At 36.0% G+C, this 71,172-nt stretch overlaps 9 protein-coding genes and 1 long non-coding RNA gene across 13 annotated transcripts; 5 read left to right on the forward strand and 5 right to left on the reverse strand.

The window, feature by feature from the left end:
* The first annotated feature begins 5,164 nt into the window (after nt 1–5,164).
* Nucleotides 5,165–6,430, forward strand: LOC140827387 (uncharacterized). The gene has a single exon (XM_073190049.1). The coding sequence runs from the start codon at nt 5,165–5,167 to the stop codon at nt 6,428–6,430; it is 1,266 nt and encodes a 421-aa protein (XP_073046150.1).
* A 2,440-nt stretch (nt 6,431–8,870) lies between these two features.
* Nucleotides 8,871–9,431, forward strand: LOC140827388 (uncharacterized). Its single transcript, XM_073190050.1, has one exon. It carries the CDS (start codon nt 8,871–8,873, stop codon nt 9,429–9,431), a length of 561 nt encoding a protein of 186 aa, XP_073046151.1.
* Nucleotides 9,432–12,895: 3,464 nt separating this feature from the next.
* Nucleotides 12,896–19,534, reverse strand: LOC140828508 (uncharacterized). The gene is made up of 3 exons (XR_012117244.1): nt 19,425–19,534; nt 13,285–13,370; nt 12,896–13,203 (listed from the first exon to the last, which is right to left on the reverse strand). It is a non-coding gene; the product is annotated as an uncharacterized lncRNA (long non-coding RNA).
* A 3,488-nt stretch (nt 19,535–23,022) lies between these two features.
* On the forward strand, nt 23,023–23,445 carry LOC140827389 (uncharacterized). Its single transcript, XM_073190051.1, has one exon. It carries the CDS (start codon nt 23,023–23,025, stop codon nt 23,443–23,445), a length of 423 nt encoding a protein of 140 aa, XP_073046152.1.
* Nucleotides 23,446–25,806: 2,361 nt separating this feature from the next.
* On the reverse strand, nt 25,807–29,566 carry LOC140828509 (uncharacterized). The gene is made up of 3 exons (XM_073191448.1): nt 27,207–29,566; nt 26,738–27,129; nt 25,807–26,673 (listed from the first exon to the last, which is right to left on the reverse strand). Exons 1-3 carry the CDS (start codon nt 27,385–27,387, stop codon nt 26,230–26,232), a joined length of 1,017 nt encoding a protein of 338 aa, XP_073047549.1. The 5' UTR covers nt 27,388–29,566; the 3' UTR covers nt 25,807–26,229.
* A 2,577-nt stretch (nt 29,567–32,143) lies between these two features.
* LOC140827644 (uncharacterized) lies at nt 32,144–35,149 on the reverse strand. The gene is made up of 4 exons (XM_073190397.1): nt 34,679–35,149; nt 33,985–34,213; nt 32,707–32,831; nt 32,144–32,553 (listed from the first exon to the last, which is right to left on the reverse strand). The coding sequence occupies exons 1-4, from the start codon at nt 34,985–34,987 to the stop codon at nt 32,470–32,472; spliced, it is 747 nt and encodes a 248-aa protein (XP_073046498.1). The 5' UTR covers nt 34,988–35,149; the 3' UTR covers nt 32,144–32,469.
* Nucleotides 35,150–37,172: 2,023 nt separating this feature from the next.
* Nucleotides 37,173–39,095, forward strand: LOC140827391 (uncharacterized). The gene has a single exon (XM_073190052.1). The coding sequence runs from the start codon at nt 37,173–37,175 to the stop codon at nt 39,093–39,095; it is 1,923 nt and encodes a 640-aa protein (XP_073046153.1).
* A 4,440-nt stretch (nt 39,096–43,535) lies between these two features.
* LOC140827645 (transcription elongation factor SPT4 homolog 1-like) lies at nt 43,536–48,064 on the forward strand. Of its 4 annotated transcripts, none has more exons than XM_073190399.1 (6): nt 43,536–43,660; nt 44,429–44,549; nt 44,669–44,760; nt 44,865–44,920; nt 47,267–47,328; nt 47,708–48,063. In XM_073190399.1, exons 2-6 carry the CDS (start codon nt 44,448–44,450, stop codon nt 47,756–47,758), a joined length of 363 nt encoding a protein of 120 aa, XP_073046500.1. In that variant the 5' UTR covers nt 43,536–43,660; nt 44,429–44,447; the 3' UTR covers nt 47,759–48,063. The 4 variants fall into 4 exon arrangements, with proteins under 4 accessions (XP_073046500.1, XP_073046499.1, XP_073046501.1 ...); XM_073190398.1 differs by having other exon boundaries at nt 43,538–43,674; nt 47,708–48,061; XM_073190400.1 differs by having other exon boundaries at nt 43,546–43,674; nt 44,439–44,549.
* Nucleotides 48,065–50,974: 2,910 nt separating this feature from the next.
* LOC140827646 (uncharacterized) lies at nt 50,975–54,647 on the reverse strand. The gene is made up of 5 exons (XM_073190402.1): nt 53,549–54,647; nt 52,265–52,370; nt 52,093–52,175; nt 51,875–51,953; nt 50,975–51,155 (listed from the first exon to the last, which is right to left on the reverse strand). Exons 1-5 carry the CDS (start codon nt 54,490–54,492, stop codon nt 51,144–51,146), a joined length of 1,224 nt encoding a protein of 407 aa, XP_073046503.1. The 5' UTR covers nt 54,493–54,647; the 3' UTR covers nt 50,975–51,143.
* Nucleotides 54,648–60,837: 6,190 nt separating this feature from the next.
* Nucleotides 60,838–68,714, reverse strand: LOC140827647 (casein kinase II subunit alpha-2-like). Its single transcript, XM_073190403.1, has 10 exons — nt 68,446–68,714; nt 66,122–66,251; nt 65,297–65,491; nt 64,027–64,184; nt 63,578–63,668; nt 63,432–63,497; nt 62,007–62,089; nt 61,706–61,769; nt 61,528–61,596; nt 60,838–61,094 (listed from the first exon to the last, which is right to left on the reverse strand). The coding sequence occupies exons 1-10, from the start codon at nt 68,529–68,531 to the stop codon at nt 61,035–61,037; spliced, it is 1,002 nt and encodes a 333-aa protein (XP_073046504.1). The 5' UTR covers nt 68,532–68,714; the 3' UTR covers nt 60,838–61,034.
* Nucleotides 68,715–71,172: the final 2,458 nt, after the last annotated feature.

Below are 71,172 nucleotides of genomic sequence, written 5' to 3' on the forward strand. Positions count from 1 at the left end.
ACAGATGCAATAAGATCATTTTTATCTTTAAATAACATATTAACGCATAATTCACCTTTATCCGGATTGTAATAGCTTGTTTGCACTCCAGAAGATACATCGACAGAATCAGGAATCTCTTCTCCAAAAAAATTATTGAAAAATGATGGCATTTCAGAAGTGATTGAAAGAAATGGTACTATCTGCCTCTGTAATGTCGCACGAGGTTGTTGTTGAGTTGATGTCCCCTCATCGAAATTTGTAAAAGTATTAACTTCATCATCATCACCATTCCCTTCTTCTTCTTCAGACTTGCTATATGACATAGCGTGTTTAGAATCAGTCCTCCAAACATCATCATTAGTGGCCAGATCCGGACAACGAGCACTGATATCTAATGTTGGATTCGGCCAATATGGAGCATGATTTTGTTCCGACGAAACATTGATATATTGATCCCAAGACCCACTTATATCTAGGCATGTCAATAGGTCCGGGTTTTACCCAGACCCGCAATGGACCCGCGTGTATGGGATGGGTTTGGGCATACTAAATGGGTCGTGGGACGGGTCTCGGGTCTAATTTTTCAGACCCGTCCGGATATGGGGCGGGTCATGGGTCCTATAACACCCGCCCCATACCCGTCCCATGTATGTGGATATAAATACTCTAGGATTTTAGTTTTATTAATTTTATTTTTTTGTAGCTCACCTCAACCATAACGGTCTTAGCTATTCCTATGTCAATTGTTGCATTTGAATCTGCTTTTAGCAATAGTCGAAGAATAGTTGGTCATCATCTTAGTAGACTTAATCCAACGACTTTGGAAGCATTGATGTGCTCGCGAAGATGGTTGTAAGGTGAGGTGAAAGGTAAATAAATCACAGTTTTATTTAGTTATTGTACTTTCAATTTAATTTTTTTAATGTACTTTCTCTTTTTAAATTACATTTTTTTTTTCAATTTGAAATTACAGTTTTATTTTTTCAATGTACTTTCTATATTTAATTTTGTAGTTAATTCTTCAAATAATTTACCAACTTGTCCTACCACTCTTGATGAAGAGAAAAATGATCCCGAAAAATGTGTCTGAAATATTGCCTACTCACTGATTTATATTGATCTGTTTAAATTATGTTATGACTTATTTTTGGGGATGTCAAGATTTTTTTGTAAGCCTAGTAACTCTTTTTTTTGATGTAATTCTTTATGTCGTGAAAATACTTTTTTTGTTATTATTAAGTGTGGTTGAAGACATGAATTAATTTTCCACAGTGTTGTATTTAGAGGATTGTCTGTTTCATAATTCAGTCATGTGAGAAGAAAGATTACTTTTTTTATTTTAAAAAAATTCGGGTCTCACGGGTCTACCCGGCCCCGTTTCATATTCAAGGTGGGGTGGGTCCGAAGAATATTTAACCGGGGTGGGGCGGATAATGGGTCAAAGTTTTTTTCATGGGGAGGGTCTTGGGTTTAGCCAAACCCGCCCATACCCGCCTCATTGACATCTCTACTTATATCATCGAAATTTATATTGCCGAGTCCTTCAGTAACCTGTGGAACATAAGATTCTTGATCCTGGAAACCACCAGATGTAGAGGTATCGGGTTGGTTATTGAAACCTGAATCAGATGCATGTAGAACGTAGGATTCATGATCATCAAATCCAACATGGTGCTCAATTGAATTGGCTTCCACGTATAAATGAAACACATGCATATTTTCACATTGCATTATAAACTGTAAACCATCATCATCAACGAGATTGACTTGAATTTCATGCCAAGCTGATCTCTCCATGAATGCATATTTTGTTGACAACTTCATAGAAAAGTTGGTTGGATCGATTCCTAACATTTTATGCACAATTTCAACCAACCCAACAAATTAATAGATCATAATACTCGTATCGGCCTAACAAATAGAATACTATATTCAACCGATCCATTATCGATAACTACATGACCACCAAAATAGAAGAGTACATCGATGTTAGACAATTTGCAAATGAAATTTGAGAGAAAAAATAAGATGAAATTGATATCTCATTCGTCGAATTTATCATCGGTTATATATACATGTTGAAGACTATTTAAATTTGAATTATTTAATCAATAATGTGAAAATTCAGAATTAAAACATTCACATGAAATGTTCAGAACTGAAAGTTCACGAAATGGACGGACAATAATAATCGAAAAATGAAAAAGAAAAAAAATGTACAGTGTCTGTGAGAACGAAAATTTTTGAAAGTTGTAATTAATAAGTTGTAAGAAAATTTTAGTATGAGATTTTTATTATTTATTAAAGGAGATATGCTTATGGGAAATAATTGTTGGGAATCCTTATGGAAAAGTCAACAATACCTACACTAAGGCATGTTAATTTCCAAAATTTGGGGAATAAGATTTACAAGATTGGGATACCATACAAGTTGAGAGGAATTAAGGCGTAAGAAGTACAAGAAAATTTCGAAATTCCCCTAGATTTAATGCCTATTTATTATGATGGTTAGATATTTGGTTTGTTGGAAGGAAATCATCAAGTTTCTTTACAAAATCCCTTAATCTAGTATCAAAATTTTCGATCCAAGCAAGGTGGAAAGAATCAAGGATTAATCTCACAACTTAGGTAGCTCCATTTTCAAAATATGGCAAGGATATTGGAATCAAATATTGAGAGATTTGAAGCAAATTTGGGCATGATTGGACTACATATTGAGCTCCATCCTTCTCCCCTATAAATACCCCATCACCCCTTTCATTCTCCTACACCAAATTTCGAAAAATTCCTTGCTGAAATTCTCGAAATTCAGCAGCTCTCGATAGCCAAACTATGCACGAAAAATCGTGCCGAAGTTAGCTTAGAAGTCGAACCGAAGCGCTGCCCGGACGAGGAACGAAAAGCGACCCAATCCCTAAATCGTGCCGAAGTTAGCTTTGAATTTTATGCATATGTGATTTTCGATTTTTGATAAAAACTTCGGTCGAGTACAATTCTTTTCCTACTCCTTCTTGTGTTGTGTCATTTGATTTTAAGCACTGTGAGGAGTCGACTGTATATGGGTGGGAATCCCAACCATGACGTACCCTTACGCGGTGGGGGATATAACCGCTATACGGCCTCGCCCCCTTAGAGGAGTAAAAATTAGGGACTGACGTCAGTAAACCATAGAAAGTTAGATAAATCACAGTGGCTGGTAAATGTTATGCATGTTTATGAAGTATGTACGCAAGTCATGTGTTTCGAAATTTATGCATGTTTTATTGTGCTCGATATTCCCACACTTGCTGAGTATTCCCAAATACTCACCCCCATTACAACCCTTCCCAGATAAGTCCGAAGGTCAGATTGAGGAAGAAGAATCCGAGCAGTTTTGGGGATGGTGAATGCTCAAGGAAATTGATTATGTTTAAGTTTATTATTATACAGTTTACGTTTCCGCATTAACTCTGTCGTCTTTTTGAGATTTCAGTTTTGTAAAGATAATGTTTATTTCGTTGAAATTATGATATATAAACTGGTTCGGTTTATACTGTGCTATGAAAAGCTTGTTGTTTCGATTGTGTTATTGTTAAAAACACCGGTGTCAATCCCGAGTCTCGGGGCGTGATATTTAAGTGGTATTAGAGCCGCTAGGTTCATAATCCGAGTGGAAATATCGATTTTCAAAAAAAAATCGTCAGTGGAATTTTAACTCGAGGCCGATGCTATCCCCTCCGAAACGGCCCAACAAATGAGACTCACCACCCAAAAGTTGTGAGGTAGGGACTGAAATCGCGAAATTCCTCCGTTTAGGCCTCCGAAACGTCGTTTTTGCCGTTTTAGGAAATATTCATAGACCCTATAACTTCTCGTAGGAAATTCCGAATTCGATTCTGTCAATTGTTCTGGAATCCTCTCGACATATGCTTCGAACCCATATGTTAAATTCCAAACTTTCCATTTTTTGAAATATATATATATATATATATATATATATATATATATATATATATATATATATATATATATAAATATATATTTAAATTTCGAAAGTTTCATATATTTTGCATATTCCCACTTGTTATATACTGTCTATTTCGGATTCTGAGCATTTCCATTTTTTTTATTTCAGGAAATGGCTCCTTCTACCCCTATACTACCCCACACCCGTGCCCAAGCTGCCATCCGTATGAAGCAGTTTGCCCTTGACAATCAGTCGCGCCTGATCAAACGACTTCGAGCCAGGTTAGACGATAAGAGACAAGAAATTCAGACTCTAGCCACGGAAAAGGAGGACATAAGGGTCCAACTCAATAAGGCGATCTATCAAGGAGAGTTGGTAAGAGGAGATAACATGGATTTGAGGGATGGCATAGAGCATGGCTTGTATCGAGAGAAAAAGCTGCAAGAAGATATCGACTGGTATCGAAAAGAATTGGAGGAAGAAAAACAGCTGAATGCCAGGAGCAAAAAGAGACTGGAAAATTTAAGTGAGGCTATAAGCTGCATTGCCAAGGTGAACCATCAACTGACTCAACAGGGTGAAACGCTGAAGAACAAGATCAAGCAGAATAAGAGGGGGTACGAACTGCGCCACCAGTGTACCATAGATCTTTTGGACGAGGCAGAGGCAGATGTTCAGGGGTGGAAGACGCAGGTGGCCCAGCTTAGTGCAGAAAATGCCCAGCTCACCCACATGGTGGAGCTACTGCAAGAGGAAAAGCTAGTGGAGGAACCGGAAGAAGAGGAGCCGATAGAGATCGACGAGCCTATAGCTGCCATAGGAGATGGAGAGATAGATGATTAGAGTTTCTTAGTGACCTTTCCTTATTACTAGGAGTTTATCTTTCCATTGTTGCTATTTTATTTCAGTCAGTATGATTTATTTCATTCAGTACGCTTTGTTCATTCAGTTGGTTCTTTATATTCGAAAATTAATAAAATTATGATATTTTATTAATCTCAGTCGTTCATCTATAATCAAATTATGTTTACTTATTAACTTTGGTTGTTCCAGCATAACTCATTTATCCAATCTTGTCGTTATACACGTCAAATTCTTAGAAGCGTTTAACTTGTAGGAAATGGCCGGTAAACCACCAAGACAAAACCGCAATCCCGTTATGCTAACAACAACAACAATGCCAACGACGAAGGAAAAGTACCTCCACCTCAGTTCAGTCTTAATCAAGCAGACTTGATGGCCATAGCCACAATCGTGGCAACAACTCTGCAAGGGTTAGTGAACCCGAATGCCAATCAACCACCACCACATCCACCACAGCACGGAGTAAAGTTCCATTATGAATCCCTCCGCAAGAACAGGTGTCCAACCTTCAATGGAGCTGCTGACCCTGAAGTTAGCCAGAGTTGGCTAAAAAGCGTGGAAACTCAGTTGAGACTGTTGGAAGTCCCGGATGCACTAAAAGTGGACGTGATAGTGCCCTTCCTGGAAGACAAGGCAGCTAAATGGTGGGAAGCAGTCTCGCCAGCCATGACTGCTGCTGGACCAATCACATGGCAAATCTTCCGGGAAACATTTCTGAAACAGTACTACATGGCAAAAGTCAGATTGCAGAAGTTAAGTGAGTTTGAGAATTTCAGTCAAGCTCCAGATATGTCAGTTGTGGAATACACTTCTCAGTTCAATGTCCTTGGATCTTACGCTCCAGCAATCATTGCAAATGAAATTCTGAAATTGCACCGCTTTAAGAAGGGGTTGAACAGCAGGATCCAATCAGCTCTAGCGATCTACCAACCTGCCAACTTTTTAGACTTGATGGGTGCGGCTATCCAAGCCGAAACTGATATTCGTCGAAGAGGAAGGGAAAACAGGAACAAGCGACCCCTTGTCAGCCATCCTTCTCAGGGCATACCAATGTTCAAGAGGCTCAATCAGTCGGGTGGACCTCCCTCAGGGCAATTCCCCGCCAATAACCATCAAGGGCTCAAGCCATGCCCAACTTGTGGCTTCAAGCACTCCGGGGAATGCCGAAGGGCCAGCGGTGTATGCTTTGGATGTGGAAAATCGGGGCACAGAATTGTAGAATGTCCTACCGCCGCCAACCGACCAGCAAGGCCGAACAGAGGAACTCGGCCAATTGCGGGAGCAGGCCCTAGTAAATCAAAGGAGGACAAAAACCGAATGCCAGGGTATTTGCCATCACGCAAGAGGAGGCAGACGAACGATGTCGTGTCAGGTACCATATTTATTCAGCAAGTGCCTGCTTATGTGTTATTTGACTGTGGTGCTACAAATTCCTTTATGTCTAAGAGATTTGCTAAGAAGCTAAAACGTAAGCCCGTTAAGCTAACTGAACCCTTCCGAATAGCCACACCTACTAGTAGAGCTATTGAAACTGACGAGATTTACAGGGATTGTAAAATCAGTATTAGTGATCAGACTTTTAGCGCCGACTTGATACAGTTGGTCATGGTCGATTTCGACGTAATCTTAGGAATGTAATGGTTAGCGAGAAACAATGCGATGGTATATTGTAAAGGAAAGAGAGTCAAACTCCGAACCCCAGATTAGGAAGAAGTCGTGTTTCACGGCCAATCCAAAGACCGGAAGTTGCTGCTCTCCGCATCTCAAGCTTGGGGAGCCATGAAATCCGGAGAAGACATCTACCTAGCAATGGTCAGTGAAGTAAGAGAAGAAGTCGAACTGAAACTGGAGGACATCCCGATAGTGAGAGAGTTCCCATATGTTTTTCCAGAAGAACTCTCGGGGACGGTCCCGAACCGCGAAGTGGAGTTCGAGATCAATCTGGTTCCCGGTGCTGCTCCAATCTCTAAGGCACCTTACAGAATAGCACCAGCCGAACTCAAGGAGCTGAAAGAACAACTCCAAGAATTATTAGATAAAAGGCAAATTCGACCGAGTGTCCCCGTGGGGAGCTCCAGTACTCTTCGTGAAAAAGAAAGACGGGAGTATGAGATTGTGCATTTACTACAGAGAATTGAACAAGATCACAATCAAGAATAGGTACCCTCTATCTCGGATAGACGATCTATTTGATCAGCTTAAAGGAGCCTCCGTTTTTCTAAACTAGATCTGAGGACAGGTTATCACCAGTTGAAGGTCAGGGCTGAAGATACCCTCAAGACAGCCTTTCGAACCAGGTATGGGCATTATGAATTCACAGTGATGTCTTTTGGTCTGATCAACGCACCCCGACAGCATTCATGGATCTGATGAACAGATTATTCAAGCCATTCCTGGATCAGTGCATAGTTTATTCATCGACGATATTCTCGTCTATTCTCCCGACGAGAAGAGTCATGAAGAGCACCTTCACTTTGCTCTGCAGACCTTAAGAGAGAATAAGCTCTATGCTAAGTTCAGCAAGTGTGAATTCGGGCTAAGGAGTGTGTCATTTCTGGGACACGTGATCTCAAGAGAAGGAGAGTCAGTGGATCCAAGAAAAGTAGAGGCAATTATCGAGTGGCAGAAACCTAAGAACGCCACCGACATCAGAAGCTTTCTTGGATTGGCAGGTTACTACCGGAAATTTGTCGAAGGGTTCTCCTCGATAGCCGTGCCACTGACGAGACTCACACAGAAGAATTCTAAATTCATCTGGAATGAGGATTGCGAGAAGAGTTTCCAGACACTGAAAGAGAAACTCGCGTCCACACCAGTGTTGATCTTGCCAGAAGAGAATAAAGATTTCACTATCTACAGTGACGCCTCTAAAGACGGTCTGGCGTACTCATGCAAGAGGGAAGAGTGATCGCCTATGAGTCAAGGCAGTTGAAACCGCACAAGCAGAACTACCGTACTCATGATCTGGAACTAGCAGCAGTTGTCTTCGCCTTAAAGATTTGGAGGCACTATCTATATGGTGCTAAATGTGAAATCTTCACAGACCATCAGAGCTTCAAGTACTTGTTCACCCAAAAAGAACTGAATATGAGGCAACGGCGATGGATCGAACTCCTGAAGGACTATGACTTGACCATAATTTACCATCCGGGTAAAGCAAACAAAGTGGCCGATGCGCTAAGTCCCAAGGGCCCAGGCAAGATAACTCTAGCTTCCCTCTCCGCACAGCCATGTCTGCAAGAGACCGTCAAGTTAAACCAAGATCGAGACCCGGTACTGACTAGATTTAAGGAATAAGTCAGAGAAGGGAAGTCTCAGGATCATCAGATTGATGACAAGGGAATTTTGTGGATGAAAGGAAGGCTGTGTGTGCCCCAATCTTCGCCAAGAGATAATGGCAGAGGCGCACAATGTACAGGGACCTCAAGAATAATTTCTGGTGGAATGGCATGAAAAGAGATGATGTCAGGTATGCCAGCAGGTCAAAGCAGAACACCAGCAGCCTTGAGGATTACTGCAACTTCTGGAAATTCCCGAGTGGAAATGGGAGCATATTTCCATGAACTTTGTGGTAGGATTGCCAAAGTCTAGGCAAAGCCACGACGGTATATGGGTGATCGTGGACAGATTCATGAAGACCGCACACTTCCTACCCGTCCGCATGAATTACAATTTCGACAAATTGGCTTCACTGTACATGGACAACATTGTGAGGCTGCATGGAGTGCCAGTGAGCATCCTATCTGATAAAGACCCGAGGTTCGTCTCGCGCTTTTGGAAGAGCTTTCAAGAGGCCATGGGAACGAAAGTGACACTAAGTACGGCCTATCATCGGCAAACCGATGGACAGACAGAGAGAACCATATAAACCTTATAAGATATGCTACGAGCGTGCGCGCTTGAATTTAGTAGCAACTGGAGCACTCATCTACCCTTAATTGAGTTTGCATACAACAACAGCTATCACAGCAGCATCGGAATGGCTCCATAAGAAGCCCTTTATGGAAGGAAATTTCGGTCACCACTTTACTGGGATGAAGTGGGAGAGAAAGCCGTGGTGGGACCCGAGCTAGTACAGATGATAGTAGACAAGGTTAAAATTGTCCGAGAGAAGCTCAAGACAACTCAAGATCGACAGGAGAGCTGGGCAGATCTTAAAATAAGGCCGGTAGAGTTCAACGTGGGCGAGAAGGCTTATGTGAAAGTCTCGCCTATGAGAAGAGTTGTTCGATTCAGTAAGGCTGAGAAGCTGAACCCTCGATATGTTGGACCTTTTGAAATCTTTGAAAACGTGGGCACGCTAGCATGCAGACTGGCATTGCCACCAAGCATGTCACGAATCCACAACGTGTTCCATGTGTCCCAATTGAGAAGGTACATTCCAGACCCGAGTCACGTATTAGAGTTAGAACCACTCTTGGTTGAAGAGAACTTGGGAGAAGGACTAAAATACGAAGAAGTCCCTATCAGAATCGTGGACACCAAAGAGCAAGTTCTTAGACGACGTATCATTCCCTACGTCACGGTACAGTGGTCCAACCACACGGAGCGAGAAGCAACTTTGGAAGTTGAAGAGAAGATGCGAAAAGAATATCCCTTGGAGACCAAGCCAACTTCTCATAAGGAGAGAGGGACGTGAGAACCGAAATTTTTGAAAGATGTAATTAATAAGTTGTAAGAAAATTTTAGTATGAGATTTTTATTATTTATTAAAAGAGATATGCTTATGGGAAATAATTGTTGGGAATCCTTATGGCAAAGTCAACAATACCTACACTAAGGCATGTTAATTTCAAAATTTTGGAATAAGATTTACAAGATTGGGATACCATACAAGTTGAGAGGAATTAAGGCATAAGGAGTACAAGCAAATTTCGAAATTCCCCTAGATTTAATGCCTAATTATTATGATGGTTAGATACTTGGCTTGTTGGAAGGAAATCATCAAGTTTCTTTACAAAATCCCTTAATCTAGTATCAAAATTTTCGAGCCAAGCAAGGTAGAAAGAATCAAGGATTAAATCTCACAACTTAGGTAGCTCAATTTTCGAAATATGGCAAGGATATTGGAATCAAATATTGAGAGATTTGAAGCAAATTTGGGCATGATTGGACTACATATTGAGCTCCATCCTTCTCCCCTATAAATACCCCATCACCCCTTTCATTCTCCTACACAAAATTTCGAAAAATTCCTTGCTGAAATTCTTGAAATTCAGCTGCTCTCCATAGCCAAACTATGCCCAAAAATCGTCCCGAAGTTAGCTTAGAAGTCGAACCGAAGCGCTGCCCGGACGAGGAACGAAAAGCGACCCAATCCCTGAAGTTGTGCACCACGTTTTTAGCATCATTATATACTGTAAATGGGCTTGTTTTTTTTTTAAAAAAAAACTTAAAGTTTTGAATTTTATGCATATGTGATTTTTGGTTTTTGATAAAAACTTCGGTCGAGTACAATTCTTTTCCTACTCCTTCTTGTGTTGTGTCATTTGATTTTAAGCACTGTGAGGAGTCGACTGTATATGGGTGGGAATCCCAACCATGACGTACCCTTACGCGGTGGGGGATATAACCGCTATACGGCCTCGCCCCCTTAGAGGAGTAAAAATTAGGGACTGACGTCAATAAACCATAGAAAGTTAGATAAATCACAGTGGCTGGTAAATGTTATGCATGTTTATGAAGTATGTACGCAAGTCATGTGTTTCGAAATTTATGCATGTTTTATTGTGCTCGATATTCCCCCACTTGCTGAGTATTCCCAAATACTCACCCCCCTTACAACCCTTCCCAGATAAGTCCGAAGGTCAGATTGAGGAAGAAGAATCCGAGCAGTTTTGGGGATGGTGAATGCTCAAGGAAATTGATTATGTTTAAGTTTATTATTATGCAGTTTACGTTTCCGCATTAACTCTGTCGTATTTTTGAGATTTCGGTTTTGTAAAGACAATATTTATTTCGTTGAAATTATGATATATAAACTGGTTCGGTTTATACAGTGCTACGAAAAAGGCTTGTTGTTTCGATTGTGTGATTGTTAAATAACTCCGGTGTCAATCTTGAGTCTCGGGCGTGATAGTGTCCATGCTTACGAAGCACAGACACTGGCTCCACGTTGGAGCGCCCGTGCTTGGTAAGCACGGATGTCTCCACATTGGAGCGTCCACGCTTCGTAAGCACGGACGCTCCAGGTGGAGATACCGTCCGTGCTTACGAAGCACGAACCATCTCCACATAGGTCATGGTCCGTGCTTTGTAAGCACGGATTGAGGTATTTCTGCAAAAAAAAAATTTTAAATAAAATTTAATTTTTTTTTTAATCAACTAATTTATGTATAAAAAAACCCGAGGAATATGAGGTATGATAGGGAATCTATGGCCAAAATGCCAGAGAACCAGTACCTCAGAAGGAGCTCGTTTCCTGGGTTGGCGAATGGTGAGAGAAGAAGGGACCCACAGTTGGTTCAGAAGATAATACAGAGGCCAGCACCTCTAAGCTCTGATAAAAAATATGAAAACCTCGTTTTGTTGTTCCTCCCAAAGCAACCCCCGACAGTATATGGAAGCGGGTAGAACATCCAAAGTTCCCAAAACCTCTTTCTCAGACCCAAAAACGACGCGTGTTGAGAGAGAAAGCTGCTGAGCACAGATCTAAGATGGAGGAGTCGGTCAAAGAGATGAAAAAATTTGGGAGGAAGGCTACCGAGGATAATGAGGAGGAAGATGATGGCTTGACGTTATCAAAGGAAGACAATGAACTAGTTAAGAAGGCTACTTTCAAGGTAGGACATATTCTCGTTTCATTCGAGTGTGTCACTGACTCATTAATGTTGCCAGAGGAGTTTAAACGCAAAACACTACAAAAAAATACTCTTACAGAAACGGCTTTTTTCAATTTTAAGATCGGTTTTTACCCGCTCCAGCACTTGTACCACTGGTTGCAAAATCGCTCCTCTTATTGATGACCTTATATCTTATAGAAGCGGTTTTTTCAACCGGTGGTACAAGTTGAAGAACCGCTTCTATTGTTTATTTTAGGTATGGTTTGATCATGCTCATACCCATCACATATTTACAACAGTTTCGAACCATTTTTGTAGTTGTGTATTTAGGAACCGTTTTAAAGTGTTCTAAAAGGCGTGAAGTGTAAGAACGGTCTTACACCGCTCCTACATGCCATGGAAATAAAAGCGATTTGCAACCGCTATTGATGTTGCCAATTAAAGATCGGTTTGACATATTGTGAATATTACAACTGTTTTGGACCGCTCATGTAGCTATGCATTTAGGAGCCCCTTCAAAGCGTTCTAAAAAGAGTGAGGTGTAAGAACGGTCATTCACCATTCCTACATGCCATCAATATAAGAGTGCTTTGCAACCACTATTAATGGTAGCAACTGAAGAGCGGTTTGAGACCGATTATACACGTCGTGCATATCACAACTTTAAGAACATTTGCAAATCACTCATATATGGCATCGATATAGGAGTAAGAAATATAGGACCGGTGTAAAACCGCTTTAGACACAGTTGGCAATAAGATTGGTTTTCCTCCGTTCCTCTACGTTGTCGATATGAGAATAGTTTTCAAATCGTTCGTAAAACAAAAGATATAGATGATTTTAATAAAATTATTTGGAATTGCTCCCAAATCCAATTTAACAATAATTTACTCTTTTACTCTATTTTATTTAAAACAAATATACATTCGCAAACAAATCATCAACCAAAAAAATAGATAAATAAATATTCATCAAATAAACAATAAAAAACTTCATATTTAATATTTCACAAAATGAATGTTATCATTAATTAATAAAACACTATTATCCACACAAAATATCAATAATACTTTCAATTTCTAATATAAATAACCCAAAATATTTCAAATTCAATAGATAAAATAAAAATGTTTTTCAAATTTCTTCTAATCACTATCTGACTCTGACATTGATGGAGATCTTCGACTTTCATGTGCATTTTGTGGAGTTCTTGTCTGTTGCTGCATAATATCTGCCATGATAGATGTCATCTAGAAAAAAAATTAAATTAATATTATGCATTTATATAAGTACTTTAGAATCAATTCATTATTATTCTGTGTTGGTAATAATTCTGGCCCACGAGATCCTCAAGCACTTCCAGTTATCATACTTTGAATGACTCTTGTAAAATTTTGGAGTTGATGTTCATGTATCTGTCTCATCCGCTCCATTTCTTCTAGCCTTTGTTCTTCCATACTTTTCATTTTATCTTCTATTTCTCGTAACTTATTAGTAACATCATAAGTAGGGAGATTACTCTGTGTTAAAAATAATCTAGACTTATACTGATCTGGGAAAACTTGGCTAGGCAATGCACCAGCTCCTAGACATCGAACCCGACCAGAATGCTCTAGTCCAAATATTTCACTGAAAATATACATATAATTAGTATCGTACAATGTATAATTATATTAAAAAAACAAAATAAAATTGTAAATACACTATAACCGAAATGCATCCTCATGCACTTCTGTTGGTTGTGTTCCTTCGGGCTTGTCTTGGAGATGACGCTGCACCGCATCATTTAGTAAATCCTAACAAAAAAATTTTGTCAATAAAATAAAAAATATTGAGAAGCTATTTCAAAGCGTTGAAACAATTATAATGTAACGAACCGTACTTTAACTACTTGGAATTTGCGGAAAAATTTAAAATTTTCTTTTAAACTAAATGAAATGCGGAAATGAAATCAAATACGGTCGTCACTACATCCTTCACCAATAAAAAATATTTGAAATCGACATCAACAATAAAAATTTGCTGAAAAGAAACATCGTTCCAAAAGTCTTGAAATGAAACATAACATCAGAGTATTTTAAACTTGCATAAAAGAAATCGTAAAATAACGTGGGCGGTCCTCGGGTTTAGCCTGCCGCTCAGTCCAAGCCCGCCCCTTGGTCACCACCTCCTGCCTCCTCGTCAACATACTCACCTGCATCGATCAAGTCTAGTGAGTCTAAAGACTCAACACGTATAAACTGGAATAACGAGTACTACATAATAAAATCACATGCAACTTTAAAATAGGACATACATAACTTGAAACTTGAACTTGCGTATTAAAACTTGAACGTACGTACATACATACTTCGACGTGCCATAACTTAAACTTTTCATAAACATGCTGCATACTTGAACATACTTGAACATACATACTTCATCATTTTGCGTAGAGGCATGTTTCAAAGCGAGTGACCCATAACATAAAAGAGCCTGATCAGACTATACCACAGTACTGGGCTGACAGGGACGTATCCACTGTCGCATACATAAGATCCCCGTTCATAATTTAACGGGCTGGTTGGTCCCCGTTCATAATTTAACGCTTTCCAACCACGATCTAACCCGTTCATAATTTAACGGGCGGATTGGTCCCCGTTCATAATTTAACGCTTTCCAATCCTAAACATACTTTGGTCACAAGACATTTAGCATACCTCCAAAACTTAAAATATTTTCTTTGCACGTCATCATACTTACTTACTTGGCGTTGCGGGATTCGTTGGACTTCGATCGGGGCCGTTACTGCAACATACTAACATAAACTTGTATACTCAACTCACATAACTTAACGTAGAAATCATACTTACTCTCGAGTTCGATCATTACTTAGGACATTCTAAGTTTCCCATGACACGATCTTGATAATCCTTGCACTAAATCATGACATCACCCTCAAAACAAACTATATTATTTTTCCCAAAAATGGAAGGACACGGACCCCGTACCTACATCCGTGTAGGGGTCTGTGTAGGTACTGGAAGTAGACACCGCAAGGAAGCAAAGGCACGGACCCCGTGTCAGGGTCCGGGTGAGGGTCCGTGTAGGTACTGGAAAAAGACACTAAGTGAAACCCAAAGGCACGGACCCCGTGCCCTCATCCGTGTAGGGGTCCGTGTAGGTACTGGAAAAAGACGCCGAGGAGAAAACAAAGGCACGGACCCCGTGTCAGGGTCCGTGTACCCACTGTGATCGCGAACTTACGAAAATTCTGAACATCCAATGCTTATTCTTCTAGACTCAATTATATGGACCAAGCACCGACCCCTCGAGACTCATCCTAGCATACCATAACATAAATCCAAATTGTACAAACGTTTCAACACAACAATGTTCGCTCTACGACACCCACGACCCAAAATACGACAATTGACATCAAACTGTTTCCTACGACTTCTCATTAGTTCGAGTGCCTATCGACATGAAACGTAACCTCAAAAACACTCTTAACATCATTACTAACATACCCCTACGCAGCAACAATCGCCCGTCGATCTCCAACGAAGCCTGCAACACTGAAACTTCAAGAATTATCAATATCATCACTTTTCTGAAACGCAGTTTGAGCAGTCCCACGAAAAACACCATAACTCACTCAATATTTGTCCAAAAATTTCGAACCATATATCAAATCGAAGGTATCGAAAAGTTCTACGTTTTTACCGTTGAAAGTTTTCCCAAAATATGAACAGAAAAATCGCAGTTTTGACATGAACAGTAAAAACGAGTTTTAGATCTAAAAATTTTCCTTCGAAATTGATCCGATTCATGATCCGCTCAAACTACTATCATCATACATAACTTTTACGCATAAAAACAACGCAATGCAATATATGACTTGATCGACACAGCAAGAACAGATTATACGTGCCTTTTTGATATTTAAAATACCGTACGACGACACCGAAGCGGAGATGGAGCGAGGTTTGATCCGGGACGAACGTGGCACCGATTTTGTAGTAGCCCGAATTCCAAATTGGGTAATTAACGGATTAATGGTGATTAAGAAGGTTTAATGTGTAATTTTGACCGTGGACATAATCGGACGGACCGAAGATGGTTCGGTAGCACCGAAGAGTTCGGACGATCCGAAGTGGGTTCGGTGGATCCGATCATGAGGTGTCAAGAGTTGATCGACACGTGGGAGTTCGGACGTTCCGAAGTGTAGGTTCGGTGGATCCGATCATGAGGTGTCAAGAGTTGATCGACACGTGGGCGTTCGGACGTTCCGAAGTGTAGGTTCGGTGGATCCGATCATAGCCTATAAATAGTGCTCGGATTTCCTCATTTTGTATTGACAATCCTTGAGTTGTGTCTCATATTTGAGAGATTTGGAAGGTTTCTAGGGTTAGTTGCCGGTCGAGCGATAGCCAAGAGCTGCCAGGATTGGTAGTGTAGCGACGCCTGAGTTACGAGGCAATCGACATCAAAGGGCTGTCGACGGACGAAGGTAAACCCTAAACCTTTGGTAGTACTGGTTTTGCTAGTATAGCATGGTAGTATTGTTCATTGGGTGCTTTTGATGCATAGGCTTGTTCTAGACCTGATTAGCGGTGTTGCGTAAGGCTAGGCTTGCTGTGATAGAGGTACGAAAGTACTATCCGAGATATCCTGGTTGAGTATACATTCTTATATGTGTTGCATGATTATGTGGTGCATTGATATATGTCATATGATGCATGCTATTATGTCACGTTTATTACTGCACGTTGCATTTCATGTTGAGCCGTATCTCCTTCGAGATAGCCTTTACTGTTGAGCTGTATCTCTTTCGAGATAAGCTATATATCTTGTGGGGCCGCTCAGCCCTGTCTTGTCTTGTGGACGCATGGACACCGAGAGTACACAGTGGCCGACGGGTCGGGAGGGCTTCGGTGATCCGGGACATTTTAGGTCCACGTCTGTTCTTGCAGTGGATGCAGTGACCCAGAGGTAGGACCGCGCGGCACTATCCACTTGGCGCCTCTAGACTGAGCATTTTGAGATCTTTTGTGACTCCTGTTTCTTGACTACCCTGGTATCATATCATAGCATGTGCATTTCATATAGGTTTGTATACTCATGCTTTTGTACTGGGCGTTTTTATCGCTCACGTCCTCGGTTTTTGTTTATCTTGGACACCCCATTTCCACGGGGCAGGCCTCAGGTTGGACAGCTCGGGAAGAGCAGGAGGAGGACAGTGAGTATATGGTTGGTTTAGTTTTCAGTACTATTCTATTTCGATTGGGTTGTATAACTATCATTTGTTGGTATTTTCCGCTGTTATCTCTGATTGTTATTAATTAAGTTAGTTGCATGCTTAGTTCTCAACTAGTAGGTGATTCTGGAACGGGTCACTACATTTATGGTATCAGAGCATGCTTACGATTTTGGGATATAGATTCTGTTTTGGGATTTTTCGTGGACCATTTTACCATTTTCCCTATTCTATCTTGTAGCGATGGCTGACCACTTTGGTGATGAGAGTAGTCAGGGAAGTGTAGGTCGTTGGGGTGACCAGGACGATTTGTTAAGCGTCATAAGTTACCGTATGTTTCTCTAGACGTCATTCTTTCCGTTTCTACTCCGATGGGTCATTCGGTGTTAGCTAAGCGTCTAGTGATGGGTTGTCCTTTAGATTTTGAGGGTAACGATGTTGTTATTTTCGTTTTGTTCATCCTCTAAACTTGATTTCGAGGACGAAATCGTTTTAAGGGGGGGAGAATGTAGTAGCCCGAATTCCAAATTGGGTAATTAACGGATTAATGGTGATTAAGAAGGTTTAATGTGTAATTTTGACCGTGGTCATAATCGGACGGACCGAAGATGGTTCGGTAGCACCGAAGAGTTCGGACGATCCGAAGTGGGTTCGGTGGATCCGATCATGAGGTGTCAAGAGTTGATCGACACGTGGGAGTTCGGACGTTCCGAAGTGTAGGTTCGGTGGATCCGATCATGAGGTGTCAAGAGTTGATCGACACGTGGGCGTTCGGACGTTCCGAAGTGTAGGTTCGGTGGATCCGATCATAGCCTATAAATAGTGCTCGGATTTCCTCATTTTGTATTGACAATCCTTGAGTTGTGTCTCATATTTGAGAGATTTGGAAGGTTTCTAGGGTTAGTTGCCGGTCGAGCGATAGCCAAGAGCTGCCAGGATTGGTAGTGTAGCGACGCCTGAGTTACGAGGCAATCGACATCAAAGGGCTGTCGACGGACGAAGGTAAACCCTAAACCTTTGGTAGTACTGGTTTTGCTAGTATAGCATGGTAGTATTGTTCATTGGGTGCTTTTGATGCATAGGCTTGTTCTAGACCTGATTAGCGGTGTTGCGTAAGGCTAGGCTTGCTGTGATAGAGGTACGAAAGTACTATCCGAGATATCCTGGTTGAGTATACATTCTTATATGTGTTGCATGATTATGTGGTGCATTGATATATGTCATATGATGCATGCTATTATGTCACGTTTATTACTGCACGTTGCATTTCATGTTGAGCCGTATCTCCTTCGAGATAGCCTTTACTGTTGAGCTGTATCTCTTTCGAGATAAGCTATATATCTTGTGGGGCCGCTCAGCCCTGTCTTGTCTTGTGGACGCATGGACACCGAGAGTACACAGTGGCCGACGGGTCGGGAGGGCTTCGGTGATCCGGGACATTTTAGGTCCACGTCTGTTCTTGCAGTGGATGCAGTGACCCAGAGGTAGGACCGCGCGGCACTATCCACTTGGCGCCTCTAGACTGAGCATTTTGAGATCTTTTGTGACTCCTGTTTCTTGACTACCCTGGTATCATATCATAGCATGTGCATTTCATATAGGTTTGTATACTCATGCTTTTGTACTGGGCGTTTTTATCGCTCACGTCCTCGGTTTTTGTTTATCTTGGACACCCCATTTCCACGGGGCAGGCCTCAGGTTGGACAGCTCGGGAAGAGCAGGAGGAGGACAGTGAGTATCTGGTTGGTTTAGTTTTCAGTACTATTCTATTTCGATTGGGTTGTATAACTATCATTTGTTGGTATTTTCCGCTGTTATCTCTGATTGTTATTAATTAAGTTAGTTGCATGCTTAGTTCTCAACTAGTAGGTGATTCTGGAACGGGTCACTACAGATTTTCCTTGAAATAAATCACGAAAATTGCTGGAATTTGAGAGGGAAGGGGGACGGCTGCTATGTGCACAAGAACCCTAACCTTTTCTCCTTCAAAATAATAAAACTAGAATGGATGAAGTGTGTGTGTTTGAGCGTGCATCGGTGTGTGTAAAAGTGTGTGTGTGCGTGAGTTTAGTGTGTGCAGAATGTGTGTGTGCGTGTGTTAGATAATTAGGAGGAGTAAAATTTGCTAATTAATAATTAACAATGCTAATCAAGATGCTAATTAAAAAGATTGACTCAAATAACAATTTAATTAAAATACTATCCTTACTCCTCTTTAAATCAAACTCTTTAATTAAAATATAACACACACCCTACTAGACTTTAAAAGTTCTAAAATCATAAACTCACAAAATAATTAATTTAGGATTCAAAAATGCTAAAACTCACTAAATTAATTAAAATGCTCCCAACCTCAACTTCAAATAAAATACCATATTTTAAATGGTCACAATCGTCACTGGTCTCTTCCTCGATCTCGCCTCGAATAATCGCCTGAAACATTAAGCTCGAAAGACATTTTAACGTGCATCACATAAACATAAACAATTTAAAATAATGCATTTAAATAAATCATGCATCGCCAAAACTCATTTAAAATTAATTTAAATGATTTAATAATTAAATGAATGCATGGGTTATACGTGTATTAAATTTGGGCACTACATATAACCTCAACTCGTATTGCTTCATCATCAACAAGAGCTCCTCCTTTTTTTTTACTTTGTCGAATCAAATGTAATATTTCAATACGAGTTGGTTTTCTGCCATTTTCTTGAAACTAAGCATAGAAAAAAATATTTTTGATTAAATATGCAAAAGTTATAATAGCCCAAGACTCATCTATATTGAATGATATCATCACAACAATAAAATCTTGATTATATTTTCAAATACTAAGCATGGAAAATTTACTATCTAAATCATATATGTTCAATAATAGCTCCCTTATATCTAATCCATACATGCCAAAAGTACACACACACAAAAACACATGTAATATAATAAATCAATAGTATGAAACTATTCGTGAACATATTTTATGATCTAATACTTACAAACTTATATTCCAAAGATGCAATATTTGTCCGTCCTTGTGCATGTATCCCTCTTTTTTTACTCTCATGTTCTCGATTTATTCTTGAAGTGCTCTGGAAAAATATAATTATATCAAATTTATCCATAACAAAAAAATATATATATAAAAATTAATCAAAATAAGAACAACCTCAATAGACTTCCAGTAATGACACAAAGTTTGCCATACTTCTGGCGTAAGGTCATGGGAATGGGACGAATTGACACAAGTTCCCTTAATGGAATATTTGGATCATAAGAAGTAGCTTTAACTTGTGTCTTCCATCGCCTCCATGAAACTCCCATCATCTGCATCACACTAGCTCTATGTTGATCGAAGATATCAAAACTTGCATGTGAACATTGAAAAAGTTATAATAATGGTTTGAATTAAGTATGAATTAAAATATTTATCAACTTACTGTTAAACGTTCCCATGCATCATCCAAGCAACGCTTAGGCATTTTTCTCCAATCTGAAAAATCAAGTGGCAAAACATTTCCATTACGAGCAATGGTGCCCACAAAATTGGCAAGCGTCGGCTGCATTTCGCCATAAGGTTTACCTCTTTCATTAAATGTTACTACTAAACGGTCACCGAGTGCTAAAGAATGAACATCCTTCATAATAGTTTTCCCACGTTTCTTTCGTGGGCTTTGGGATGAATGTGTGATCTCGTTGTGACCTAAAAAAATATGCAAAATATAATTATTTTTTTCAAGTGATAAACATAATCAACAATTTATACTGAAAAAATATTTTTAACCTCCTCGATTATTCTCTTCGTTTTGTCTTGACTCCATTGTATTATTTTGTGTTGAATTGTTTTGTGGGTCTAATAATGGATTTGATGAAGTGATTTGTGAGTCAGGCTCATCTTCGTGTCCTCTATTACCTGTATCATCTCTACAAGATCGTCCACTTATATTCTGAAGCAACTTTCGTATTCTTTTATTTGTCATATATAATATCAAACCTTAAAAATAATGAAAAAAATCGCACAAAATAAATATTAAATGTATATAATTAACAAAATGGTAATTTTTATATTAAAAACTTCTCTGGAGATGCACATACCGCACACATCGAAGGACACTCGAAAATTTAGTGTAATTGATTTCACTGATATTTATTTTTTAGAAATGAAATATTTACGCAAAAAATTATAAAACCAAATATGAAACAAGAACTGAGGCATGTCACCTCAATTTCTAGATGGAAAAAGAAAAGAAAACAAATAATGCGTACACTGCCAACAAAATCGAGGTTCAATTAATAAAAAGAAACATTCAATGGAAACACCATGCAAGAGTTCCTATACAAGCCTCCCACCGCAAACCGTACTCAAATTTCAATGAGAAGAAAATATGTTTAGCCTTCGACCGTTCTAGAAAATTGGATCTGACTGATAATCCCATGTGTTTCTAAATACATGTGACGAACCAAGTATGAAACAAATTACATTAATCTAAAAATTCTCAATTGATCAAGATTCAAGAAAACCGTACAACCATGTAAGAAAGGTTTTACAAATTTTGGTAGTGCAAGAAATAATCACAGACAAGAAAACAAATTACCTCCAAATGCCAAAAGAAAAAGCAATCTTCCGTAGAAAGAAGTGAATGATGAAAGAATGAGAGAATTTGATAAAAGAGTTGGATATTTATCTTTTCATATTATCACACTTTAAACTTTAATATGGAGGGAAAATGTTTCAGATTAAGGTATTTTAAAATTTTAAATGGATGTTTATCTTTTTAGAATTTTTTTAATTGGAGAAACTTTGGTAAATTATCTTTATCACCACAATTTTAAAAAAGTAGGGAACTTTTTGTGGAGAGATTTTTGTAATTTAAAAATATATAGATTTATTATTTTGACGGTGAAACAAGAATCAAGACAAGCAAGAAGGAAATAAAAAAAAAAAATAAAGGTTTTTAGTCAGCTGAAATTATTTATAGTAGGATTTGAACTATTACATTCACATATTTCTCCCAACGAATATTTTTAAAAATGTCAAATATTTTGTCAAAGAAAGTGTGCACAAATTTTCCTATTTAATATAATTCAATTGGTTAAATGAAAATTTTGGTGGTAAATGTTATAAGATCTACCGCCAAAATTTTGCCATTTGTGAAATTGAATATATTGTTAAATAAAAAAAATCAAAGAAACCAACATCATTATATAATCAACTTACAAAAATTTCAGATTATATATTGAGTAATGATTTATAGATTTATTATATCATTTTCATAAAATATTTGTTTTTTGTAGTACGCGTAATTTGACTCAGTCCTTCAAATCTCTCACACTTGGTCATTGCTAATTGTCATATTTTTAATTAAGTAGATAAATAGTCTTTTTAATTGATTAATCAATTAGGATTGAATAGTTAAAGAGTAAATACTATGCACTCTCTAAAGCTAAACAAAAAATTCATGTTAGTCATTGTCAAAAAAAATATTTATTTAAACTATTTGATCTACAACAAAATATGTTTGCACTCTCTAAGTCCACATTTATTTTCTTAGATAAAATTCGATACAAAACATTAAAAATACAGTAATAATATATGATATTTGAGTACTAATTTCTTTAGAAATGATATTAATATATGTTTTTTGAGTACTCAAAAGACATATATATCAAATACTAATATTGATTACACATTCGTATTTTCGGATGAAAATTAATACAAAATATTAAAAGTACAGTACTTATTAATATATGATATTTGAATTCAGATATAATACTGGTATATGATTTTTGAGTACTTAAACATTTTATTAATAAAGTTGTTCTAAATTTATATTAAATTCAAAATGGATCCCTAAATCGATATATCACCGATCACTTGGCCTCGAATGGATGATCAATTTCATAGGTATTGAAAAAACATTATTGATTCTACGGCAAAAAATGATGTACTTTTTCTATCTTCATGTTTGCTAGAGATATATGATCGTTCTTTTATCCGTCATCCCCACTCTTTTTCTTCACAGAAAAATTCATGCAAGTTCGAACAAAAAACATTTCTATTTATTATATTCACTTACAAATTCAAGATTCAATTTTTTATTTATCATCATCCAGATTATATTTAAACCATTCAAACCAATATTTCAAATGATTGCGTTGGTGTTCTTGTTGATGAAGAGAAAAGAGTGTTGAAAACGTGACCTACCAATGAGATGACTAAACACATCAAACCACTCTATATTATAGCACATGTTAATGGAAAGCCATTGTCTAGGGTACTGATAGATAATGAATCTGCCGTGAATATTTTACCATACAGAATCCTTCAGAAGTTGGGGAAGAATGTAGATGACCTAATTCCTACCGAAGTCTCGGTGGCGACTTTTACTGGGAAATCTACGAAAACTTTAGGAGTGTTGCCAACAAATGTTACTGTAGGGTCTCGATCCTCGTTGTCAGCTTTTTTCGTGGTCAATTCCAGTGCTAGCTTCTATGCTCTGTTGGGAATATATTGGATTCATACCAACCATTGTGTACCATCATCTATGCACCAGTTACTGTTGATGTGGAAAGGGGATGATGTGGAAGCGGTGCAGGCTTATTCGCAGCCGTATCAATCTAATTCAAACACATGAGAGGCTAAGTATTGTGATGGAGCCTTCGGTCTTATTAAAATTCGCGAATACAAGACGAATGAACGGCAAGGTGCAGTCTACATGGATACTAAAAAAGTGAAAGAAGCAGTTGAAAAAATTCTCAAACCCACTGCCATGGTCTCTCCTAGACCCATGGTCCGAACTATTATCGAGGAGGTCGATGATTAAGTTCACTGAAGAAGAGATGGAAGTAGCTGCAACTTCCGAATGGAAAGCCACATTGCAGCATCTGGTGAATGAAGTACAATCTCAGGAATTGTGTGACATTGACGGAACTGAAATAATATTTGAAGATGAATGTGATAACAGTGAGGAAACAGAATTACATTTGGAATATATAGTTTTAGCTCCGGCTCAGATGGAAGATCGACAGCCAGAGACTCAGGATCCTTTGAAAGAGGTGAATCTGGGATATCAGTGACTTGTTAGAGGAAGATATGAAGAAAGAAATTGTGAAAATTCTCGTGGAATTCAAAGATTGTTTCGTGTGGGAATATGAAGATATGCTGGGTTTAGACGTAAATTGGTGGAACATCGGCTACCAATCAAAGATGGTTTCAAACCATACCAACAGCCGGCTAGAAGGATGTCCAAGGCCATCAAAGCAAGGATAAAAGAAGAAATCGAAAAATTTCTCAAAGCAAAATTCATCCGTCCAGTAAGATACACGGAATGGCTTGCAAACATAGTCCCTTTGATGAAAAAGAATGGGAAGCTTCGAGTTTGCATAGATTTCAGGGATTTAAATTGTGCCACCCCGAAAGACGTTTATATAATGCTGGTGGCCGATATGTTAGTCGATGCAGTGGCAAAAAACGAGTTGATGTCATTCATGGACGGATTTTCAGGATACAATCAAATAAAAATAGTAGAGGAAGATGTATCCAAAACAGCTTTTAGATGTCCTGGGGCAATTGGCACGTTTGAATGGCTGGTTATGCCATTGGTTTAAAAAATGCAGGAGCAACTTACCAAAGGGCCATGAATACCATTTTCCAGGATATGATCGGTCAGTTCTTGGAGGTATATGTTGATGACATTGTTGTTAAATCGAAAAAAGCATCAGATCATATCGGCCACCTCAGGAAGAGCTTTATAAGGATGAGGCAACACAATTTGAAGTTGAATCATTTGAATGTGCTTTCGGTGTACAAGCTGGGAATTTCCTTGATTTTTTTGTTCACCAGCGAGGAGTAGAGGTGGAGAAAAATAAGGCTAAAGCTATCATGGCGGTGATGCCACCGAAGAATAAGAAGGAGCTACAAAGATTCCTCGGTCACGTAAATTATTTAAGAAGATTTATCTCAAACTTGGCAGGTAAAACTCGAGATTTTCTTTATTATTAAAGTTGAAAGACTCTGAAGAATTTAAATGGGAAAGATGTCACCAAGAAGCTTTCGATAAAATAAAAGAATATTTGTTTAACCTTCTGTTTTGATGCCCCCAAGGCGTGGTTTTCCCCTCAAACTATATATACAGCCGCTCAAGATTCTATTGGATGTCTTTTGGCGCAAAACAACTAAGAGAATCATGAGCAGGCCATTTATTATTTGAGTCGATCACTTACAGAGGTGGAGGTTAGATACTCCGTCATAGAAAAATTGTGTTTGGCTATATATTATTCATGTACTAAATTGAGGCATTATCTGATCCAGTCAAGAGTTTATGTGATTTCACAAACAGATCTTGTCAAATACATGCTTCACAGGCCTATCTTGACTGGGAGGATTGGCAAATGGTCGCTGGCATTGGCCGAGTTTACCTTGATTTATTGCCCCCAAAAATCGATGAAAGGACAAGCTGTTGCTGATTTTCTGGCAAACCACCCTATGGTCAATGTGGCGGGGAGTGCACCAGTGGATATCACAGTGTTTTGTGTCAATCAATCCTGGACTTTGAAATTTGTTGGTTCAAGTACAGAGTATGCTAGATGGCCACTTGGTTTGAATTTGTCATATTAACTTGTAAGAAGTTCCGTAAAAAGGGGAGAATAGACTTTCAAGTCATTCTTTGTTGAACTTGTTTACAAATAGTGGTGGAGCATCTGTGAATAAATAAAAGAAAATTTTCTCATGGAATCTTTTGCAACTGATGTGCTTTTAAGAGATGTTTTGTCTTGATAGCCGAATGGATGACGTGTAGAGTGTGTTTATTAAATATTTCGATACTTTGATGTTATTTGGAAAGTATGGGTGTCAATGAGCAATTGTGATAGCGTGTGATGATAATATTGAAGGAAACATGCTATTTAGCTGTTGTGTTTTTTAATTCACTTTTACAGAAATTTGGGCAGAGTTTCCCTTGTAATCTTGACATCCCAGAAATACAAATCTATACAAACACCAGTGGACAAACCCAAGCACATATATAATATAATTCCAGCACCCAAAATTTATCGGTAAGCCAAATCATGCCAAAGAAATACAACAAATTAAAAGAACTCACATAAGACGGTCTGAGCATCGAACAAAATAAAAAACTGAAATATTAAATGGTGGTGCATGAGCATTTAAGAAAGGTCACGATGGCGTAATTCCTCCCACTTAGACAGGCACTCTGCTATGTTCTGTGGTTTTTAGGGCGTCTTCCCATTGTTGATATGCATGTTTTTGACTTACTAAATCTTCGCCCAGGCCTTGGATATCAATCTTGAATCTATCAGTGGAAGCCTTTAAAACCTCACTGTCATGTAGAAGGGTTACCATGTCAACTTTGTGTTGGACGAGTTACATCTCTAACTTCTTCACTAATTCCTCCTTGGCGTCAAACTCCGAGTTTTTTTTTATTTAAAGTGGACATAGCGACTTTTCTTTCAGATAGCATGCCATCCAATTTCTTCTTTTGCTCCTTGAAGTTCTGCACCTGAATTAACGTCTCCGAACACGTAGAACTGGAGTCCTGAAAAGCCGAGAATATGGTTGGCAAAGCATTCAGCACGTCATGTAGTGGGGATAGGGGGAAATCAGGGCTGCTTTTCAAAATAGACACAGCAGACAAAATGGTGGTCTTTTCCAAGTTCTCTAAGGCATTGAGATTCATGTTCAGAAAATTCTGCAGTGAAGCTTTTGCGGTGGCTAGCTCCAATCCAGAGGGGAGATCCGAAGAAGAGGCCACATGGGATGGTCCTGAGTCTAGGAATCTGAAGTCGAAGTCCAAGTCCAAAATCTCTTCGACAGAAGAAACCATTGCCCGTCGTGTTGATAAATCCTACAATGACAAAGAGGAAGTGAGATCCAAATGATAACGAAAGGAAGAATAGAATGGTTATTACCTGAGAATGAGAGTCAGTCGTCAAAGGTTTTTCTGCCACGTCATCAGAATGACTTTTTGGGAGAACTTTCCTGCGTTTAAGTGAGGCCAAAGAAATAGCCAATCGGACATAATCATCTAACTCGGTTTCTTGATCAGCAGAAGGACCAGAGGTTGAGGAGGAGTGATCACTTTCCACTATCATAGTACCAACCACAGGAGTGGAAGTGAGTGGGGGAATTGCATGAGGTAGTTGGGTGGTGGATCGAGTTCGTCTCCTCAATGGTTGAGCCACATATTCATTTTTTCCTCGTTTAGGAGTATGCAATTTGAACATGGTTGACTTGTGGCTCTGTACCCTTTTTGTTGTTTCGGGCAACTGACAAATCCAGCGCTTTCGAACATCTCGAGTACCTGCAAAAAAAACATAACACATCTTAGGCAGTGATTATAACAAACCACAACAAAAGTATAAGGACAAATGTGTGTACCCGAAAGCTTTAACGCTGTAGGAACAAGGGAAGTGTACTTCACAGCCCACCAATCAGAATAGTCGTCTGATACGGTAATGGGATGATTAATGACAGTGCTCTTGAAGAATTTCGCTTGCTCGGACAAATCGATGAGAGACAATGAAGTGAATTTTCTCTGGGAAAGTTCTGTTTTCATCATGTCGTTGATGGAATGTGGCAGATGCAATGTTATAGAAGGGAGACTCGGGACCAAACCGAGCTGAGAATGGTACAATGCTGGATTGTAAAACTCAAAGAAATGTGCTTTGATCACGAGTAGATGTCACATCACACACTAAGAATCTCGGGTGAAGAATGGTTACTCGGACAGCATCGACGATGGATTGTGCAGCAGACTTCCTCACAGTGGCCATGTGTTCAATCCACGGGTAATCTTCGACCTTAATTGTGAAGCAAAGTGGACGACGGGCTGGCTTATCAAATGGTAAGGACTGAAGTAAGGAAAAAGTATCCGCGACAGTGAAGTCACTTTGACAGGACATGAGGTCCTTCCACGACAAATGTTCAGTGAGAGAGCCAGGAGGAAATGCTAGTTCAAGGAAGTAAGAAAACAGCCATACTTGAAGAATCCACATGGATCCGTTGTGCTTACAAAGGGGTGTGTCATTTACACCGACATTCAACCATCGGTAAAGTGAGCCTAAGAGCATCACACCGAGACCATGGACATGCCCAACACTTAAAGACCTAGCAAGAGCTAAATATTCCATGGTGGGCTTGCCAGAAGAGGGACAGAAGAGGTATTTACATATCAGCATCCACATGAAATATATGCGCTCCTCGCTGGTGGGAGAAGTTATTCTAAGAGCACACCAAGATCGGATAACTTGGGAATAGGATGATGGATTCAGGTATTGCTCGGAAAGCTGAGGCAAGTCTTGAGTATTCACTAAACTAGGAAATTCATTCCCTAGAAGTGGAAAACCCGTGAACCAAAGGATATCCTGCAAAGTTATAGACATGGGACCACAAAGAAGTATGAAAGAATTAAAAGGATGAGCCCACAGGCAGGTAGCACCCTCAAGAAGATCTATATTGAAAGAGTGTCAAAAGTAGACATTTGAATGAGTTGGTAAAGACCTTGTTTCCGCCAGGTACTACCATCAAACTTTTTCAACCGGTCTACCCAAGTGTTTCAATTTGCATCACCTCGTGGTAACACAAAAGGTGGCGCCACCTTACGATCTAACAACAAAAAACTAGACTCCGGAGTAGATAAGGAGAACAATATGTTGGCAGTCTCCACAGAGAGAGGGATATGACTGTAAGAAGAGTCAATGAGGGGATTGAAAACTTCCACTATGGTGGAATCGTCGCAGATGATCGTCGAAGGCTTGCAAAATGACACAAAATTCAAGGTAAGGCAAATGGGACTTAACGAACTAGAACTTGATGGAATTAAAAGTACCTAAGACCAGACATCATAGGAGCTGAGGGAGAAAGTTGGGTTCAACAGTTAGGAAAGCGTGTGTCCACGAGCGAAAGGTCACTGGTTGTCCCTACAAATCAAAACACGCAAGCTTCCTCACATTTCAAACAAGAAAAATCCCTAAGGGAGGAAGCTTTCACACATAACGAATTACAAAGAACCGCCAATGCATAAGGATTATCACCAAAGGATGCGCAAGAGTATATAAACAGCAAGAAGCCTACCCAAATATGTCAACGAAAAATATTGAATAAACACATAGAGCATCATATAATTGATTCTACCATGTTAATTAAATGATAGAATCTGATAGTCTACATGTTCCCTGGAGTGGCACGGCTAGTGAGTGGCGAGTGGAAGAATCACAAACTAACAAATGGAAGCCCACGCTACTTGAAGAGCAGAACCCACCGAAATGTAAGCGGAGTCCACGATATCCCGAAGGGCATTGTGGCGAGAACAAGCCACAGGCCGCGATTCGTAGTCAGCTAAAGTCGTTTGAGCGATTGGCGAAATCGATGAACGAAGGATGTCGAGGGACGACGACGCTTCTATTGCCCGGCGTAGGGTTAGTGGTAGGTGGAAAATTAAGGGGTAATGGAAAAGAAGAAGGAAGGTAGTGCGTGAGATTTTGAGGACTTGGTGCGGAAATCGAGCGGTTAAGGGTGGAGAATGAGATTATTGAGGGGAATGAAGATAAACTAGAATCTTTGATTGCGAAGGAATTATATTTGTGGATCTCATGTTGAGGAACACCAAAAGAATCGATATGCTCAGGAAGTGTGCGAGGGAATTTTATTTTTTGAAATGTGAGGAAGCTTGCGTGTTTTGATTTGTAGGGACAACCAGCGACCTTCCACTTGTGGACACACGCTTTCCTAACTGTCGAACCCAACTTTCTCCCTCAGCTCCTAGGATGTCTGCTCTTAGCTACTTTTAATTCCACCAAGTTCTAGTTTGTTAAGTCTCATTTGCCTTACTTTGAATTTTGTATCATTTGCAGGCCTTCGACGATCATCTGCGACGATTCCACCTCAATGGAAGTTTTCAATCCCCTCATTGACTCTTCTTATTTTCACATCCTTCTCTCTGCTGAGACTGCCAACATGTTGTCCCCCTTATCTACTCTGGAGTCTAGTGTTTTGTTGTTAGATCGCAAGGTGACGCCACCTTTTGAGTACGCAAAATTTAAATATTTACCACGAGGTGATGCAAATTGGAACACGTGGGTAGACCGGTTGAAAAAATTTGATGTAGTACCTGACGGAAACAAGGTCTTTACCAACTCATTCAAATGTATACTGTTAACACTACTTTCAATATAGATCTTCTTGAGGGTGCTATCAGACTGTGGGCTCCTCCTTGTAATTCTTTCATACTTCCTTGTAGTCCCATGTCTATCACTTTGCAGGATATCCTTCAATTCACGGGTCTTCCACTTCTAGGAAATTAATTTCCTAGTTTAGTGAATACTCAAGACTTGCCTCAGCTTTCCGAACAATACCTGAATCCATCATCATATTCCCAAGTTATCCGGTCTTGGTGTGCTCTTAGAATAACTTCTCCCACCAGCGAGGAGCGCATATCTTTCATGTGGATGCTGATATATAAATACCTCTTCTGTCCCTCTTCTGGCAAGCCCACCATGGAATATTTAGCTCTTGCTAGGTCTTTAAGTGTTGGGCATGTCCATGGTCTTGGTGTGATGTTCTTAGGGTCATTTACCGATGGTTGAATGTCGCTGTAAATGACACACCCCTTTCTAAGCTCAACGCAGCCATGTGGATTCTTCAAGCATGGTTGTTTTCTTACTTCCCTGAACTAGCAACTCCTCCTGGCTCTCTCACTGAACATTTGTCGTGGAAGGACCTTATGTCCTGTCAAAGTGACTTCACTGTCACAGATATTTTTTCCTTCTTTCAGTTCTTACCATTTGATAGGCCAACCCGTCGTCCACTTTGCTTCACAATTAAGGTCGTAGATTACCCGTGGATTGAACATGTGGCCACTGTGAGGAAGACTGCAGCACAATCCATCGTCGATGATGTCCGAGTAACCATTCTTCACCCGAGATTCTTAGTATGTGATGTGACATCTCCTCGTGATCAAACACATTCCTTTGAGTTTTACAATCCAGCATTGTACCATTCTCAGCTCGGTTTAGTCCCGAGTCTCCCTTCTAGAACATTGCATCTGCCACATTCCATCAACTACATGATGAAAACAGAACTTTCCCAGAGAAAATTCACTTCATTGTCTCTCATCGATTTGTCCGAGCAAGCGAAATTATTCAAGAGCCATGTCATTAATCATTCCATTACCGTATCAGACGGCTATTCTGATTGGTGGGCTGTAAGGTACACTTCCCTTGTTCCTACGACGTTAAAGCTTTCGGGTACGCACATTTGCCCTTATACTTTTGTTGTGGTTTGTTATAATCACTGCCTAAGATGCGTTATTTTCTTTTTGCAGGTACTCGAGATGTTCGAAAAGCGCTGGATTTGTCAGTTGCCCGAAACAACAAAAAGGGTACAAAGCCATAAGTCGACCCTGCCAAATTGCATACCCCAAAACGAGGAAAAAATGAATCTGTGGCTCAACCATTGAGGAGACGAACTCGATCCACCACCCAAATGCCTCATGCAATTCCCCCACTCACTTTTTAACAACATATTTAAGTTTGATGTTCTCCATGAATTCTCTCTATAATTCCTTTATTTTCCTCAGTTTATACGTTTAGTTTTGAAGTCACATAAAAGGAACTATAACTAACGGTCGAATCGAAACTCGCAACGTTTGATAAACGAAGTCGGATCATTCACATTTGACACGAACATGTGCCTGGAACGCCCGTAATTTTCGTGAAAAACATATATATATATATATATATATATATATATATATATATATATATATATGTGTGTGTGTGTGTGTGTGTGTGTCACGAAATTTTATATGAAATAGAACATTTTATTCCCAGATAAATTATGATCATTTACGTAGAAATTTTTATCAAGATATAAAAACAAATACTGCACCTAATAAATTAAGTTTACAATTTGACAATATTCCATATTATCGATCACCGTATATTATTTATCACTGATAACCATGAGAGTTCAATCATATAAAAGATAAATTCTTGATGTTATATTATTGTAATACTGAAATATGTTAAAATGTTCTTTATTTTATAAAATTCTATCATATTTAATATATTTGTATGGTTATATGTATTGTATGGATATATGAGTAAGTATCTCGTAAAACGATTTCACTGAAAAATAATATTTTTGATATAAAAAATATTCTTGTATGCATATCCCCTGCGTCGCTTTTAGATTTTACTTTTTCCTGAAAAAATATGCCCACAGCAAATAAAATCTAAAGCTTGTCTGTACAAAGAAAAATTGGAATCCTCCATAGTTTTTTTTATATTTTATTTCTTGACACAGATTCAGTCACAATTTTATTTTATTTCCACAAATATATGGAATACAAAATTGTGAAGATGAAGAGAGCTTCCATTGCACTTGTAACACATGGAGTACATGTTTGTAACAACGAGACTCACCGAGAAACCAAAGCGTCAGCTACAGCCGTTAAATTTTGTTATGCTATCGAGTTATGCACAACGACGACTATTTGAAGTAGGAAGTACATAAGAAATATGATAAATACCACAGGATTCCAAATTCTGTCACATTGTGAATAAGTGGTGTTGGAAAAGCGAACGAATCTTACCTGCCTTAACGTCCGTCTAGTAAAATGCATGAAGAAGGAACTAGCAAACTACTCGGGAATGGCTTTCTGCAAACTTGCCATATATGTCAAGTATATGGTCCACAAGAACGCAAATGAACTATTCATCAAGGGCTGCAAAAGAGTGGCACATGGAAAATTTTAACAGAAGTTGTTGAGTTAAATGTAATCTCACTATTGCGGATTTAAAGCTTAGAGACTTCAAATTTCTGTACTGAACTGCCGGTATATAAAAATGTCAGGATAGACTTGGAGACGTTAAAGTACCTGCAGATGGACGGGAATGATCTTGTACGTGAAGAAATCACACATCGGCCAATATAGAAGGCCATTTAACAATGTAGGGATCAGGTCTCGCTTCAATCTGGCAACAATCTCATTCCCATTTTCACCTTAATATAGCATTAAAGTAAAGCCATTTCAAAAGGTTGAATCAACACAAAAACAAAACTGACTATATGTATAAGTTTCTTGATATATAGAGAAACCGTTTGTTTCTTAAAGATATGATTCAACCTAGTTTGACAATGTCAACATAACAAGGAAACATTATGGCAACCAAAATCTCCCTTCACTTTTACGACCACATACAGTAAAGCCACATTTCTTTGTTTTTTCAAGTTTTTGTCGCTACCAAAAGATTTTTTAATTTCAAAGGAGGATGATAAGGCCTCATGCTTGTCTTAGAATGGATGCATACTTGTGTAAACTCATTATCTACAGCCAGTTGCATTATTTTGAAATTTATAATAGATCATCTTTGAATAAAAAAATTTGTTGAGCATTTTGGAATTATTCGTTTCAGATTCATAATTTTGAACTCTGTTATACCCAAAAGGTTAGATTTTTTTATGGTCTTCAGATCCTTAGAAACTGTGCTAACTGAAATGATAATGAAACGATGGTTTATATCAAAATCTTTCAATTCATACGTGGCTTATAAAAAACCACAAGGTAAAATCCCACCATCAGGTTTAACATTACCAGCAAGAACATACAATGACAAACCCTAGAAAGATTAATTTATATTTAATCCAATCAGTTAGATTTTTCACACATTCATAGAATTTGATGTTTATCGCTGAAGTAGATGTTTCGACATCTATATACTGCATCCTCAAGTGAGAACAAATAGCTATAACCTCAGAAGTTTTATATTCAATACTTGTGTTTGAATGGCTCGATTTGGATTTGACAATCAATATTAAATGAATGGATTTGAAAATCAATAGATTTGGTGTGATACTTTAACAGAAATTTCAAATGCCCCTGAAATGAGCTAATAATGCATTGGATTTGAAAGGTTTATTTCCAAAATCGTTATTTTATTCTTGTTGCCAAATGTATACGATGAATTTGGAAGATGGATTTTAAATCCATACAGCTCAAATAGACAATCCAAATGTAGCATTGGGGAATATAAATTCAACTAATACAATCAAAATACATCGGAAGGGAACAGATAAATGACATAGATATTGACAGAACGATATTGCTGCAATTTTAGTTTTCAAATATTGCAAAGAAAGGGTAGCCGTAGCATACCTTGAAGAGCTGCATTAAAAGAGAAGAAAATGCCATTTATAGTAGGTCCATAGAAAAGCTGTCCCATAGTCAACTTCTTGAAAGTACTTATGACATCGCGCTTTGGTACCACTCTCCCCACAAAATTAAACCAAAAATGCTGCGACGGACCTAAAATCATCAGCCCAAAACCAGCCATCCTCAATGTCCTTATTGGATCCCATGCATCGTGTGGCTCCATAGTAATTGTCTAACAAAGTTCAGACACAAGTGATCAATAATCTCGATTCATAATGCTTCACACCCCGGTATTTTATAACCACACACAAAAACAAATAAACGTTTTGTATCAACAGCACAATGCACTTTAATCAGTTAAATTTCCCAAAATTTACAACATATAATTTGACATGACTGCACATTTTTTTACTTATGATCAAATTCCGGCTGATAAAATCATAGAAAATGAATTATTGGAGCACACAAATTAACAATATAGCCTCAATAAAGACATTATTTTTCATGCAACAATCAAAGTCTTACGGCTTCATGCCATAATCTTAAATAGTTATGATCAACCAAAGTTAAAGAATGCCAAAATGCACTAACCATTTATACCGATCAAAGCCAATCTTTTCATTAATCAAGCTTTAATATGGCTGAATCTAATCAGAGAAACTTATGAACAGAGGAATTAACAAGCATGTAAAACCACCTGCGAGGTGACATCAGCTGCCGCGTAAATAATGGCCGAAGATATGCTCTTTGTCAAAATCGGACGCGACTCCAGCATGCCTAAATACCAAGCCAGGAGTCCCATGTTCGAATTAGCCGATTTCGACGAATACCGCTTGCACGAAATTACGAAGTACGAGGAAATTCTAAACGGGCTTCCAGAAATATTGGTTCTTTGATGGAGCTCGGACGGGCTGTGGCATTGGCGGTTGTATATGCCATAGAAACGTCGCTCCGGGTGTTGGAGAACAGCGCATTTGGCGAAGTTTGTTATGAAATCAAATCTCATTTTCGTTTCTTAAATCCTTTTTAATCGCGAGAAAACACAGTATTTGACAGAGGAAGTGGAAACTTGCGTGCCTCCGAGGGAAGCTAGAGGAAAAGGGCGGCGGAGATTGGGGAAGAACTGTGGAAGAGAAGATTCAGATTTCACTGTAATGCCTAGGTCTAACAGCGGTGTTGTAATAGACCAAAATTTATAATTGTTAATAAACACAATTTTATTTCTTTATATCGTGAAATATAAAACCTCATATTAAGAAACATATGGTCATAAGAGATTATACAATGTTAGACTCATGATTCAGGATACGAGTGTCTTATTGTTGATATTCTCTCGTATCATCCAAATATCACTTTTATCATTTTCTTGTTAACGATGTCATCTTCACGACTTGATAACATATGATATATTCTTTATTTTGTGGCTCACATAGTCACATGTCAATCACATCAGACACCAACATGAACCGCTTAACACAATTAACTATAAAAGTATTCAGGAGATCAATTAATACCATATTTCCATCATGCAATATTAAAGAACATCAACTTCTTAACCACTTTATATATTTACACATATCAAAAGAATAAAGTTTGTGTTATCAATATTGTATGTAAAAGTTGAAATTCTTCTTTGTTACACTAATTAGATTTTACAAAAGTATAGTATCCATTTATAAATAATATTTTTCATATAATTTATTCATATTACAATATCTAATCCACTTTAAATATTAAGAAATTCATATATACTCTAAAATTTACATAATTAATATAATTATATTATTGTTATTTAAAAAATAATTAAAAATTATAACAAAATAATAATTATAATCTTTATTCATATTAGTAATCGTCATTATTTTAAATTTTTTGATTAAGTTGTTGTGGCAATTAATATCCCAATTGCCATCAAGCACGACAAAGCAGATAGCCTAATCAATTAACTCGACCAAAATTTATGTGAGACGGTTTCACAAGTCGGATTTTGTGAGATATATCTTATTTGGGTTATCTATAAAAAAATATTACTTTTTTATGTTAAAAATATTTCTTTTTATTGTGAATATCGATAGATCAATTTATAAAGATTCACGAGATCGTCTTAAAATAGAGCTGGTCAACCTGATTTTATTCATGTTCATATGGGGCCAATAAAAAATATAGGATCCAATTTAAATTTAATTAAATAAAAAAGATTTTGACTTTTTTTTTAAATCGAAAAAAGGGAGTGGACTCTGTTAATTAGGTGAGATCACTTATTAGTTAGGTGAGATCATTTATTAGTTCATTAATTAATTAGTTATTTATATTTTATTTTTAAAAAATATTTTTTATTGATATCTGCGATTTCATGTTTCATTTAGATATTCTTCCTAGCAAAATAATCGATTCAGGTTCAGTTATTTTTGTATTCCTGACGTAAAAAATCATTTGAAAATTTGAAGATTTGCCGGAGAAGTAAGTATATATTCCAATGTTCCAACTTGTTTCAATTTATTTCTGGTTGTTTTTGTTAGAATTTTTGTGAATGGAGTTAATGTGAGTACTACGTTGTGTGGGTCGAGCAGATGTATGGAGTGTGATAGTGTGGGTCGAGCACGATGATCGGGTGTGTGTTGGTGAGCGTCATCTCTCGACCCACACCGAGACCCACATGTGGGTGTGGGTCGCGATGTGCACACACCTCGACCCACATGTGGTGTGGAAAGTGAAGAGTGGGTCGAGGTGCATCATTTTCATATAGCATATTTTTTAAAATAAATAATATTATCTATAATATAATATTCTCATCTATATTTTGTAGGTTATGCCAACCGTTATTTTCGTTGAGTACAATGGCGAATGGGAAATTAAAGAAGATATATTTAAATGGTGTTCATGGCCGAGTGGTAAGTGGGCAGCGATTCCTTTGGGTTTTGATATTTGTTCTCTGGAATATATAGAAAGTGAGATATACAGAATTATGAATCTAGTTTACACACAAAAATTGAAATTAAGTTATCTTCCTGATGTGAAGCATTGCAATATTCGTCCAATTTATATCGAAGATGATAATGATTTGAAAACATACTTATATTTTGGATGTGCAAAAGAAAGACCGGTTCTTCATGTCGAATTTGAACTCAATGTTGTTTCTCTTGATATCGTTGAACGTTGAAAGTGAAAATATCATGTCACCGGATTTAAATATGACTCATTTGGATGATGAGCGTGTCGATTATGAAATAAATCTGTATGATCATTATTTTGATAGAACTTTTGTCTCAAATGACTATTGTATCAATAATGATATATTAGACGATATAAATACTTCAACTGAAAATATGGAAGAGAATGATGTGAGAAACACAGAAAATGATGGGGAGGATATAGATGAAGTGCATGTGGATGATAATGATGTCAACATCCACCACATTAGTGTAGCTCATGATATTGACACTCATGTTCAAGCTAACAATGATACATATTCATTTACCGATGGTTCAAGCTTATTTATTGGTCAAAGATTTTCAAGCAAGACCGAAATAAAGAAAGTGCTATCCAAAATTGCTTTGGGCTCGTCTTTTGAGTCTGAAAGTGTCAAATCTTCTCGAAATATCTATTCGGTTCGTTGTGTGAATAAAGGTTGCAGTTGGAGAATTTGGACTTCAAAACACGAGAACTCAACAGATTTTGTGATTCGTACATACTGCAACACACACAATTGTGACTTGACTGGAATGCGTAGAAGACATCGACAAGGTAGCTCATCTATCGTTTGTGATATGTTGGTAGAGAACTTTGGAGGACAACAAAAAACACCTCAACCAAAATCTATCATGACAATGATGCGGAACAAAGGGGTTGACATTACCTATTACAAAGCCTTGAAAGGCAAACAACTTGCTCATGATATCTTCAGAGGTGATCCTGAAAGAAGTTTTGGTCTTCTACCTTCATATTTGAAAATGGTTGAGAGAATGAACCCTGGTAGTATCATAGATTTAGTTGTAGATGAGCATAATAGATTCAAGTATTTGTTTTTAGCATATGGCGCATGTGCAAGAGGATATAGATGCATGAGAAAAGTCGTATCTATTGATGGTACATGGTTGAAAGGAAAGTACGACGGTACTTTACTTGTGGCCTCAGCACAAGATGGAGATTTTCATCAATATCCTTTGGCTTGGAATGTTGTTGATGTAGAATCCATTGCTTCATGGAGTTGGTTTTTGACAAAGCTCTTGGAAGTAGTGGTTGATGAGGAAGAGTTGGTGATTATCTCAGACAGACATCCGGGCATCATTGCTGCAGTTGCGGCAGTTTACAAAAATGCACATAATGGTCATTGTATATGGCACTTGTCACAAAATATGAAAATTCGTTGCAAAAAGAAGGGTTGTACCGAAATGTTTATGCGGTTAGCAAAAATTTACAAGCAAACCGACTTTGACTTAGAGTACGAAAAGTTTAAGAAAATATATCTTGATGCTGCAAAGTTTTTGGATGAAAGTGATTCATTTGATCGATGGACTCGAGCATATAGCCCAAGATCTCGATATAACATTATGACAACGAACGGTGTTGAATCAATAAATGCAAGATTGCGTGAAGAAAGACAACTTCCAATCATTGCACTACTAAATTCTTTGCAAACATTGACTACATCTTGGTTTTCAAGGTATCGAAATGCATCCGTCGCATCAACAACCAATTTCACTCCAACCGTTGAATCGATTGTGCGCGAAAGGTTTAATATTGGTCGGGGATATCAAGTTTATGAGCTAGGCCGTCTTGAGTTCGATGTTCGAAGTGCTACAAACAATGAAATTGTGGATTTGGAATCCAAAAGATGTACCTGTAGAGAATTTGATATTGACAAGATTCCATGTTCGCATGCAATTGCAGCGAGTTACTTTTGTGATGTCAATTTTTATTCCTTGTGCACAGAGTATTATTCTGTTATGATATGGTCTTTAGCTTATTCTGAGCCAATTTATCCTGTTCTGAATCAGAACGAGTGGCCACTCGATGATTTGTTAGTACTGCTACCTGTGATCAAAAGAAGACGTGGAAGAAAAAAACAAAACAGATTTCCATCGGTTGGAGAATTTGGTAGAAGATATGATTGAATGATATGTAATTTGTTTGAATTTAAAGACATTGGAGAATTTGGCAGAAGATAAGATTGAATTAAATGTAATTTGTTTGAATTTAAAGGCTATCCATTTGATTTTATTAATATGTAATGTGTTTGAGTTGAATTTTTAATTTTGGGTCGAGGGGGTGGTGAGTGGGTGGAGTGGACAGGATTGTGCTTTAAATTTTAAGTTTGGGTCGAGTGGATGGTAAATTGTTGGGTCGAGTGGTGGTGTTTGGAGTTTGGTTTAGGGTTTTGTTTAGAGTTTGGGTCGAGTGGTAGAGAGATTTTGAATTTTGATCATTTCATAATACATAAGTCATTCTATATATGATTAGAACGTAAATATATATAAAAAAATTTATTTGTGTAAACATTTTAATATGTGTTATATATTATAATTTAAGTGTGTTGGTTAAAAAATTCATAACAATATTAGACGAATGTATCTCTTATCGGGTTGAATTTATGCTCGACAAAAATTCTTAACAATTTTTTTAATTCCAATCAAATTTTTAACAAATTTCATAATAATAGAACCTAAAAAACTCATAACATGTAAGACTCGAATCAAATTAAACTACTTTACCCAAAAATTGAGTATATTGTGTGGCGCAACCCACTCAACCCAAAATTGAGTATATTGTGGGTTGAGTGGGTTGAACCACACAATATATGTGTGGCACGACCCACTCAACCCAATTTTGGGTGGAATATTGTGTGGTACGACCCACTCAACCCAACCCAAAATTGGGTTGAGTGGGTCGAGCCAAAGAGCTACAAGTGACTAGAATAAATCACAACTTGCTTTCATTTTTTATGGTGTTATATAATTGAGCATTTGATGAATCATTCTCTAAATATATTTTTTGTATGAGATCGTTATTAGATTGAATTTAGTAAAAAAATATCACATAGATTAACTAAAAATCAATATAAAGTATCATATAAATGTTTTAATCCAACTATCATATAAATGTTTTAATCCAACGACCATAATTTATCCCAAATACAACAACAACAATAATGCCTAAATTCTTCAATCTTCGTTTCGTTCAATTGATAGGCATTTTCCCTGAACATGGTATAACCTGCTGTCGCTAAACAGTAAACTCCACATTCACCGCTGCAATGAAAAAACAAACATAAATTATACATTGATATACATTAAACAATAATGATATAATAATTTTTTAAAAAAATTAACCTGATTTTTTGAGTAGGAAAATCTTTTGGCCTATTTATTCTCCATCTTTCCGAAGGATCAACACCCAACATATGTGGAAGCATAAGTGACAAAGGGCTAATAAGTGTGTTCAATGTCATGCCCGACCTATCTACGCTGTGGTCAGAATCCATGATTGTGATACATTTATTGTCAGGCAAAACTTTTAACAAAACCCAATGCCCAGGAAGATGAAAGGGTATCAAAATTATGTTGACTTTGTTCCATGGAATAGACGGCCACTCATCAATTTCTGCTCTCACATAGGGCATCAAACATTCAATATTACTCTGACCGCCCTCATTGAAAGCACTCGAAACCAGCTGATGAAAATCGACGTCCATCAATGACACATCCTGTGACATTAAATGTGAGTATGCCGTTTGTAATTGGAGCAACCCTCGACAACATTCTTGAATATGCTGAAAATGATAAAGTGAAATATGTTAATTATTAACTCAACGTAATAAAGAAAAGAAATAAGAAAAAACTTACTGTCTCAGTCAACCAACAACCAGGTGTCCCCAAGTCACGAAACCACGAGCTATCGTAGGACGAGCACATCCCAGATATCCTCATATCTGCCATACAAGAATTAATCTCAACACTTACTCGTGGCCACGATCTATTGGCGAACAATCTAACTCTTTTCTCAAAACTCAATGACATCATATCATTCATAAGAAGATGACGTAGTTCCTCGTCTGTCATAGGCTCTTCCTCCACTGTGAACAATCTTAACTTATGGCCCGAAGTTTTTTCAAAAGCACGAGTCAAAGACGGATCATTCACAAGTCGAGTATTTGGATCCACCTCATCTGCTCTCATGAATGAAATATCTTCAAATCTATGCCTTGATGTTTGGCCTTGATCTGCAAGAATAATACATACAATTTTTTCATTTTTCATACTAACAATTAAAAATCATATAAATATCAATAAAACTTACCAACATTGGCAGTCATTGAAGAAAATTTCTCAAACATATCCTTCAAGCTCGAGATATCGTTCTGCATATTTTTCATTTGATTCTTGATATCGGCTTGGTCCTTTAGTATCGTCTCAACTTTATCCTCCAAACTTGTGAAACGAAGTTCATACGTATCTTCAAGAGATGTATGATCTCTATACATAGATGGAGGAGACGGTTGATTCATGTGTGAAGGACTACGAGATGATCGAGAAGATTTTCTGACTTTATCTCGAGATGATCTGGAGTATGTATGGAGAAACCGTCGATCCTCAATCTCAGTCTGTACACCCACTTCATCCTCTGGGTCGTCCAATGGATTTTGAGTACAAACTACTTTGATACCTTGGCAAATTAACTCCGTAATGCGATGGATTATCACATTATTAGAATCAACAAAATAGACAGTCATATAATGTACGGACAACAGCTCCTCCGTGGTGGGAATGAGCGTCCCCAAAATATCATATATTAATCATTAACAATAAACATGAAAATTAATTAACTGTTAACAAAAAATGTATTAGAAAAAGTAAATAAAATGAATTTTTTGTATTTACCTTGGTATATACATTTTTAAAAGCTTTGTTCACATCATCCATGGAAGGGGAATGATTTTTACTCCATTTTCTAGTCAACCAATGACACATCCGAGGTATCGGTATATTGCGACCTTTCCGATGTCTAGCAAACACTTCAGTGATTGCCGGAAAATATTCATAGGCCAAAATCTAGAACAAAAAAACATATTATTAGTATGATATAAAATAATAAGAATATTTCATTTAATAAACAATATTTAATTACCTGTAACAGATGAATAAGTCCACTTATATGGAAGCTACCGCATCCACTGAAATCTGGATCATCCCCACGGCGTGCTACCAAATTCTCATAGTTTCTGAACTTAGTTTCAAGATCTTTTCTAAGTCCATAAATAACTTCTTCGAAAGCTATGCTACCCCACGGATAGTTAATAAAACTATCAAAGTTATTAACTAATCTAATCCATTCTAAATCGATTGTTTCATATTTATTCTTTCTTTGTCTACCTAAAACACCTACTACGAACAAAAGACAGGCCAATTTCAACTTCTCAATGTCTATCTCTTCCCTTGACTCATTCTCATATTCATCCATTCTATCTATTAAATCCCCCAAACTTATACCGTCACTTCCTCCAAAATGTCTCAACCTAAATTCATCTTCGTCAGGTATCATAGGATAAACGTTTGAACAATTTAGACCCGTTAACAAACAATATTCTAACAATGAAAATCGCAAAGGTCGTTTATGATATATCATCCAAAATTCACTACGTTCACTATTATAAGTTTGCCTGCTGATCAAAAACCATAACGATTGATTCGAATTATTATAATCCTTCGCACATATAATTAAATTACCGAATTGAGTATGCTACACCAAATACTCTATCTCTTTCTCATTTAAAAATGATATAATCTTCTTACATTTCTCAACGTATCTTGATCCTAATGTTAACTTGCATTCAAAAAATTGATTCCTTCCAAGTTTAGTGGGAAAGTAAATCTGCAGACAAAAACAAAACAAACATATTAGTGATCAAAATTTAAACAGCGGGGAAGAATTGGTTCACGCACGACCCAAGACCCAATTGGGTCGTGCTTGGGTCGGCACGACCCAATTCCGACCCAATTGGGTCGTGCTTGGGTCAATTGGGTCGTGCTCTTCTTGAGTCGTGCTCTTCCCCTGAAGAGCACGCTCTTGGGGAAGAGCTTCCCCGACTGCTCACGGTCGAGCTCTTCACGACCCAGGGCTCGAGCCTCCACCCACGGCTCGACCCAAATCTAGCTTCGATAACAAATTCAAATTTCAAAATAAATTTCTTACCAATACGTGATTTTCTCGTTGGATTTCTTGCAGATGAATATTTTCTAGAGTCATCGTTAATATTTAGCAAAAAACCAGAACAATGATGCAAGATGGAAGATGGTTTGAGTGTGCAGCAGCAACAGATGAGGAAAAGAAAATCTTGGGTTGAGGTGAGAAAGAGTGGGTCGCGAAAGAGAAAGGAGGGGATAATAAGTTATTTTTATTAAATTAAATTTTATATATATTATATAAAAAATAAAATAAATATTTAAATATTCTAATGACAAAATTAGGTTTTAAACAAATTTAAAATAAAAGATAAAAAAATAAAATATTCACTCCTTTTTTTTTAATAAATCCTTCCATCGCTCCCGTTTTCCTCATTCTCCCTGTTCATATGCATGTTTCAGGAAAATAATACATTCATCACCAGGCGAAAAATCGAACTCGGATTCCGGAACCGTGGAAAGGTGGCCATAGTCGAAGCAAAATTTGATAAAGCTTGACGGTATTACCAGTGAGGTATAATATAACCTAATTTTATATGTTTTTCAGTTCTATTGTCCTAAAAATTTCAGAAAATGGTTAGTTGTATTCAGTTCTTATATTCGTGTGATTTGAAAAGAAAAAGTGAACTATTTTTACAATCAGGATGCGTGTTTTCATGCGCTGTTTCCAATTTGTGTGACAAGGGAAAGCGAGAACGAATGAATTTGATGTCTGTAAATTAGAAGCCATTGAGCTGATACATCTCTCACGTTTTTCGATTTTTTATTTATTGATTCGTGAACTTATTCTGATTGTCGTTGTTTCCTTTTGTTTTATATTCGTCTAATTTGAATGAATTGATTTGATTTTTTGCTGTAATCCTCTTTAAGGTTTAAGGGTCTTGAACAAGTTAGTAGTAAGCTACTTACTACCTGTGGAGTATTTGTATAAAATTTATAATTCAGTACACATATTTTTTCCATGTCAACCATCCTAGCCGTGTAGTTATTGCTATGAAAGAAGTTGCTTTTCGTGTATTCTGAGGTACGATTTGTTGGAGTGGGATGGGCCAGATGCAGGGAGCACAACTACGGTTGTCTAACATAATTGGGGTACAAAAATAAATTTTGTAAGAATTTCACAATTACCATTTTTAAATTTTTTCATGGGATCAGGATGATCGGCGGGATTGATTGACTACTGCTTATACTTCTGAGGATGACTTTTCTGCAAAACTATTTGGTAATATTATACCCTGTTAATAGTTCTGCCTTCGTTGTTCTTGTAGTACCACCTAGAGGGAAGCAATGGCTAATCATGGGGGAGTAGTGGCTGCACAGATACCCACAAGCTTTGGACATGAGCTTCGAGCTTGTCTTCGCTGCCGTCTTGTCAAGACGTATGACCAGGTTGGCTTTATCCCCATAAATTTATGTGTTCCTGTTTGTTTCCTTTTTTTACTTTTATTTTTTTCAGTGTCAATATGAAATTTAATATTTTCCATGTTCTACACATGCTGCTATTGCAGTTTCGGGAATCAGGGTGCGAAAACTGCCCTTTCTTTCAAATGGAGGATGACCATGAACGCGTTGTTGACTGCACCACTCCCAATTTCACCGGGTTTTACTCTTTTAATATCACTTATAGAATAAATAATTAGTCAGAGAAATGAACATTTTGTTGCTGTAATCTATTTCACAGTATTTGTTTTATGAATCAAATAGGATAATCTCAGTCATGGACCCTGCTAGGAGTTGGGCTGCTCGGTGGCTCCGCATCGGTATTTTAATTGCTATACTATTTTAGAATCATGTTGCTCTCACTTATATAAAATGATTTTCGGTATCACAAATATAAAAAATTAAAGTAGTTGTGAGTCGATGGATCTTAAGATAGAGAAATAACTATCTGTATATCATATCCAGCTTGGAAATTATGCATGAAGAAAAAACGTGTTTGTTTTGATTTTTCCCATTCTTACAGTATGTCTAAAAAACCTTCGATATCACACCCCTGTGTGATGAATTTTGTCTTCTTTCATTTTCATTAATGTAAAGGCATCATGCCCAGTGCAAACAAGTCCAGAGAACTTGGGATTTGTTCCTCATTGAATTAATTCTTCCAAGCTGCAGTGTAAAAGATATGTGTTGCCTCGTATCAAACCTATGCTTTAATCTTGCAAGGCGTCAAAAAATTCTCAACTTAGGCCATCTCCAACCCTGCACCAAAATGGTGTAAAACACCATTTTGGTGCAGGGTTATCTGCTCCAACCGATACCTATTGTTGACGCCAAACTAGTGGAGTGCTACAGTGTTGCACCAAATTTGGTGCAACACTGTAGCAATAGCGTTGGGTTTTTGGTTTTTTTTATTTTTTTTTTGTAATTTTTTTTATTGTCATTTTACTTAAACTTTAAATATTATATAATTAGTTTTATAATCCAATTTAATTATAAAAATGTATTATTTCAAACAATTAATTTTAAAAAAGTGAATTTAAAAAATTTGGATATTTTAATTTAATACATAATTAATAAAGATAATATGATTATGTTAATAAATTATTTGTGATAAATTAGTTGTAGTAAATAAAATAGTATAAAATTTGCCAAGAATATCTTAATTATGTAGTTATAATTAAATTAATTAATATTGAATACAAAGATACAAGTACAAAAAAAATTAAGATTTCAAACACTATTTTTTTGAAAATCAAAGAAAATGATACAAAATTAAATAAACAAACATAAAAAACACTAAATTATTAAAATTGACATTACAATACAACATAAAATAAAATAAGATGACAACACTTCAAATCAAAGATAATGATACAACATAAACGTAAAGAAGATAATAAACAACAAACTATTAAAAATCATACCACAATACAATAAAATAAGGATGACAAGCACTTAAATTTAAAACGGAGGTAAGCTGGATCCAGATCCTCCAATGTCTCCAAAATATTTTCCATAGTCGAGACTATCACGTGCACGTTTCCTTTCTTCCCTCTCACTCAAAATTCTTGACTGTTAGTAATTTATGTTCAAAATATTTACTTGTGTGATTGTAATTTTTTTGAATGATTAGTTAATTACATTTAATCAAGTAATAAGTTTAAGTATTGAAAATGAATATTAAATATTAAAAAATTTTAACGTAATTATAAATAAATATTTAATTAATATTTTAATTCAGTAATATATATAATGAATTTTAATATAGAAATGATTTTAGATACTAGTGATATTTTAATTGTTGTGTTTATAAATATTTTGTGAAGTAAATTATTTTTTGTTAATAAAATAATAGAGAATATTCCGAGAATATTCTTTTTAATGTAGAGTTTAGAGTTGATGGGTTGGAGATGAATTTTATATTTGGTGTAAGAATTACACTATTTTAAAGTTAGTGTGACACTAACATAGCGTAATGGGTTGGAGATGGCCTTAGGCATCACTATAACTGGGGAATTAAACCACTCTGCATCTCCTTGAAAAACCCGAGAATACCTCGGGACAATGCTTAGTTTGTCTCTACATTTTTCTACTTGAAGTCAACTGTAAATTTATTTTTTATCTTTTCCACGGCCCTTATGTCCACATAATAATCATCTGTATTCTCCATTATGCATGCTAGCACAACTATGTTCAAGCTGGCCAATGGTGATTTTTCAGAGCCTCAAACCATTTAGATTTCCTTTTTTTTAAAAAAAAAATTGGCTGCTGTAGACAACCTGTATTTTTTCATGCTAAAGACGGAGGCCATAATTACCAACTTAGGATAGAATGGTTGGGAATATCTATTAAATATGACTTATAATGTTAGCATAAGATCCGGAAGATAGATCACATCAAGGACAAATGTGAACTTTACTATTAGACTTTTTAGGGGAAATGAAGAAGGATTTTCGCATTCTTTCTTCACCATTATTCCTCTTTCTTCCATGAACCTCAAGAGAGATTGGGCTTGCTCATTTTTCATCTAAGTGAACATAATTTCTTTTGCACATCCTCACACTCCCTTTTGCATGCTGTTTTGACGCATACCTCTACATGTCTTGTTAAAATGGAAAGATGTACTATGATTATTTCGTTTGTGTGATTGTTTTGAAACTTTTCAGGAAAATTTGTTCCTGGTTGTTACACACTTGCAGTTTCTGAAGCACTCCCTCACGACCTGCAGGTATGCTATCTTTGGTATACTTCAAGCAAATAAACCCAAAAAATTGTCTTACCCTAATATCTATTAACCCTTCTTCATCGATCCGTTAGCCCTGTGTTTTCTTACGTGGTTTTAAATGTTCTTGCCCAGAAGGAGAAACAAAATAAGATGGCCCCATATTAATTTTGAGTCGGCCAGAGTCATGGCCAATTTTATCAGTGTCACTCGACTTTTTCTGCACGCAGAAAACTCTAGAGTTCTATTTAGTTGATCTTGACTAAAGTAAATTAAGCATGTCACTAGCCGTTCTTGTTCACCATATAGTCATAATATTGCTATTAACGTTCTTTATTTGTCATGTCTACTGCCTGTTTCTGATAAATTATTCGCATGATTGCAGAATATTTGTGAAGACGAGCATGTGCCATATGTTCCACCAAAACGATCATAAGTGATTGAATATTTGCCCTGATGATCATCTCTACTTCTTTAGTATGCATCTGTGGGGTCGTGTCACATAGCTATGTCATTTATTTTGATGATTCAAGAAGCATTTTTGAGTTAATTCTATTTTTTATTTTATGATTAAAGAAGCGTTCTTGATGCTTGTGTTGCATTAATGAACAAGCTAAGCTGTTTAATGCTTCTTCTTTTTCTTCATTTCTTTCAGTCGCATGCCCCTCCTTTTATTGAATTGCTGGTACTTAATATCTGTTGTAGCTGGAACTCACATATTTCAATAATGATATGTTGTTGTTCATTTTAAGTCTAAACTTTCGTAGATTTGATTTTAAACTTCACTCAAAAAGTATTGTACCAGTAGAGATATATTTTATCTTATGAACAAGTGATTATCTCCATGAATTTTCAATGTCGGACTTTGTTTGCATTCCCAGCTATGTCGATCTTGTATTCCATATATACCACGGATGTTTTTAAATCTTCTACTTGAAATTAGTTAGGTGTGGATCTTCATCGTTCATATAGTGTGGGTGTCATTCCAAATGAATGTGGATGGGCACCTAGTGTAGCATATAATCTCCTAAGATCGTCTACAATCATGGCACCACATTGGTGCCACACCATTGTGGTGCCATGATTTTTCACTCCAATCCAGCACCAAAACTGGCGCTGGAGCATCATTGTGGTGCCATGATTTTTCACTCCAATCCAGCACCAAAACTGGCGCTGGATTGGAGCAGCTCTACAAGCGGCTCCACAAATTGCTGCGCCACAATTTTTTTTTTTTAGTTTTTAATTTGATTAATTTAATATAAGTGTTTAATATTTAATTAATTAATATTTTTTCGAAATTTTAATTATAAAATTTTTAATTTTCTGATTAGAAATTAATTAAGTGTAAAAATAAAAAAATAAAAAAACACAGATTAAATTAATAATGCGTTAAAATGGTACAAATTACGAACAAAAAACAACAAAAATTACGAAAAAATAAACAAACTGCGACAACTAACAAACCATAAAATTACGAAACATAAAAAAAATTACGTCAAAAAAAGATTTTTAGTAATACGGTAAACCAGACCCCGATCCTCCAATTATATTAATATTGATTATCATTATATTATCAAATTATAAATAATTAACATAAAATAGAAATATTAATATTGAAAAAAAAAATATTCTTGGAATATTCTATTGTAGTGTAAAATGTAGTGCAATGTGGTTGGAGATGATTTTAGTGTAACACCAATGTAGTGCAGTGGATTGGAGATGGCCGCCTAGGTTGGATTGAAGAAGTCGCCATCAATGTGAGTGATTGATTCATTGAAATTGATCTCAAATTTTTTATTTTTTTGAAAAGATCTCAAATATTTTCGGGTCCTTCAATTTTCAATTAAAACAAATTGTTCATTTTACGGGGTCTGAACTCTGAAGTAATACGAGTTAGAATATTTGATATTTTAAGTTTAATTTAATAAAAGTCAATGCGAAGAGGAATTATAATTGGGCTAAAAGAAGAACATTGGGAAGAGGAATTATAATTGGCCAAAAAGTATATAAGTTTCTTTGGAATCATGGAATGACTAGGTGTGTCGTGAGATGAAGAATTCAGATGAGGAAAGCAAGAGAAAGAAGAAGGGTCTATTCTTAGCTCTTTTGAAGGACGAAATTTCTTGTTTCTGTCAAATGAATGGCTCTTGAAGTTGGCTTAGTTACCAACTTCGTCTGGTTCACTTGTAAAAGGAGAAATATTGTTAATCCTGAATTTTTTTTGTTTAATAAAACTTCAATTGCAAGATGTCTGTGCAAAAGCCATACTTCTTCCTCCAAAAACCAGAAAGACTACCCACCCTATCCCCCCATCATTCCAAAACTTCATTTCATGTTCATGCAAAATGCCTTTACCACCCCATCCATCAAGCACGCATTGTGCCTCCACTCCACCACGATACGCCCCTAAACATAGGTAGGAGCACCCCTATATAATGTGCCTTTACCACTGGCAAACACCACTATCATCACCATCTTCTTTCCTTGCATTTGCATCACCCACATACTGCGGTATCCATTTGGCATTTTCTAGCTCTTTATCACTGCATCCATCACTTTCCCTGAACTTCAGGACATTGATAATAGGGATGAGGTGGTGACTGGTGAGGTTCTAATTTGACGGGGAGCAGATTGTTTATACGTCCTTACATTGATATTTTCCTCAATCTCGAGTATAAATAAGAGTTTGTGCTCTGGTGTTAGTGAGCCTAGAGAGGAACAATGGAGAGGTCTAACATTGTTTCATGGATTCTGTTTTTCTTGGTTATGCTGGTGTGTTCGATTCTCCATAACTATGCAGCTGTTGACGCTACAAGGGAAGGAAGGTTTCTGCACCGTGGGAATCACAATGTGGCAGACTCTATGCAAATGATGTTCAGCCAAGGAGATGCTGATATGGGGCTGAAAACTGACGGATATGGGAATGGGATGGGTAACAACGGGAAAGGTTGGGTTGGTGGATATGGCGGAGGTAATGGGGGAGGTGGGGGTGGAAATGGTGGAGGAAATGGAGATGGATCAGGCTCAAGAGGTGGGGTAGGTGGAGGATTCAGTGGTGGTTTCGGGGGCGGGGTAGGTGGTGGTGGAGGTAATGGGTATGGCCTGGGAGGTGGAGGGGGTGGCGGTGGCTTCGGAGGGGGTGGGAGCTCCAGCATAGGCCAAGGGGGTGGCTATGGGTCCGGAGGTGGTAATGGTGGTGGATGGAACAACGGGGGATATGGTTCAGGAAGTGCAATGGGAGGAGGTAGCAGTGGGTTAGGACCCTATGGTGGAGGAAGTGGTTCAGGCTCAGGTTCAGGCTTCGGCTTCGGGTACGGTAGCAATGGTGGCGGAGGTGGTGGTGGTGGTGGTGGTGGTGGTGGTGTTGGAGGACGAGGCGGGCACTATGGAGGATCCGGAAGTACGTTCGGATCGGGACATGCATGTGGAGAGGCATATGGAAGAACGTCTTTGGTCCCTCCAGGCAATAACAGCTAAATTTCTAATATTTGTGTATGAACTTAATGCCAAAATGAGAATAAGGACCTTTTTTCTGAGCTATCATATCCTTTTATCCTCTGGAATTCTAATATATAAATCACATTTTCAAATTTATTCAGCCAAATTATATAAACGAGTTAGCACAAAGCAGTGACAGTGATTGACAGTGATCAACTTCAATAGCAGATATATACATATATGCACTGTACTATATACCATTCATAACACTGGCATTAATTAATAAAATACAATTAGCAAATATAAAGCCAGCACACATCAAATCTTGAAACCGAGTGCCTAACTTGGCTGGAGTAGCAGTCTTGGACGCGCCTGGAAGCAGCTTACTCTTTAGCCTGAAAATATTAATAGAGAATTTAGTAATTGTAATTTTTGTTGCATAGCAGCTTAGTCATACACAGCCCCTTTTGGAGGAAATGCAAATCATAATGCAGCTGTATTAATCAATTTTCCTTACAATGCTACTCCTAGACATTCAATAAATCGAGGCCATACCACGCAATCCTCATAATCAGTACAAAGTTCAATAAGGTTGTGTTTGGAACGATGGATTTGATATGATATGATTTCAAATTCCTTGACTTGTCTGGATGGACAAAATTGAAATAAATTTCAAATCCTCGCGAAAGATGGACACTACCATGGAGCCAGACATCCAAATTCACCTAATTGCTTGCAACTCGACTCTGATGTACAAAGGTGTTAAATATATGAAGCAAGGATGCACCAAACCAATAATTTCCTACACTTCGAAGTGAAATAAAGACGTTTCAAAGTGAAAGAAAGGATATCATATATCTCAAAGTGACAAGGAATGGCGGTATCCTTTATGAGACATCCAAAAACAAGCTACGCTTGATGAAGCAACCAAAAGCAATGAAATCACATTTTCTTGTTTCCTAGCAAAGCAGCAATTTGGAGCAATACAATTAAATCAGCTCTCACATTATTTTGCAGCCAAATGTTGGTGACAGGCAATTTAATCAACCATGGCATACAAATAGACCAAACTGTAAATATTGTTACATATTCAGATGGGAAGCAAGGTACAGACCGAGTCAGACGTCACATTCTCCACATAACTTGGACCAATGTTAGAATCACCTATATCAGTGGCATTCAGCTCCAATTTCCTGCAGAGAATGAAATAGACTATCAGTTTGTGCTTGAACATTTTCAAATGGCCTTCTGTCCAGGATGTCTTGTTCTCGGTCCTGAATGGGAAATTAAAAACAAGAACCAGAAAGGAAATGAAATAAAAACCATCCCAACCTTCCATATTCCGAAACAGGGCTTGATATAGGTTCGGAATCAGTATCAGTTTCAAACTTAAAACAACCTCGCGTATCAGTATCCTGCAGAAAAAAGTTCAGTAATATAGTGTAGGAAATTTTTACATGCAGAAATCAGTATACCTAGAAGGATCAAGAAACGACAATCGTACCGCTTTATATCCAGGCATCCAATGAGGTACGCTCTCTGAGAGAATTCTGATATACTCCTCCATAGCCTCTTCAGGACTCGTGTTTCCGAGCTTTTGCCATGCATTCCTTGCACAATGGAATTAGTTGTCTCCATCACTCATATAAAGCGGCTTTCAACCAACCCTGTTATATAACTAGCAATCAAACTATACCGTGATAGCTTTTCGAGGATCTTTGGACCTAGGCTCTCACAGCACTAAGGTTCTCTTCAGAATTTTATAATATTCTATATCTAGAACTTAGATGTTCTCTAGTAATACAATGATCCCATTCTCGGAATGTGATCATTCTACTGCTCCCCAAACCGTCAAAAAAATTAGGTCCTCGAAAGTCAAAACAAGAAAAAGAATCCACGTTTTTAAGTTGAGTTCACAGGAAAGGGAAGGCCGTGGGGATGGGGAATTTCGGATAAGGTTGATGGAAGAGCTATAATCATTGGAAAGGTCTCTATAACTGAGATAATAACCTGAACACAAAATGTGAATGTGAACAGAGAAATGTCATTCGTACTCGGTATGCTAATACTACAGCAAGCTTCCCATGAGAGCTTAGTTGATCTATGATTTCATCCTTTGTGTTTTTCATTTTCTGATTTCATCCTAGTCCAGAAAGTTTACACCATAAACTCAGTGGTTCTTGCATGCTCGCAAGCTAAACTGAACCAAGAAATTTCATCAAAAGAAGCTGCATTTCTTAGACAAATTTGCATATCAGTGATATCCAGCCGCAAGATAACACAAGACACTAAGGTTGTATTTGGACTGATGGGTTTCAAATCCATGGATTTCCAATGTGTTTTCGATGTTTTAGAGAAGTAAGACCATAAACGTAAATTCACCCCTTATAATCTCTAAATAAGAAGTAAGGTATGAATTTAAGATTTGATTTATTGATTCATTGTTAACATAAAACTATAATCGAAATTCATGTAATCCAAATCTATCACCCCAAATACAACCTAAGACATTTTTTGAAATAATTCACATCTACGACATAAAAAAGTATATTGACTGTGTCACCGCCCTATATCATGGCTTCTATTTCGAATCATGATATTTTAAAATACAAGTAGGAATTAAAACTTGAGGGTCATCCCTAGTCATTCACAGTGATAGACCAGATTTGGCAAGCCTAACACTCGCTATCTGAATAGCTACATGTTATTCTCAATTATAAACAATGCAATGCACACCAATATATATAGCAATTATCAAACATGGCAAACCCAAACAAAGATCAAATACCATTTGGCACGGGATGACACCATGAGGGCCATAGGTTGAGGCTCACGACACGGCCCTTCCACCGCAACCTTATGAAGTCCATACAACTGCGTTTTCTTATCGCCATCCAATTTGGAGCACCAATCTACATCTTTCTCCTTCCCCTTTCCTCCATACTCCACAAAATTAACAGCCTCTGCAAATACTTTATCCAATTCACTCCTTTCTAATCCTTCCCAATCATCATCATCAACAACAAGAACACCATCATCACCTCTCGGTTTCACCACGCCCACCTCATCTCCATCACTCAATCCATCATTCTCTCCAAAACCCACAGGTCCATTTTCTTGTTTCTGATCATTTTTCATGTCATCACACTCCAACACAATTCCATTCTTCAGTTCTTCAACAACTAGACCCTTTTCTCCCAAAATCATATCAATTTTATCATCTCCACAACCCTTTTCAACCAGCATTTCATTAATTTCTCCCAAAACCATATCCTTTTCAACAAGCATTTCAGTAATTTCAGACTCCTTATTTTGGGAGTCAACATAATTCATCTCCCTAACATCAAAACATTGTTTCTCAGAACTTTGCACTTCGGAATCAAAATTTATCCCCATTTCTTCAATTTCATGAATCCTTGCTATACTATTTTCATCCTGATTCTTCGATTCAGCGTCATCCAACAGTACAGGCCTTTCAGACCCATTTTCACTTTCATACCGATCGACACTTTTGACCTTAACATCATCAACAAACTTCACCTTTTTTATGCCTTTTGTGGTCATAACTCTAAGCCTTCTGTTCAAAGACACCTCTTTTCTCACAGCAGAAGGAACAGAAGAAATATGATAATCGACGGAGTCAGAAACGGCAAAAGATACGATCTTTGCCACTAAAAAACATAAAATAATAGCTAAAAAAGCTGTAAAAGTTGAGTCTTGAAAAATTTCCATGTTCCTTTTGCGTACCAATCTGATGGGAGAATATCAGAACGGGGAAATGAAGATAAAAAGTTTCGTGAGAGGTTCAAAGATAGTGGGAACGAACTAAAGATAATAATGGACTACAAATTCAATGCCAACATTAATCATCAAAGCAACCAACTGTATCTTACTTGGTTATTCTTTATTTTTTATTTATTTATATATTTTAATGTTAAAAAAAAAAGGATGTTTACAGGGAAGCGCAAAGCATATTCTTTTCCTTCAGCTCTCCTTTTCGGCTACTTTGGATGCTGGTGTCCTTTGGAATATGGGTGACGCTCTGCGCAAATCTTTGTCCAATTTGATAAATTTAAAAAAAAAATTGAAATATAAAAAAATGTAAATTTTTTTATTAAATACAATATTAAAAATTCATTAAATTATAAATTATATTAATGACTTTTGAGATTGTGTTAGTTGGCTTGATAAAACATATGATACGCAATTAAATGAGATTGGAATAAGTAATTTTGATAAATGAAACATTGGTTAATGGTCATATTCTACGAACCAACTAAAAATGGGGGAATCATGTGCACATGGTATGGACTTAGAAGATGTTGTTTTTCACGTGATAAAAATATCATATATATATATAGAACAAGAGTTGACATTAGGTAGTAATTTTTAGGCAACTTTTATGATCTAAAGTCCGGGTTTTTTTCCAGAATATTTGGATGTAAGGATTTGATAGATTTGTACAAATTATACGTTTCATCATCATTTTGTGGAAAACAAAATTATCTATTTTTGGAACAAGAATTCTCTAGAAGAATTAGGGACTTCGGGTGGCAACATGATTCGATATGTTTTTTTGGGGAAAAAAAAAGATTTTTTGGTGATCGAATTGATTTAAGCATAGTTTGAAGAATGTATTTGAAATGAGGTACATCTCTTATATATTTCAAACTCATCATAGTTATCATTACGTCTATTTAAAACTTAGTTTTTTTTTAATGTCGTGATTAGTTTGTTTCTCAGTCTATTTATACGTAAACAACAAAGGTTTGTTGGTTGTTTAATGATATTAGTTTATATTAAAAAAGATTTTACGAATTCAAAAGCTGTTTTAAAGTTTATAAAGTCCCTTTTCTTGATTTGAATTACTACAATTAACAATCTTGAAACCTTGAAAATGTCTCATTATCATTGTCTCTTAATCACATGTGATAATTGTAAATGGTCTAGTGGTGGATTCTATAATTTGCACAAGAGAAGTAATGTGTTCGAATTGGATAAATTCGAAGTTAATGTAATTGTTTGGAAGAGGGATGTTAAAGGACAATGTATCGAAAGACTATCAAAATATAAGATTTGAAGTATCGTACAATTTTCAAATATTTAAGTTACCGTTATGATACATAAAATATTCAGCTAAAGCTACTCCTGTATAAGGAGTGAGATATTGTAATGTAGCAGGGGAATCCGTTATTTCGGCTACGACAATGGTGTAGTCCATGGCACCCCTTTCCTGTAAAGTATTTACTACCTGAGCCACAGAAGATGTTTTTTGCCCAATAGCTACATAAACACATATCGGGCTTTGTAAGACCTCCACGCAAGCCATCGGTCATCGAGCTGCCCTCGTCCGCCTACAAGACACAATATAACGCCTCAAATTCGACGACTGTCCTCACTGTATCAAGACGGGTCTTTCCAGCATGCTTATGTCCTCATTCACACGTACCCTGAGAAACTTCCCAGGGGTCACCTATCCTAAAATTTCCTCAAGTCAAGCACGCTTAACTTTGGAGTTCTTATATGATGAGCTACCGAAAAAAAAATGCACATTATTGATATAAGTAGTACATATCAAATCTTTTAAGCCATCTTCAACTGTACAGTCCATTATATTGAACAGTCTTGGAATCCCTCTCATTCCGGTGTGGCATCGGTTCATTTATATTCCTTCCACCTAGAAGCCCGTCAGGAGCTGCTCATTGTTCGTGCAACCTCATGGCATCGGCGATCACCCCCGCCCTCTTCGGCCCCGGGCCTCACATTCCCACCAGCTTCCGCTTGGTTCGTCCCCGAACCACACCGTACTCGGAGAGGTCGGCTCTGATACCAACTGTAACGCCTCAAATTTGACGATTGTCCTCACTGTATCAAGACGGGTCTTTCCAGCATGCTTATGTCCTCACTCACACGCATCCTGAGAAACTTCTCAGGTGTTCACCCATTCCAAAATTTCCCCAAGTCAAGCACGCTTAACTTTGGAGTTCTTATGTGATGAGCTACCGAAAAGAAGATACACCTTCTTGATAGTACATATCAAATCTTTTAAGACATCTTCAACTGTACAGTCCATAACATTGAACAGTCTCGGAATTCCTCTCATTCCGGTGTGGGGTCGGTTCATTCATGTTCCCTCCACCTAGAAGCCTGCCAGGAGTTGCTCATTGTCCGTGCAACCTCATGACACCGACAATCACCCCTCCATCCTCTTCGACCCCGAGCCTCACACACAACCCCGACCAGCCTTCCTCTACCCCCGTTACCACAAAGATCACGGCCCATCCATCGCTGGAGGGTACAAATTGAGCAAAATGGATAAAATTCGGTTGAAGACCGGGGAGATAAGGGAAAGAAGAGAGAAGAAAAGGGAAGGTTCTCTAGAAGATTTGCTTGGAGCTGTTCACTTTAACTTGGTCGCCTAGTATCTTGAAACTTCTTTGCTTGTGGGGGCAGGAGTGGAAACGTCTGAGAGAGCGTTTCGCGAAAGAATCATGTGGTGCGGTTAAAAGTTTCCCGTTGGGATTCCGACCCTCGTGGTCTCCACCTACTTGCGGAAGAGGTAGGATTCTTTTATATTAAGGTGTCAAGGCAGTCGAAGAAGGCCACAAGTGGAAGCAACCGATGCTTTGTTCACGATCCCTAGCTGCCAGTCCGTGCTTGCTATCATGCTGGCACAAGCAAGGGTTTCGATAAGTTTTACCTACTATTGGATTTGAACCAATGGCTCTCATCGTATGAAAGCGACACTCTAACCGCTGAGTCAAGTAGGTCAAGCTGAGTAAAATCGGATAAAATAGACCCCTATAAGAGAAAGCGTTGTCACTATACGAAATGAAGCAGCAGCTAGCACGCTAAACTAAGATCAACCATTTGGAGAACGCGGAACTTTTATTTTTTGGTCGTCTGTCTTAATAAATGGATTTCGATTCATGTGGTCGTTCTCTGCTGCATTGGTCTTTTCACTCCCCACTGGCCACCATAACAAAATGTTTCCACTATATCTATAATTTTTGATTGGGTGGAAACTGTTCTATCCTATAAAATTTTTGTACATATAAAGAAGCATTGATTTTCATTCTATTTATGTTAAAGTGAAGAGAAATAAATGAGTCGTTATTACTTTCAAGTCTCTACTCTCTGATGAGTAGTTATTGAGAGTTTCAAGTCTTTATATATACATACAAACATATATATATACATACATATATATATATTATATAAAGAAGCATTGATTTTCATTCTATTTATGCTAAAGTCGAGAGAAATAAATGAGTCGTTATTACTTTCAAGTCTCCAATCTCTGATGAGTAATTATTGAGAGTTTCAAGTTTATATATATATATATATATATATATATATATATATATATATATATATACTTAATAAAATAGTCTAGATATATATCAACTTTGGCACATAATAGGAGATGAGAATTTGAATTTATTATTATTATTATTCAACTATAGATTGCAATCCCCCATCCATTAATTGATGCGAAAACTACGATTTTGATATAAATTTTTTAATTTATAATATTTTTTATTTTTATTTTTATTATTATGCAAAATATGAGGTATTGAGGTGTATTTATTATTCATAAATTATTTTATTCAAGTTTTATTCGTACATTTTGAAGCGTATATTTTGAAATAAATTAGTCAATTATTTATTTAATTATTTTTTCTTTCTATTTTTCACTCGCTTGATGATTTAATTTGTTTGTATTCCATCGCGATTTTTCTTTTTAAAATAACATATTTAATCCAACACTAATAAAAACTTGACAAAAATTTGTGTGAGACGGTCTCACGGGTCGTATTTTCTGAGACAGATATCTTATTTGGATCATCTATAAAAAAATATTAATTTTTATGCTAAGAGTATTACTTTTTATTGTGAATATCGGTAGGGTTGACTCGTCTAACAGAGGTTACAAAATAAAATATAAAAGCTTATAAGATAATAATTAAAAAGGTTACAAAATATTTGAAATAAAGAAATGGAATGGTGAGACATAGCATTAATGACCGATTAAATTCTTTCGTCTCTCGCAAGCAAGCTATTATTAACGTAAACAAACATCTTACGTGAGAAGTCGATTAATCGTATAGACTTTAATCTCATCTGTAAATGTTTCAGAAATTCATGAGAACTTTTTCTTATTTATTTTAGACAAAAACTTGTGTGAGACGGTCTCGCGGGTCGTATTTGTGAGATGGATCTCTTATTTGGGTCATCCATGAAAAAGTATTACTTTTTATGCTAAAAGTATTACTTTTTATTTTGAATATGGCTAAGGTTGACCCGTCTCACAGATTAAGATCCGTGAGACGGTCTCACATGAGACTCACTATTTATTTTATATAAATTTACATAATCTCTTAATTCTTATTAAATAATAATAATAATAGATAACATCAAAAGATTTTAGAATATATATATATATATATATATATATATATATATATATATATTAAAATGAATTTAGCCTGGAATTGTTTATGGGACCATTATTTGTCTTTCTTAAAAAATGTAACAGAGACAAGTAATGGTCCCATATATCCATCATCCATGGAACTATGGACAAATATTCAAGGAAAATAAGTTATTAATCTTCAAGTATGGCGAAATTGGGGAAAATTCGACCCTACCCCTGCAGGCACTGCCTGCAGGGGTAGATCCAAGGGCCAGAAAAAATTCTGGCCCATTTTTTTTTATTTTTTATTTTCCCCCCTCCCCATGAAATGAATTTTGGGCCCTTGATATGGTGTGGGGGCACTGCCCCCACACCCAGCGTCTACTTTACCCGAAATTGGTTTGTAACGTCTACATTTTTATAGGAAAAACATTTTTTATCTAACAAAAACTTATGTAAAACAGTCTCATGGATCGTATTTTATAAGACAGATATCTTATTTTGGTCATCCATCAAAAAATATTACTTTGTATGCTAAGGCACTGTTTGGTACATGGGATAAGAGAGGGATTGATAAATAATCCTCCTTATCACATGTTTGGTATATTTTTAAAAAGCTCATGATAATATCATGGGCCCTTGATAAATAATTTTTTAGAAGGATAAATTATCCCTAATAGAAGGTGAGATAATTTTAATTTAATGATAAAATACACTACAAATGACTTAATTACCCTCAATTTATAAATGATTTTTTTATAAATCTATGTTAGTAGGTAGAAATTAAAATCAAATAAATATTTTATTTATTTTTATATATTATATAATATGATAATTATATAAATGAATTCGAGATAATTATATAAATAATTTTTATAAATCTCAATAAAATTATTAGTATCACTCGATTAACCTTAAAAATTAACATTTGACTTGACTCAAAAAATCAAGGGCTCAATTATCATATTATATAATATATAAAATTAGGTAAAAATAATTAAATTATGCAAGTACTATCGACACATGAACAGATAAAAAATATGAACTCGAGCATCAACTTTGAAATTATAAAATTTATTATGATAAGGTTAATTTTGTCATTACAATCTAATATATAAATTTAATCACTCTTATTAAAATCATACCAAACATTAAATATATTATCCTACATCTTATTTATCCTTAACTTATCCTTATATTATCTATCACATGTTTATCCTATCATGTGTACCAAACTATGCCTAAGAGTATTACTTTTTATTGTGAATATCGATAGGATTAACCCGACTCACATATAAAGATTCGTGATACCGTTTCACAAGAGACCTACTCTTTATATATTTCAGTTTTATCAATTTCCAATGAGGATTAAAATTTTATAATTCCACGATCTGTTTATAACTTTGGGGTACAATTTAGTTGACCTTCGAGTTTCACTTCGTGTGTGCGTACTTTTGATACTAAACCACCTTATCCTAGTTATAAATATTTTCTTTTTCTTCACAAGCTTATCCTATCTGCTACATAGTCGGATTGGTGTCAGCATAAAGTGTTTTTGGTTGACCTTCCATTAAGAAAAGGCTTCTAATTGTTCGAGTTAGTAGAATGTGCGATTTCATTCGTACTCTCCCTGTGTAGGAAAAAAGTATCTGGGAGTCCGATTCACAGATAAACTACTAATAGAACTAGATCCACACTACAGCATAGGATCCTCCAGTTTACAAACAGCATTTATCAAATGCATGTAATGTGCTATCTTCTTATTTGATTCATAGTCAATAAGTATTTCCAATTCGCTTCGCATTGATAAGTACTGAATTCGAATGAGATGTTATTTCAAGATCGCAAACGAGTGCAGCTACTGTGGTCGCATCCTACTATTTTCGGCAGCTCGCACCTGGGCAAAGTATGGATGAGCCTGCAGCAGAGACGGAAATGTATATATAAGAACCATTATACTATCTATGAAGTTCAATTTCATTAACGAGGAAAAGATCAAGGAAATTTAGACTGCATTTGATGGATTGATCTCGATAATTCTAGATACACGGATTCAAAGTCCATCATCTATTTTATGTTATAATTCTACAACCGATGATGGATTTCAAATTATTAATTGATCAACTGATTTAAAATCCATTACTCCAAGATTATTTATAATCAAATCTGAACCTTAATGATTTCATTGTTGGGGAGGGGGTTCAATTCCAAGGATGAGGTGGGCAAATCTAGTACATTTGTAAGAATTACAAATAATTTTTTCTTCCGGAATCGGAGAAAAGTAGGGTGGAAGATTTAACATATGAAAAAGAAAAGGGAAAAAGGGAGGGGAGAAGACTGCTAGATCTTACCATTGCTTCTTTGGCCGTAAGCCTGTCCTGATGATCATATCGGAGAAGCTTATCAAGAAAATCAATGGCCTATCATTACGATAACAAACCAAAAAAAAAGAAGTCAACGATATCGCACAGATGAGGTATAATAACTAGATGAAAAACATCACAAGCGTTTAAAGGTAGAAGAAAAAACCTCCGGTGAAACCAGATGCTGATTGTCTGAATTAACAAATCTAGTCCAGGGTTTCCTACTGTGCCTGAGGGAAAGGTAACAGCAGTAAGTTATGGCTAAACCTCGGCCTCGATAAATGGAAATGAATCATGAGTTTTATTTTTGACAACGTACTTTCCTTCATCAATTATTGATTTACAGGAAGTAAAAATCAAAATAAAGAACATCATCCCATTCAATGAGATTTCAGGCTTTAAAAGTTTTTCTCAGGTGCACATGCCTTGGAGTGAGGAATGGAGACAAATCATAGTTACAACAATACCTTCCAACAAGAGCTTCAAGCTGAGAATCCAGTTCCAGACCATATTTATTCAAATATGTGTTCAACTCATCTGTTCCAAGGACCTGCGATGTTTAAGGTCATATAAGCACATTTATAAATTCAGAAGGACTAAAAAATGCATCATTCTATCTGAAAAATAAATAAGTCATAGTGGACAGATATTTCAAACATATAAATTGAAAGCCAACAAAGGTTCAGGAAATTTGATAAAAACCAATTCCTCACAATAGCACATTTAATATTTATAAATGTAAATGGTCCTTTTGTCCTGCAACCAACTTCTTATCTATATTAAAAATGTTGCACAGAAATCTTAATGGATGTTTACTGTGTAAATGTTGACATGGATACAAAAACAATACATCATGTTAATTGTAATAAGAGAGATATAAGTGAGAACTATTAGCTAAAACACTCCAATCCTCCATAGTTCCAGACAAGTTCAAGCAGGTAGTTTCCAAAACAATAAAAATTCCAAAAGTTAATTCGATTAGAAGGGGGGGAGATGTTGATAAGTAGTAATTAATGCAAACTCAAAGAAAAAAGTCATTGCTCCATTCTATTTTTCAGTACAAAAGCTTTTCATGGTAGGTCATAGTTCTCTAAAATATGTTTATCAAAAAGCAACCAGAATCAATACTAAATATGTTGATCGGACAAAAGAAGAATAACAGCGACCAAAACAACCAAACCAAAATAATAGTATATGAATGATTTTTCTGAAGCTATTCTGTGAACATGCAATTAGCTTCATAAATAGAAAGGATTGAATGACAAATTTTTGTAGTATATGAATGATTTTTCTGAAGCTATTCTGTAAATCAATGGCTTTACAAGGACACATTTTTAGCTAGTTTCTAGGGCATTTTAGTGTCGGGAATTTTCGGAACTAGTATCGACTCAAGGAGTGGTCAGTGAACCGGGACGCGGATCGAGACTTCATCAGCGGACTGGTGACGGACACAAGTATAATCCAAAAGCCTTAAATAGTGAATTAAGGATCATTAGGAAAATTTTGAAGTATGTTTGGTAATTCAGGATCTGGCTTAGTAGTGATTTCATTATGTCGGTAGGTGCAGACGAATAAGCTTTCTGTCAAATTGTTTTAGTGAGATACGTGATGTACTGATTGAGATATATAAACGTAGTATACATACTTATATGCTGCATATTTATCTGTTTAGTAGTGGTTCGGATAAGAGCGCTATAGGATGATTATGTTATTTGGTTTCCGCTGTTTAATTGTTGTTATCAAGTTTAAATTTTGCATGCAGCATGCTTATTAGTCTATTTAGTAGTTGCTCGGGTAAAGGCGCTACAATTAATTAGAAGAAATAGCAATTAATAAATCTTATACAGCACCTAATTACTGCAATTTCAATCACTATCGTAATTTCTTAGTACCCTGGCTATTTTGACAAGCTGATCGCGATTATCATGACCATAGAAAAATGGCTCCTTCCGGAAAATCTGCAAATGAGAAGTGATGATAATTCAAATGGCAATAACTACAAAAAAATAAATAAGTTTTTATCAAGAAGGATATTTACCATTCCAGCGAACATACATCCAAGGCTCCACATGTCTAGAGAATAATCATAGTCTTGCAAGTCCACAAGTAGTTCAGGCCCCTTAAAGTATCTAGATGATAAAAATAAGAAAGATAAAAAAGCACAGGTCACAAAGACAAAATAATGGGAACTTTAATTAACTCCATATTGGCATTGAAGAGGCAAAAAGTGTTGTGAGATAGTTATATGCATAAAATTTTCTGAATCAAAGAAACATTATATTTATATATATATATATATATATATATATATATATATATGGGTGAGGGTGAGGGTGCATCTTGATGTAAGTTACCCTTTTGTTTTTATATATATATATATATATATATATCCAATATAAAAACAAAAGGGTAACTTACATCAAGATGCACCCTCACCCTCACCCTACATTACAAATAGATTAAGGAAAATAAGAACAAAACAAAAACCTTGAAGCCACTCGAACATTGTATTCTTTGGCAGGGTGATAAAATTCGGCAAGCCCCCAATCAATTAGACGAAGTTTTCGCAATTCATGATCAATCATAACATTGTGAGGCTTGACATCTCTATGCATTATCCCCTGAGAATGACAATAATCTAATGCCTGCAATTTTGTATATCGGACAGCCATCAGATCAAAATAGATCTTTGACAAAATCACAAAGAGTAACTGTCTTTGGAATTTTCAGTTCACTGATAAACTCTAATCCAGCCTCAGATGCGAAACAAGGATTAAAATTCAAATTGCGTCTATTTTAAAAGATGGCAGTCACAAGAATTCAGAGAAGGAAAAGTCTGTCCTTGTAAAGCCACCAACTACAATTCCAAACTGATACCGCAGTTACCATAACCGGCATCATTAACATATTATTCATGTTAAAGGAAAGCTTAAGCACTAGAAAAAGGAGAGAGCAAGCTGCAAGCATTATAATCTCATTCAAAATTAATTTCCATGAATTCAATACTAGCAAGGCCGTCAACTTCCAGTTTCAAAGATGCGATAAGCCCATTTTCAAATTACTCTTCACCAATTCACAGAGGCTCTAATTAGCTAGAACATCATAACTGAATACCAATAAATGTGTAAATTGACAGTATAAAACTGAAGTTCTTTTGCATGATCAAGTAAACATGTGCTGAACCTTTACTATTTTCAGGTCTATAATTAAATAGAAGCACTCTAGGGTCTAGACGCCCTAAAATTTCATCACTCCATGTGAGCAGCTGTTAAACAGTTGTCTAATAACTTAGCAAGGAACTCAACCCCAAGAAAAAGATGGTATCATGCAGGATAAATAAACAAAGTTCAGCTTCTACACATTTCATTTATTATCTTGACTTGGGTGCTCGCTTGATTACAGGAAGCTAAAAAAAGGTCCAAATACTCTCCGTCATCTTTTAGATTATAATTAGAGAATGAAAGGAGCATACAGATTGGCTGATTAGAGTTTACTAATGTTTTTGTTTTATATTATATATTATTTATCTCTCATGTCAATATTTCACGTGACAAAAAAAGAGAGACGTAACTTTATCATTAGACTTTCAAATTCAAGGCAGGGACATGAACTGATGAACTTACATAAAATCAGAAAGAGGTATGTCGAACTCGAGATCAAGACAAATAAAAATAAAAACTACAAGGCCTATAAAGGAACAGACCAATAGGAAACTGTAAAAGTTCAGGAAGCTAGAAGATTTAACACATAATTGTACCTTTAGAAGCTCATATATGTAGTATCGTATATCATAGTCTGTCAGTGTTGGGTACAAAACTTTAAAATCAGTGCTGTTCACATATTCAAAAACCAAACTAGGAGTTTTTGAGTGCTGATCTCTCACTATATCTAGAAGCTTCACAATATTGGGACCTCCACACAGATTTTGAAGAATTTTTATCTCCCTCTTTATCTGCACAAGTCAACATAATACCATTTACTGTAAAAGATCTTGATGACTTCTGATTGATATCGAATAATTAGAAAAATGTGTCATCAAACATAGAGGCTATCTTTATGTAACAAGATGAACGGTGCAATATACATATGCCTAAAATTGCAAGAGTATCATGAATGGAATGAGGAACAAATCATTCTAACCCTAGAAGGGCAAAAAAAATCATTAAATCTACTTAGGGTACCAATAAATGCCCCAGTTAGACGATGTGAGACTGACGAATATGTAAACTGACCGAGTAAGAAAGATTAGCAACAATAAAACATGATAAATTCTTTTAAATATATATGATGATATAGTAGGGGACAAAGCACCGTGACAAAGGAGAATCTATATGATCGACCCCATTTAGTAGGATAAACATTTGTTATTTATAGAATATTTCTTCATACATTTTAATATGATCTGTTGAAAAGAAAGTAAAACAAAAATCGCAATTTAGAGATAAACATAAAGACCTTGGAACACACATATTTTGGGGTGTGCCGGAATTATATCTTAGAAAACACATATGAAATTGACCTTTTCCAATTCATCAAAATTCAATTTAAGTGGTCATTCAGTACGATACAATGATAATGTTACCTTCTTCTTTTTGACTGGTTTGAGAATTTTGATAATGCACCTTTCTTTGTTTGTGACATTTATACCTTCAAAGACTTCACTGTATTTCCCCCTTCCTACCTTTCGAATAACTTCATAGTCATCTTGATCACTGAATACACGAGAAATGAATGTGCTATAATGCTACACCAAGAAAATCATCAAACAAAGAAAACCCAGCCAAGCAAACAAGTTTAATGAAAAAGTCGCGGGGCAACAACCACCAATATAAAATAATTGTGTCCACTCTACCAGCGGAGACCTGATTATCTCTTTTCCGCATAAAATATGCAAAGACAAAGTATTGTACATTGTGCTTTTTTCCCTGGCGTTGTAAACTGATTCGGAATCTTTTTCTGTTTCCATCCTCACATTGTCCTAAATCATAAATGTGACCATGAAAAGAATCTAACACCAACAAAAACATTTTTTCCTCACTCTTTCCCTTGAATTTCATCGGATGTAACAACTCCATTCTCACCATTTGGAACATCACTTTTTCAATCATTTAGTTTCCTTCTTTGAATTGTCCTTATCCATGAGCTCATTAGTTTCTAGGATAAGATAGTGATTCATTAAGCAATCAGTCTGTCAACGAGATTGCTAATAATAAAATTATGCGTACTGAATAAATAAAAATATATGTTGCTTCAACATACTTTTCAGTAGCAACTAAACATTCCTTGAATCAAACAACTGAAAGGCCCAATCTAATCGAAACCAATAGTGATGACAAACAACTTAAATTCTGAATGACACTAATTTGACTTTTCACCATATCCAAGTTCATGATATAGAATTCTATTAATAAAAAATAACAAATTTCCATCCTGAATAGAGAATTTAGCCAAATGACACAAGATACACATACGAAAAACAGTTTAGGAATCCAAACAAGTAGTTTTCTAGCCCAAATATTTCAACTTAGCATGTTAAACAGGCAAAAATTAATTTAGATCCTCTCGCAAAAAATTTGGAAAATCATTGGCCGACTTTGGTTGGCTTTTTAGTGGAGTACCAACAAAATGTTAGGCAAAAAATTAAAAGTTAGAACTCTTTTTTTTCAAAATTTTTAAATAGATACACTTCATTTCACATTTTAAATCAATTATTATTCACTGAGAACATAATATTAACACTAATTTTTTTCTCTCTACTTTTTTTCAACCAATCAATACACTATTTCACCGATTTACCAATTTTAACATCTCTCTACACCACATCAACATTTAAAAAATTATGGCTAAAATAGATTCAAGATTACATTAAAAAACTGCAGATTTCTACTAAAGTCTAAAAACTTTTCAAGCAGAATTGAATCGAAAACCCAACCGAATTGAATCATTCTTTTTCAGGAACCAGCATCAGACGGACATGGTTAATTCAGAAGGCACTATGCAAAGACAATTTGCTGGGAGAAGACGAGATTTTCAAAAAACAAGAAGGGAGGTATAATTAATGATAAAGACTTTCATAAAGGGCATAGCAAGTCCTGTGTTTTAAGAATTACATTGGATACATAGGGTAAACCAATACTGGAAGTTTGAAACCAATTAACCGCAAAACCTGATTGCCAAAGTGACAAGTTGTTTACATAATATTTATTGAGTTGCGGACGTCCAGGTGCTACAAACACCGATTTGTGTTACAAATAATAAAAATATAACTTCCAACTATTCAAATAACGTGAATTCCAAATTCGATCGTCGGTTCTAATATCCTAAACTAACATGAACCAAAATAAAAGAACTTGATTGAAACGACATTAGAAATGGAAGAAAAGAAACTCACAACATGATTTTACTTTCATAAATCACCAGGAGTCAGCATAATTGCAATAAAAATTGCTGAAAAATGAAAATGAATAAAAACTTGAAAGCAGACTAAAAAAATAAAAAAAATACTTGAAGATGAAAACTAAAGATTTTTGGATAGTGTTTGCAAAATGTTTGAGTGATCGGTTGTGTTCTCCTTCAGATGTTGAATTTCTTTTTCTTCAGATTCCTGAGTTATTCTCCCCACCCCCCCCCCCCCCCCCCCCCCACACACACACACACACTAATCACGATCTTCCCACGATTTCCTCCATAAAACTGATCATCCATCCCCCAAAGCACTAAACTTGGCAACATTTCATTACACTAATGCGATCAGGACCCCATTGTTCCACAAGCTAATTTATGAGTCGAATACAATATACTACTGTTCACGCACACATCGAATCTATCAAGGAAAAACAAATTTCCCAAACTCATCCATATGAAATATTTGAAAAAGTGGGGGAAACGCGTTCCAGAAATCCATACCCCCATTGAACGGTGAGCGACTCGTAATCCCAATAATCTCGCGCGCGGTGAACGTTGACGTCAGCGTAAACGCGAGCTTGCGACATCGCAAGCTTCGGCTCTCCCGTTGGAGAAGATCTACACAGGATTTCGTATCCGGGATTCCGATTACACCTAAATTTTTATTGGTTATTCATTCGTTCATGTGATAAAATGATATTACGAACTGTGCCGGCCGGGTGAGGTAATTAGCTAGTTGGGCCGACGCCATTTTAAAAAATTGGATTTGAATTGGGATTTGAAATTGGAAATCCATTGAGTGAGGGAGAGAGATGTATTGGTTCTAATTTTTAATAATTTTTATGGAGTTTCAAAGTTTAAAGATAATTCAATCTAAATTTTTATATATTCTATAAAAATTTAGTGATATTCAATGTAAATTTTTGTAAAATTTTAAAAAGTCACGTGGTATTCAAACTTGACTTTTAAAAATTCCACAAAAGTCCATTGATATTATAACTGCTAAAATTCTATTAAATATAAGAATTAAAGCCTAAAATACAACAATAAAATGCCAAAAAAAATATTTAATTCCACTTAAAGATTTAGATGTACATTTAATTGAAAAATCAATCAAACTCACATGCTCAATAAAACACTAAAATTTTCATTCTTTTCTCATCCATTTATTTTTTGTATTTGTACTTTTTAAAAACATATTTTTTGTTCCTAACAATAATTTAAAATCAAAATTATTAATATATATATATATATATATATATATATATACACACACATATATATAATGTGTGTGATTGATACATAATTTTAGAAGTTTATCGATACATATATATAAGAATAACTATAATAAAATAAATTTATTAAAATTTTATAAAGTTACCCTAATTACAAATATTTTACCATACTTACTATTTATTTTCAAGTACAAATAATTGTATTGTTTATTTTTCTTATTTGATATATTGTCAAAAACAAAATTCATATATTTTTTACGCAAAAAAAATTACTTAAAATGAATGAAATTATTTTAAATTTGATTATTTATTAATATTGAAAATTATTGTTATTTATTTTTAAAAAATATTAATTATTTAAATAAACATGTTGAATTGAATAATTGAAGTTTAATTGTATTAAATTTAGTGCTGACTTATTTATTATCTTTCGTAAAATCAATCTATTAAAAAAATTATATCGAGAGAAAAATATTTGAAATAAATAAAAATTTATTCACGTTTAATGGTTAATTCAAATAAATATAAAAAATCACAATAATAAATTACAAAATTCATAATGTTCTATAAATTTTTTTACAAATGTTAATAAAAGTCATGCAAAATAAATCTAGAAGATAATGTGAAAATCTTTAAAAATATGCTAGATTTTGCAAAAATATCAACAACACATATGTCTGTTATTTAAAAAAAAAAATCAATAAATTTCTGCAATGAATACGACCCTTTAAATTTGGAAGAAAAAAACTTGTGTGAGACGGTCTCACGGGTCGTATTTGTGAGACGGATCTCTTATTGGGGTTATCCATGAAAAAATATCATTTTTTATGTTAAAAGTATTACTTTTTATTGTGAATATGGGTAGGGTTGACCCGTCTCACAGATTATGATCCGCGAGACGGTCTCACATGCGACTCACTCAATTTGGAAAGTTAATTAGGCCCATTAGTGTTTAATTAAAATATAAAAAATAATTTTGTGAATTTATTAGCCGGATTGCCAAAACGTTCTTTTTTTTGTTGAAAAACAAACACCGATAAAATTTACGCATCGGCGTATAAAATCACCTCAAAATCTCTTATTTTCAAAAATAAGAAAAAGTATCACCAATAATTTAAATAATCAAAAATAATTATTTAATAAAAACATTTTCTATTTTTCAGCCCTCGGGTTTCCGTTTCTCGATCACAAATCGAATAACCTTTAAAAATACATTTTAATGCAACTACGTAGAAAAGTATATTTTAAATATGTAGAAAAGTATATTTTAAATATGTAAATATGCACAATATAATTAATTTATTTAATTAAAACAATTAATTAAAATGCAAAAAATTAGTAACTTGTTTACATGTGGTTCGCGTTGACCTTCAAATTTTCGAAACGTTACAATTTAAATAAACATGTTGAATTGAATAATTAAAGTTTAATTGTATTAAATTTAGTACTGGCTTATTTATTATCTTTCGTAAAATCAATATATTAAAAATATTATATAGAGAGAGAAATATTTGAAATAAATAAAAATTTATTCATGTTTAATTGTTAATTCAAATAAATTTAAAAAATCAGAATAATAAATTACAAAATTCATATTGTTCTATAAATTTTTTACAAATATCAATAAAAGTCATTTAAAATAAATTTACAAGATTATGTGAAAATTTTTAAAAATATGCTAGATTTTGCAAAAATATCAACTCCACAAATGTCTATTATTTAAAAAAAAAAAAAATCAACAAATTTCTACCACGAATATAGTCCTTTAAATTTGGAATTCAATTTGGATGTTTGGTAAAAATTTTTAATATAATTTAAATTTATTTTAGAATTAAAACTAATTTATTTTATATTAAAAAATATTGTATTGCTATTTTTTAAAATGATTTGTTTATTAACAATATTTATATAAATATTCTTATTTTTTTATCAAGGAAAAAAATTATTCCGAACATACAAAAATATTTGTAAGTGAAATTTTTTAATAAATGAA

The sequence above is a fragment of the Primulina eburnea genome, chromosome 3 (assembly GCF_022965805.1).
Source record: "Primulina eburnea isolate SZY01 chromosome 3, ASM2296580v1, whole genome shotgun sequence".
Lineage (NCBI taxonomy): Eukaryota > Viridiplantae > Streptophyta > Magnoliopsida > Lamiales > Gesneriaceae > Primulina > Primulina eburnea.

What these genes read in the sequence shown, in the direction of transcription:
- LOC140827388 (XM_073190050.1), top strand. Translation starts at nt 8,871, where the DNA reads ATGATAGTAGACAAGGTTAAAATTGTCCGAGAGAAGCTCAAGACAACT.
- LOC140827647 (XM_073190403.1), bottom strand. Translation starts at nt 68,531, where the DNA reads ATGTCGCAAGCTCGCGTTTACGCTGACGTCAACGTTCACCGCGCGCGA. An exon ending in GATGTATGTTCGCTGGAATG is followed by an intron (nt 63,498 to 63,577) that starts GTAAATATCCTT and finishes TCTCATTTGCAG; the next exon opens with ATTTTCCGGAAGGAGCCATT. An exon ending in TTACGGCCAAAGAAGCAATG is followed by an intron (nt 61,095 to 61,527) that starts GTAAGATCTAGC and finishes TCTCTGCTGCAG; the next exon opens with GCTCATCCATACTTTGCCCA.
- LOC140828509 (XM_073191448.1), bottom strand. Translation starts at nt 27,387, where the DNA reads ATGATGAAAACAGAACTTTCCCAGAGAAAATTCACTTCATTGTCTCTC. An exon ending in TACAGCGTTAAAGCTTTCGG is followed by an intron (nt 27,130 to 27,206) that starts GTACACACATTT and finishes TTTTTTTTGCAG; the next exon opens with GTACTCGAGATGTTCGAAAG. An exon ending in CGACTGACTCTCATTCTCAG is followed by an intron (nt 26,674 to 26,737) that starts GTAATAACCATT and finishes TTGTCATTGTAG; the next exon opens with GATTTATCAACACGACGGGC.
- LOC140827645 (XM_073190399.1), top strand. Translation starts at nt 44,448, where the DNA reads ATGGCTAATCATGGGGGAGTAGTGGCTGCACAGATACCCACAAGCTTT. An exon ending in TGCTCGGTGGCTCCGCATCG is followed by an intron (nt 44,921 to 47,266) that starts GTATTTTAATTG and finishes GAAACTTTTCAG; the next exon opens with GAAAATTTGTTCCTGGTTGT. An exon ending in CACTCCCTCACGACCTGCAG is followed by an intron (nt 47,329 to 47,707) that starts GTATGCTATCTT and finishes GCATGATTGCAG; the next exon opens with AATATTTGTGAAGACGAGCA.
- LOC140827387 (XM_073190049.1), top strand. Translation starts at nt 5,165, where the DNA reads ATGGCCATAGCCACAATCGTGGCAACAACTCTGCAAGGGTTAGTGAAC.
- LOC140827391 (XM_073190052.1), top strand. Translation starts at nt 37,173, where the DNA reads ATGACTCATTTGGATGATGAGCGTGTCGATTATGAAATAAATCTGTAT.
- LOC140827646 (XM_073190402.1), bottom strand. Translation starts at nt 54,492, where the DNA reads ATGGAAATTTTTCAAGACTCAACTTTTACAGCTTTTTTAGCTATTATT. An exon ending in GTGTCATCCCGTGCCAAATG is followed by an intron (nt 52,371 to 53,548) that starts GTATTTGATCTT and finishes CCATTGTGCAAG; the next exon opens with GAATGCATGGCAAAAGCTCG. An exon ending in GGATGCCTGGATATAAAGCG is followed by an intron (nt 52,176 to 52,264) that starts GTACGATTGTCG and finishes TTTTTTCTGCAG; the next exon opens with GATACTGATACGCGAGGTTG.
- LOC140827644 (XM_073190397.1), bottom strand. Translation starts at nt 34,987, where the DNA reads ATGAGATTTGATTTCATAACAAACTTCGCCAAATGCGCTGTTCTCCAA. An exon ending in CAGCTGATGTCACCTCGCAG is followed by an intron (nt 34,214 to 34,678) that starts GTGGTTTTACAT and finishes GAACTTTGTTAG; the next exon opens with ACAATTACTATGGAGCCACA. An exon ending in TTTTAATGCAGCTCTTCAAG is followed by an intron (nt 32,832 to 33,984) that starts GTATGCTACGGC and finishes TGCTATATTAAG; the next exon opens with GTGAAAATGGGAATGAGATT.
- LOC140827389 (XM_073190051.1), top strand. Translation starts at nt 23,023, where the DNA reads ATGACTAAACACATCAAACCACTCTATATTATAGCACATGTTAATGGA.